Here is a 70,318-nt window from a genome sequence, read left to right as displayed (position 1 = left end):
CAAAAGAGCAGTGTTACCTCCACCACATACCCTGTTTGTTCTGCAGTAACTGCAATGGGTGTAAGCCCAGGAGAAGAGAGGAGGGACAGAGAGCACCTCACATCCTTTGGACTCAGTGATACCAAAACCAGCTCTGGATGCAAGTTTGAACTGGCCTAGAGGGGCTCTAATTTACAATTGTTCAGGGGCCTAGCAGCTCTCTGGCAAAAGCCACTCAAGGATGATCACTAGAAGAAAGAGGATAAAATCTTAAGCACAGCAGGTCCTTCTTAGCTGCAGGTTTTGTGCCATGAGCACCAGCAGGACAACAAACAGGAGAAAAAATATTCAACTTATCCTCAACTTTGGCACACCTGAGCTACCAATTATTCTTGTTTCTCCTAGATTATTTCACCTAAATTCCTAATCCTGTTCTTGAAACACCATAAGAGAAAAAAGCAAAAGTAACTGAAATGCGCATTTTACAAAGCTCTGCTGAACTTGGCAGTAGGCTATGTCCTCAGAGAGCTCAAAATTTAAGGCCTGAATCAATTCCTACTGGAGCTTTTCCATTCATTCAACAGCAGAGAAATTGGGATTGTCAGTAAGAGGACAGGCAGGGGAGGCAACTGTGCAAGAAAGATGACAGCCAGGATGCCTGGGTTGTTTTCTCATCTCCCTTCCCCAAACTCATAGCTCACCAAGCCCCTGGACCTCCCTACAACTGTTCCCCCTTCACCCACCTTTGCAGATAGCATTAGGCCATTTTAGCTGCTGCAGCTCTGCCCAAAAAATTTTCATCCTTTTCAAAAGAGTTTCCTTCCCCATGATTCATGAGTTCACAGACCAGAGGTGAAGCCTGGGAAAGTCCAGCTCAGAAGGGAACATTTTGGATAGGCATGAATATGTAAAAGCAGGGCGTGGAGACTGCATGAGCTTTGCCAAGCCCTGACTGCCCCCGTGCTAGAAAAACCTCTTCCCTTCCCTGGGATACTTGAGCAGAGCAGGGAGGTGGGAGGTAGCTAAGCATTAACAGCTTGTGCTACAGGATCAGGGCCTCCATCGAGGTCAAAGACGCTCTTCATTCCTTGGAATATCCCCAGTCCCTGGCCTCCCTTGAAACCTGGGAACACAGCCACCTTTGCCCCACCTTCCCTGGTTGTGCCAGGCCCATGCTGGCCACCACCCAGATTTGGGGCCACTAATTGTCATTTTTGAAGTAAAAAAGGGGGAAACAGAAGAAGAGAGGAACCAAGACATGGAAAGGTCAAGTGCCTTCGCCAAGGCGAAATGGCACATCAGTGGTGGAGCTGGCATTTGAGCACAGGAGTGCCTGTTTTCTACACCAGTGCTAAAACATCCAGACCACCCTGCTGCCTCCGAGACCACACCGCCTCTGTGAAATGTGTGGAAATTTGCAGGCATTTTCTCTGATTTTTACAGGGATTTTTTTTTGTTGTTGTTCCACACTTGGCTCACAGCTGTTTGCCAAAATCAAATTGCTGAGGTGTTTCTGTCTCTTTAAAACTTCATGAACAGACACTTGGACAAAACCCATCAGTGAATCACAGCTGCACTGGGGGGGGATTTGATTTAAGCATGGCAGGCTGAAAGCAAGAAACCCAAACTGAGATCCAGCCCAGTCCCTCTGCCACTCCAGGCTGCTCACAGCACACAATCCCCCTGGCATCACCCACACCTCCTTCACTTGCTGTGAAAGGTGCTGGTATCCGGAGAACCAGACTGCTCTTTGATTCCTCCCAACAAATTAAGTGGCATTTTCTGCAATAACTGTTTTACTTCACACTTCCAAAGGAAAATAACTAAGAAAATATTCAGGTGGCCTCCTGCTCCAATGCTACCAGGCTCTGCTGCAGCTTGGCATCCATATTTCTGGAGGATGATGACAATTTGCTCAGTCAGGCATCTGCCCCTCACTATATTTCCCCAGCTTGTCACCACTCTGCTCTGCTTGTGAGACGCACACAGCCCCAGTATCTTGAAAGCCAGGCAGAATCCTCTCCTGTCCCTTCTCAGCACTCATTCCTGATGGATGTGCCATTGATAAGACTTCATTCCTGCCCTCAAGGTCGCTGCCAATCCCAGAGCCTTCCCCTGGACCATGCACCTCCCTACAAAGCAAACCCCAGGCACATCAGGTGTATCAGAGGAACACAGAAAGATATCTAAAGCTTACCCCAGGCAGAGGCAATGCTGCAAGCAAAGCACATGGAGATGAGCTAACTATTTTTTCCTCCTTAAAAAAACCCAATGTAAGACACCAGCACATCTGCAACCAAACCACATTCTGCAACTTGCCACAAAGATTCTGAACAGCAAACAAAAGGTTAAACAAACAAACCCTGAGCAATATCTCAGTCTTGACAGACAAAAAAAAAAAAAAAATACTTTCAGCCAATAACATTTCTCCTTCCCCAGCTGTAGGTTCATATTTTTAATGTCAGATTGCAAAAATAATAAAAAGCGGGGGGGGGAGAAGACAAAAAAAAAAGCAAACATTTAGCTCACAACTGGATGGGAAATGAACTGGAAGCTCACATTTGTGTGTATTTTTTCCTGGCGAAGAGAAGCCAGCTGGTATGTTGGAAGGTCCTGAAAACCTGTCCTGACATCAGCAGAAGTGTGAGCAGCAATACCTCTCCCGTGCTGGCTCATGTGTTTTCTCCTATCTCACTTCATCTCTCACTAAGCTCGAGCGAGCCCACACTATTGCAGATTTATCGCCATCTGAAAAACATTAAATATCTCAGGGTTTCAAATATTTGCAGACAGCTGAAGAAGTGGCTGTGATGGAACTGTCTCTTTCTGGCATAAACCTATCAATTTTCCATGAAAGTTGAGGCCTGGATTTTTTTTTTTTTTGTTTTATTTTTTTACCCCTGGTAAAACACTGTAACAAATGGCTTACTCCCCTTTTAGCGAGCGCGAGGAAAGCGGACAGTCATTATTACCAAATGTGTGCACGCACAAGTAACTAAGGGAAAATAAATCCCATTTGAAGGTTAATTAACTAAGGCAGGGTCACAGCTTGACAATCTGCCCTCAGCAAAGGGGAAGCACAACATCGGAGGGTCTATGAAGTAGAGCCATAATGAATTGTGACTTGAGGCTTGTCTATACAGGGAAATTACCGTGCAGCCAGCTCCAAGCTGGATTTATAGTGCTCACTCCACATTTATAGCATTAGACCCTTTGTGCAGACTAATTAGGAACTGGTTTACCTCATTTACCTTCTGACAAATGCTCCTTTGCACAGAAGCAAGCCCAGAAAAGCAAATTGAGCCCCATCAACTCCTTGGTTTTCAGCCTCAGTGCTGGCTTTGCTCAGTGAGTAGCTGGGGAATGAGAAAGGGGTGAGGACAGACACCTTCAGCCCCCAGAATATGAGTGAGAGCTTGGGCTTGAGCTCAACACCCTTCAGTGCCCCCAGGTTTGCACACAAACAAGCTTGCAACAATAGTCACACCCATCCTTCTAAGAAAGCTGAAGGTGAAGCACTGGAGGAGTCAGGGTACATTTGATGACAAAATCTCAGCATCTCATCCAATCCACTCCTCACTCTATCCCTGCCTGAGCTGTGGTGCCTCTCACAGCCTCCTGTGCCCAATGGATCAGGAAAAACCACAGAGGTTTAGCCCTGTGGCTACAAGGAGTCAGAGCAATGCCTCTGAGAAGAACCACACTCCCAGTGCAAGGCACAAAGGGGTTCTGGTGGAGCAGGCCAGGGCTGAAACCAACCTAGATTTCTTCCTAGGAAATTTCTAAGAACAACCAACTGTCTCACTTTCACTCTGCCTGGCTTCTTGGCCAAGCTGAAGGGCACCAAGCCAACACCAGGCCACCACAGTGCTGAACAAACACACCCACCACAGTTTTGCACAGGTCATTCTGCTTGCACCCCTCTGCCATGCACCAAGCACAGAGGCAGCATGGAGTCAGTGTGCTGCAGAGGGAGACTGTGCCAGGCACCAGCTGGCACAGGGAAAAAGGGCAGAGCTGGCATGGGCAGCATCAGGCCAGGAAAGGTGACAGGATCAGGCTCCCACACACTGATTGACAGCTTAAGTCAAGTCCTTTAAGGTTGCTTCACAGATGCAGGGTCACACATATGAAGGTAGTCAAGACACCAGGTGCCAAAAAGTGCTGGGGAAGGTCAAATATGCCATCAGCAGTTAAAAATAAACACACTTCTTTTGGCATTTTGGCCTTTTGAGGCACCATACAGACAGGGATGTTAACAGATGTCAGGAGGAGGAGGCGTGGGAAGAGCTGTCATGTGGGACCCTACAGAGACCTCAAAGTCAGTTCACCTCCCTGTGCTGCAGTTTCCCTGCAGTAACAGAAGACAAGCAACCTCCTCTGGGGGAAAATTTTCCCAGTCTTAAGGGGTGGCAGAGATCTGACAGGAGGGAACCCAAGCCATGGGTTTTGAGGTGAAATGTGGCTGCTTTCACACCTCATTTCCCCCATACCAAAGAGGATGGGCAAGTTTTAGGGGTAACCACAAGGTGCAAAACACACTTTTGTCCAACAGGGTCTTCAACACAGTGAAACAGGCTAGCCAGTGGGGGACACACCATATGGTGGGCTAAAAGCTCCCCCTTTTGGGGAGATCCCTTTGGAGACAACTCCAGCTCAGGGAGGAGGTGTCTGGCAGACACATTTCCGTGCTAAAACCAGAGATAAGAGCAGAAATGACTGCCTATCATCTGCTGTGGCAATAATGACAGGGGTTCACTATGAACATTCACTCCCGCTCCTCCCCATGGGGCTTGGAAGTCCACCATCTCCTGTCTGCAGCAAGCTTTTCGTTTGTTGCTTTATCTCCTCTTTCTTTTCCTGCTTATGAACTGCAGGTTTCACAAAACTTCTGAGAGGGCTGCTTTACTGAAAAGGAAATGCTTAAAGCCAGCTTGACTACAAGGTGAGCCCTGCTGAAGGCTCAAGTCCGCTGGTGAAAAGACTGTCTTTTCCCCAGTAGTCCAAAAGCCAAAGGACATGGAGATAAAACCATCAGAGAAACTGCTGAAATGAGAAACAGGCACACAGGCCACCGAAAGACAGAGCAAACCCCAAGAGGCACCATCTAAGCAAAACCATATGGCAATCTCAGCCGAGCCATCAGGAGATGGATTCTTTTCCTACCCAGCGCCTGCCTGTGTGCTCTCCAAGCGCCTCGTTGCAGTCCCTTCCAGCACAGAAGCATCCCAAGTGACCTGCCCAAAGCAATAACACCGAGCTAAAACCTCCTATGTGACACTTCCCTTTCCCTGTCCTCTATCTTGCTTCTGTTTCCCTCCCCCCCTCCATCTCTTTTTTTTTTCCTTTCCATGCATATTCTTTCACTAGTCATTCCTAACCCACCATCATCTAAGACTCTTTACTTTCACCTACTGGATATTGGGAAAATTTCTTCACTGGTAGGGTGGTCAAGCATAAAAACAAGCTGCCCAGGGAAGTGATGGAATCATTGTTCTTGGAAGCGTTCAAAAAACACACAGATGTTCAGGGACACAGCTTAGTGGTGAACCTGGCAGTGTTAAGTTAAAGGTTGGACTCTATGACCTTGAAGGTCTTTTCCAGCCATAATGATTCTATCATTCTCAATCCAAGCTTTTCACAAGCTTCCACAATGCTGGCATTACACTACCAGCCAGCACATGAGAAACCAGCTGAAAGACAATGTTCCATCATGGCCCATCAGATGAGCTCTTTCACAAGAAATTGAGGGGAAGGAAAAACACCAGTGAGAAGGGGATTTAAAAAAAAAAAAAAACTGTGGGTATATAGTTTTATTTCCAATGGTCCGTTCCAAAGCAGAGATTCATATTCACTGCTGGATATACAGATTGCATGCCCATGAAAATATAGATGGCCCCTTCTCTATGAAAAACAGCCTGGGGAATAAAACAGGTATAAAGCTACATAGTACATACTCTGCAGGCTGGACCTATGAAGTCACAGCCCACCGATGTGTGCATACTGTCATATATTTACCTAATAAAATATAAATAATATTTTATGTAGCAGTCAGTTTATGAGGCTGTGTGCGTGCAGAAATGGGAGGACCTGTTATACAGGAGAGAGGGAAGGTTAAAAGACCTGTGTTGTCACACTGATTTACAGGCTGATTTAACTGGTATTTAAATATGATTATTTTGGGGGATGTGGGTGGTCATTCACAAGGGAATGCCAATATCATTATTTAAGGGGCTTTCATTTATTTCTTGGGCTCTTGTAGTTGTACAAAATCTAAATACATGAAACTGCCAAAAACTCTAAACGTCCGTTTTGGGTACATTTGCATGGCACCTTTACCCCAAACACCACAAAAAAACCAGGTAAGAATCTTTATTCCTCAACCTCTAAGAACAAGGCTATAACATCCATTACACAGCCAAACCCTCTGGGGATGAAAGATGTTTAGCAGCCTCCTCCAGCATAAGGAGGAAGGTGGCTTTCACCAATGCTGTCCTGACCATGAGGCTCATATCCACGCCCACCTCATATTTCTGTACTCATATAGTCTTATTCTTATTTTAAGAACATGAATATATACATCTGAAAACCCAAACCATTAAAAAGTAGTTGGCTCAGACTTTTACTGGAACACGTGCACAAATACGTTGTTTGGATATTTTTATGGCCATTAACTTTTCCATATATAACCCAGACCTCCCATTAGGTGTTGTGAACTGGATCGCCTCTTTACTTGCCAAGTTATATTTCAATTAAATTAAAGTCACCTTTGGTCCTAATGAACCCCTGTTGTTTGTCTAATGCCATGATTAATTCCAGCTGCAAGAAATGGTATTAGCCTGGGTGGGTACATGGTTGAAGACTCTGATTCTCCTCCAAGATTTATGGGTGCTAGAGAAGGCTCCATAACTCATGTTGCTGAGTCTATAACTTTTTAGGCAGTAAACAGAAGCCTCTGCCACAACAGGCCTCCAACTGGTGGATTCACCCTTAATTTGTTCCTGCACTAGAACTCGACACAGTTCTTTGGGCACAGATAAACTCCTTTTTTCTCCCCCAAAGCTCAGCAGAGAGAGGCATCCCAGACCTTGAGCAGACACTTGGTGACTGACACCTTCACTTGCAGAGCCAGGAGGGACTGAAGCCTGTCCTCTCCATCCACGTCCTCCAGAAGTGAAGGATTCCCTCAGACCATGCTACCACAGCAGACTCACAGGGCCCAGAAGACAAAAGCAAGCAGGGACCAGATTTTGTCCTCTGGTCTGAGAAGCGCTAAGCTCTGCTTCTAGGGCTAAACATTTATCTTGGATCCAAGACTAGTTATCCAATGATTAGTTACCATGGAAGAGTAGTACTGGAAGTAGAAGCCACAGGCCATCAAAACCCCAGATCTCTCATGTACATGTCCAGCCACTAAGATGCTCAGAAGGAAGAGGATGGCTCTCAACACCCTTGCTCAGTGCCATTACAGTGATCTTAAACACACCTGGAGCACATCTGCTGCTCCTCCAGGAGGTGCAGATGTGAGAGACTTAGCTGTGAAGCAAAACCCACCCTTGGGATGAGGTCTCAGCTTTGCCAAAAAGGGGCTCCCTAGGTGCTGTAGCAGAACCCAGATTTTAGGCAACCCAGCACTTAAGAACAAAGGTCAATTCAAGTGCAGAACCTCCTCCTGAAGAATTTCCTATGCAGTAAAGGCTTACATGATCAACAGCCACTGATGAGCTTCTCCATCAGTGTATCTAATTCCCTTTGATCCCACTTGCATTTACAGTCATCATGACACCAAATGGCAGAATCCCACCACCTCACTGCCTCTGGTGTAGCAAAGGCAGGTGCCTGCCAGGCACAGCACAGTGTTGGAGGAGTTGTGCCAGCTCTGGTCACAGCCTCTAAATTCCCACTGTACCAGGAGCTCCCAAAGAGAGCATCATAGTGACCTACAAAGCCCTCCAGTTCTTTTATTTTACAGGCAAACTTATTTGTGGCCAGTCCCTTCTTCACTCCCTTCCCCTCCTCCCTTCTGTATTAAGGCCAAAGAAGTTGCTTAAGTATTCAAAAACATGACAAGATTATCAGTCCTTTTATTAGTGCCAGTGGCAATCTGATACCATGTCCCAGCCTGGCCACTTGCTTCACACCTCCCCAGCCAGCATAAGCCTTCCTTATTCATAGTTGCAGAGATTTCCAGAAAAGAAAGGGAACTCTACAAGTCTGACACCACAAACTCAGAAAATAAAGTACTGTTCAGAGGTGGAACAGGATAAGAACAGATGGGATATCTCAGCTATATGAAAATTTCTGCCTTCTCCTCAAAAACATCATCATTATAGAGGGGAAAAAGAAGTGTTCTGTTGCCAGAACCCTGCTTTAGGTTTCTATCTGTGTAAGATGAGACCTGTTGCTTACATCCAAGGCAGTCCTTCCCTGGCAATCAGCCTACAGGATCAAGTCTTAGGAGAATTATCACCTATTTAAACCCAGGTATATCAGGAGTAGCTCAATCTAGATGGAGTTTAAGACAGATGAGAATAAGGGATATAATTTCAGAGGGGCCAAGGTAGCAGAAGCAAATATCCCCAAGTCCAAGGTTCAGAACTGTCTCACTCCATACAGCACTCAATACAAATCACAGCCTGAGCACAACACTACCATATTCAGTTCCCATGACTTCTCTGGCACCCACCTCACCTAGACCAGCACTGTACTTGAGCAAAAGCAAAAAGGCAGAGCCAAACCATGTTACACAACTCCACAAAGTAATACAGAGGTTCAATACGCTTCAGAAAAACCCAAGAATAACCATTACACTGTGGAAAGTATTTGCCACTGCAGCATTTTTCATTAAAAGTGGCATTTCTGAGAGTTCCATCCTGCTGAAAAGCAATACCAGCCTCACATCAGAAAGTCTTTAAGAAAAATTTCCATTGCTATAATTAACTTCTCTGTTGAGATTGTATTGTTCCTCTTTCACAGAAAAATCTCAGCAAAATTTCCATGGTTTAGAGGCAGCCAAAAAGGTGTCCTATTCCATTTTTCAGGAAAAACCTGCAGCCACAAGGCATCTAGGAGAACTTCAAGTTATACATAGGGTGCAGAGCAAACACAGGGTAAACATCTACTCCCCTGAAACCCAAATGAAAGGCCTAGTTCATTCTGTGACACTGGAGCAGCTACAGAGTCCTATCTGTTGGCCAGCAGTTGCCACAGGACCACAGAAGAGTCAGAAATAATGCAAGATCCAGGCTTGTACAGCACATTCCTTCTCCCAATATACCTTTTCTTACAAGCTTTATTATCAACTTGCAAAATATGTGAAGAGCCTACAGAATGTTAGAACCTTTACAAAACCTTAGGCAAGGAATCTAAAAGGAAACCCAGGCAGCTGAAACAAACTGAACCCCTCACTGCAGCCAGCTTCTCACCCAGCTTGGCCTCAACCCTGCCAGCGCTCCAGCAGTGAGAGACCCTCATACCTGAACTGGTAGTAGTCCCAACAAGACCAGATTCACTTTTTCCAGATAGAAACAGCCTTAAATGAGGCCCTGTGATTCCCCTGATCTCTGGTTTTGGGTTGCTAACACATGCAGATGAATAGATCAGCCACTACAGGAACCTGCCCCTCACATTACTGCAAAGTCTTCTGGCTTGTGTTGCATGTCAGACCCTCCAAGGTAGCATCTAGAACAGAACTTAGCCCAGTTACCTCTGCACTGAGTCCAGCAACTTCCAGATTTCTCTGCACAGCTTGCTCCTCACTATTCAAATAAAATAGGAACATGCTTTAATTCTAGTTCAAATATAGATCTAGTAATTAATGGCTGTTTTTATTCACAAAACCCCAAAGGAGATTAATAACTACATTTCCTCCTGGCAATAGCAGTCCACAAAAAAGTAATATTAATTTCATCCTTCTGATTTGAGAACATTTAACTTTTTTCTCTTAACCTCAAGACCTAATTCCAAAGATACTGATACACTGATTGTTGATTTCTCCATCCCTGTAAAAAAGTCAAAGCCATTCTCCCACCTTTTATACCCTTTGATCAGACTTTACTGAACTTAAACAAATCTGCTGTGAATTGGGTAGGGAGGGGGAAGAAACAAAGGAGAGAAAGAAAGTCTAGTTTATGTCCATCAAGACAAAGGAAGCAAAAACTCTTCAACTGTCCCACAAACATGGAAATATGATAAGCTAAACACCACAAAGAGCTCAGAACCAGATACATCTTATGCATGCTGCTGCCCAGAGAATCATTAGGAGACCAGGGAAATGAGAATGCATTTTGGAAAAAAGAAACCTGAGACTAAAGGTTGCAACAATGATTACAGTGGACTCATTGCTCATAAAAGCCTTATTTTCCTTTGTTACAGAATTTTCTTACATTTCAGGAAAAGGATCAGAAACAGCCTTGCTGTTTAAGCTGCACATTTCCAGGATGCCACCTGGAGCTCACATGTCAGAGAGAGAAGGTCAAGAGATGGTGAAGCAGCTGATCCCATTCCCAGCAGAAGACATCCTGCCCAAGTACAAGGCATCATCTCAGCTCTCCTGCTCCAAAGCCAAGTGCATCAGGCTGGTGCTCAAAGCCCCTCCTCCCACCAGCCCCCACAATACCTGATCTGCTGCTGCCTTCCAGCATCCAAGCAAACCCCAGTATTGTCCATTTTTGTGGGTGCTGGTTTCCAAGATCTGAAGCTGATGTTGCCAGATACAGAGATTCCCTTTATGAAAGCCACATCCTGTTTTGCTACTGATCTTGGCTCAGGAAAGCTATCTATAACACATCTGCCCTCACTCTGCCACTTAAATACCACTGACAAGTACAATTAACACCAGGTCAAACATACCACTCCACATTTTAGAGACTCTGGTTTCAGCTGTTGTAATGAAGCTCTTTGATTGTGCCAATGACTGGTAAAAAACACCAGGACACAAAGCAAGGTCAAGAAATATCTGCAGGATTTCCCCCCACCTCCCAGTTAATGAGGATTTTAGTCTGTATTTTACTTACTAACAGAAAGAAAAGGGATTTATTACTATAATGTAACAAATAATTAATAATAATGAATTAGTACAGCTATAATGCTGTACTAATATGAAACCTGCTAACATATAAATACCTATTTTATGTATAGAACATATATTATACAGGGTTAAATGATACCCCAAACCATCCAAAAACTCAACATAAAGTTGAACAGGCTTAATCTTGACCCTCAGTCAAGGAGGCAAGTCACCTGGTGAAAAACAAAACAAAAAAACCCAGCAAAACAACAGAAACATTATCATTCCCAACTTTCTTCCAGGCCTGCTTCATTCCCACTGATGTAGCCTTACCCCTTATCAAACAAAATGCCCAATGCCTCGTCCAGAGACTCTGAGGAACAACCGAGTGGGGATATTCCAGTATATCTCAGCAGAACATGAAGCTAACAGGAGGAACAGATGTATTCCCCAACTTCGAGTAGCTCCAGTTTTGAAACTGATCATCTTGTTGTGCCATTAGATGCTGCTCAATCCCAGGACTTGGTTTCACAAGCAAGGAACACCCTGTGAAGAGTCTGGGTGGAGCTGCATGGACAGGCACATTGGATGAGCACGGTTTCTGCTCTACTTGTGGTTTAACCCATCCAGAAGGAAGAATTCCCAGAAATCCCAGACGCTGCAAACATCCTTCCCCAAGAGGAAAATAAATAATTTAACATGGTTACGCAGAGCCAAAAGACCTGGTTTGTTAAAATGGTATTTGGTTACACACCCAGCTACACCTGATCCCCTCCACTGCTCACTCACCATCCCAACAAGGAACACCTGTAGCAAATCATCCACTTGTCCTAAAACAATGCCCTAAAGCATGTCTGGATAAGAAAAACTGAAGAATGAGACTTCAAAAGCAGGCTCTCAGCCTATGAAATGCTCCTTCTGCTACTCTGGATCATTGCAAGCAAATCACTGACTCGCATGTGTGGCTCAGCTGGTTTATTTGGCATGAAACTTCAGATTCTGCAGGTGATCTTCTCCCATCCCACCAGCCTGTACTACTGCATGGAACAGCTAACAACACAAATACATCCAGCCCCTTATCTTCAGAAGGCTTCCAAAGATTGCTCTTAAAAGGTCTGCACAATGTAACAAAAGAATATTTCTTTGCAGCAAAAAAAAAGTTCCACATTCCCCTCAGATTTTGTTTACAAAACATCCATCAAATCAACTTTTTAACCTTCCCTTTGACAGCATAAATCAAAGGAACTGCCATCTGTGTCACATCTCAGTCCTCAAACCTAGAAGAGGATCCCTACTCATCAGAGACAAAGTTGCCCTAAGCAGCACCACGAAGAACTTAGCCAGAATGAATTTTTGAAACACCAAGGGAGAATTGTGAATAGATCTGAATGGGATAACTGCAATAAGCTCCACATGGGTACAACAAAGCAATAGCAATAAACATATGAGAACAATCAGCTTCACCTTTAAACTCATCTCTTCATGAAAAAGCAAATAGCTCTCACCTGTGAGCCCATGGCAGATGGTGACACACAAGGTCAGGGTGGCTGCATAGCTGGTGGAGCTTCTCCCTGTGCAATAAAGCTTGTCCTTACCTTACAATCCAGGTGAAGCAGCCAGGCACTGCTGTCCTGATGGACCACCAATCTCAGCTGCTGGCACATCAGGGAACCTGGGCAGAAGGCAAAACACAGACCCATCACAAATGGCCAAAATATTCCTCTCCCTCCGTAGCCCCACCATCCAATTCCAGCTGTCATAAACATCTTTCCAAAGCAAATCCTGGTGGGTACACAGAGCATGGACTGGCCTGCTAACAGAGGCTCAAAAGCTGCAGGCAACATCCCACTGCAAATGGGTAGAAGAATCCAGGGCAGATCCTTCCCTTCCTCAAACGACATGCCAGGTGGAGTCACCTCCTGGAGATGGAGACTGACACTTCAGTCAGACTAAGTTAGCTAACACTTTTCACCTGGGATACTCAGAACTAAGACCAAAATGGATTTGCTGGCAGTGTTCACCCCTTGCTGTCATACTGCTGGCACCTGGCCATACCCCTGAGCAATAAAGCAGACAAAAGCACAGAGAAAATTATGGGATGAACTCCTGCAGTAGCCACAGGCTCATCTAGAGTTTCAGACCCTTCATTTGCAAATCAGTCCTGGCTGACACTATGGCAACTGGGCCACAAGAGTCTTCCTTCTCCAAGGGGAGCAACAAATGAGCCCCATTCCCAATGCTTATATTTTCATGCTCAGCACTAAAAGCTTTATCCAGACTACAATTATTCCATCATTGACTTACAGCACAGGCAGGTTTGGAGGATCATCAGAAGAAAAAAGAAATGTCTCCTCAGCAGCATCTCTCAACTTCTGTGCCTTAAAAATAAAATATAGATATATACAGATGTCAGAGTTTTCAGAAGATAACAAAAGGACTTCTGAGTATTCAAGATGACTGCAATTTAAAATCCTTCAGTTAAACTACAGATATTTTGCCAAAATTTCTTTTAAAAAGTGAAAGGCTCATTCCACCACAACACGACTTTCTCCATCCCATGTATTTCAAGAAGAAACAATAGTTGTTCTCTAAAAATATTTTAGAAATACTTTTATCAAAAAGACTAGGGGAGAGGGGCTAATCTTTTTAAATCACTATTTTCTCCTCTCCCAGCTCCTTTACCTTTCCCCTACCAATTTAGTATAGAAAAGGAGGAAACACCACTTAAACACAAAGTTCAGCTCCTGCTTTTTAATTCCATCAAAATAGATTCAGGAAGTGATGAAAAAAGAGTCAAGGTTTTATATAAAAAAAAAAATTTAAAAACACCTTCAATAAACTTCCCTTACTGAGTTTTAACCTGGTGCTCTCTCCAATTAGGGCTACACACTTAAAGTCCTTCCAACAGAGGCATAACAAACCAATATTAAGCTCGTTTATTGTTACTTGCTAGCTCAAAAGTTTCTGCTTTCCAGCTAAAACACCAACCTGCAGTCACAGCCTCTGAAAGAGCTACGTCCGAGGTCAGAATCCCTAATCCCAAAGCCTCCTTTAATTTTACAATCAACAAATCCATCCCTGGTGAATATTCCAGGGATTATTTTCCAAGCAGCAGAGTGAGATTGCCTGCCTAACTAGAGGACGAGCAGAAAAAAAGCTTGCACAGGATTTACTGGTAACCTAAACGTCCTATTCCCTCCCCCCTCCAAGCAGAGCACACACCTCCACCACCCACCCTGCCCAGCACCTTCTGCTGCATAGCTGAGAGTGCTGCGGGATGAGGGGTTTATATCGTAGAGGTGTCTTGGGCTGGGCTTGTTGTCACTGGGCGGGGCCTGTTGTTAAGGGGTGGGGCCTGTTAATAGAATCCTAGAATCCTAAAATCCTAGAATCCTGGAACCCTAGAATCACAGGCTCACAGAATCACAGAATGGTTTGGGTTGGAAGAGACCTTAAAGATCACCTAGTTCCAACCCCCTGCCATGGGCAGGGACAGCTCCCACTGGACCATGTTGCTCCAAGCCCAGTCCAACCTGGCCTTAAGCGCTGCCAGGAACGGGGAATTCACGGCTTCATTGGGCAACCTGTGCCAGGGTCTCACCACACTCACCACAAAGAATTTCGTCCCTATGTCTAATCTAAATCTCTTCTAGTTTAAAACCATTCCTGCTTGTCCTGTCACCACCTGCCTGTGTAAAAAGCCACTTGCCCTCCTTTTTATAAGCTCCCTTCAGCTACTGGAAGGCTGCAATGAGTTCTTCCTGAGGCCTTCTGTTCTCCAGGCTCAACAACCCCATCTCCCTCACCTCTCTCCATAGGAGAGCTACTCCATCCCTCTGATCACCTTTGTGACCTCCTTTGGACCCACTCCAGCAGGTCCAAGACTTTCTTGTGTTGGGGGCCCCAGAGCTGGATGCAGGGCTCCAGGTGGGGTCTCACAAGGGCAGAGCAGAGGGGGAGAACCCCCTCCCTTGACCTTCTGGCCCCACTGCTTTGGATGCAGCCCAGGATTTGGTTGTTCTTCTGTGCTGTGTGCATGTCCAGCCTTTCATCCACTAGAACTCCCAAGTTCTTCTCTGCAGGGCTGCTCTCAGTGGCATCTTCTCCCACTCCATACCAATGTCTGGGATTGCCCTGACTTTGGTGCAGCCCCTGGCACTTGGACTTGTTGAACTTCTTTAGTTTCCTCTGGGCTCACTTCCCAAGTTTGTCCAAGTGCCCCTGGGTAATGTCCCATCCTTCAGGAGTGTCAGCTGCCCCACTCAGCTTGGTGTCACCTGCCAGCTTGCTGAGGGTGCCCTCGATCCCACAGGCTTTGGGAGATGGAGATTGATGTCATTGATGGAGATACTAAAGAGTGCCAGTCCCACGACACAGCTCTGAGGGACAGCGCTCGTCTCTGGCCTCCAGCTGGACACAGAGCCATTGATTGCAACTCTCTGGCTGCACCAATCCAGCCAGTTCCTTATCCACCGAATAGTCCACCTTTCAAATCCGTGTCTCTCCAATTTGGAGATAAGGATGTCGTGTGTTAAATGTGAGAACACAGGGCTAACACACACATACACGCACACACACACATGGTGGCCACCAAGCTGTGATAGATGACATCAGGGGCATTGCTTCCCTAGCTCCAGAGCAGTGCTGTTTTGCCTGGTTTGGGCTCTCTAAATGATCTTTAAGCACGTGGCCCAGAGTGATGGCACCTACAGGCTCTGTGGAAGGGCACAGCCAGGCTGAATGCAGCAGGATTCCTCAGTGCTCCACAGCAATGCTTGGCCCTACGTGCTGCCTCCAAGTTAGTGGGTGCCTGGGTTGATTCCTTAGCCAGAATATTTGTCTCAGAAGCTTTCAAGAAAAAGAGGACTCCAAGCCAACTCCTACAACAATTAAAGTCTCCAATATTATGCCCAGTAGAATCCACACTGAAACTTCTGCCAAGCCTCATCCAAGTGCTGGCCTAGGAAAGCAAGAGGGAAATTCCCTCATACAGTTTGCAAAAGCTCAGTTTTAGTTCCTTAGTGCTGCAGATTTATCAAAAGAGATAGGAAATGTCAAGCATACCTTGACTGGCTCTCCTCTCTGCGCTGAGCTCCGTCTCATGCCGGGTTTAAACCAGGTTGGCCACAAGCCTTTTGGATGTGAGCGTGGAAACCACTCCATGACAGCAGAAGCCCAGCCAGGACTTAGATAGGTTCTGTGTGGTATTTCTGGGACTTTCCACACAGAACAAATCATTAAAACCTGCTTTCTGCATCTGTGCTAAAACTTGGGAAATAGAGTATCTCCATGCTGTAATAGCTGGAGTAATAATTTCATGTTCCAAATAACAGGGTTCTTCCTTCTCTGTCCCCGGAAGTGATGATCAGATAGAGAGGTTGAAGGAGCAAGAGATCCCCTTCAGCTTCTTTTCGCTGAGGTTGTATTATACATCCCTGGGGGAACAGACCCTGAATTAAATCTTTTTAGTGTCCTAGCACATGGCAACTCAGACACCAATAAGGTTTCCAGGCAACTGCTGCATTCTCCTGAGAAAGCAGCATCTCCAGCCTGCTTTGCCCCTAGAAATACTTCAGTCAAACCATGCACGAGTGGCAGAGATGTATCTGGATGTTCATAGATTAAATGACACAAACTGGTGCCATAGCTTAAGGTAAAGTCTGTTTTCACTATGGTGAGGTGAAATGAAAAGCTTTATTTACCTGCAAAAGCAGGTATCTATTATCAAAATAGATATAGTTCCTTCCCCTCAGCGGTGGGAAAAGTCACTTTGCTCCACAACTCCCTGGTAAGCATTGTGTCCCTCCAAAAGCCATGCCCAGACTAAGTCAATTAGAGCTAAGTGTTTCCCTTCTATGCAAATCAGGCTCTAACGAAGCCAAGAACAGCTCAGTGTTTCCAAAGGCAGAGGACACCAAGGGTGCCTGTTGGCACTTGCCCTCTGTGTGGTCTGAGAGCTGTGAGGATGCCACGGGAGCTGGGAGCCATGTGGAGTGGGACAGGAGGGTGCAGGCAGCAGGGAGATGGCCTTAGGGCAGGCGGAGAACACCAGTGACTGTGAGCACACAGCTCCGTCTCCAGCTGCCACTGCAGCATCTTTGCAAGAAGCTCTCTAATTCCTGAGCCAGCCCCATTTTTTGGGCACAAGGTCTTTGTGACATTTCAGGCACCATCTGCTAAGGCACAGCCGGCATCCAAATAGGTTTTTTTACAACCAGATGCAGATATACCAAACCCCACAACACACAGACGCAGATTTCCTGGAGGGTGGTGGGGACAGGATTCCTGGCTCCCCTCCAAGTTTCCACTGCTTGATGTGGTACCTGTGTGCCACCGCTGCACCCACACGTCCTTCGCCAACTCACCCAGCCCTGGCTGCACACTCGTGATGGCTCAGCTGGGTTCTGATGCCTTTTGCAGGAGGAGGTCAGAGGGTTCATTCGAGGATATCCAAACTATTTCAAACACACTGCTCCATTCCTTATGCTACAGTGGCGTAGGAAATGCTGCCCCTTTCCCATCAGCACAGCAGATGCAGAGTCAGGAGCTTGAACACAGCTTTAAGCCATTGCTGTACATGCATCAGCTTTCCCGGCTTCCCTCGGGTCTCTGCCTCATCGTGTCTCACACAGCCCCCACCAAAGCAGAGGGAAGGATAAACATCTCAGACAGTCTGGAAAGGCTGGGTATTCCTCCCCTTTCTGCATGACCGCCATGGACTTGTCTTCCAGGGTTTCACAGCTCTCCCCGGGCTCGACTGTTCATTTCATTGCTCCATGCTTGGCCTCAACTCCGTCCTCCCCACGACTCCTCACAGTCGGGGGTCACTGAAGCTCGAGCTGTCAAGCCTCCCCAAGACCCCATCCCTCATTCCCAACCCATGAGTCACTTCCTTTCCTCAAACCTCACCTTTCAACTTCCATTTTTCATTTGCTTATGATTTTCTCTCTATCTCCATAGGGGTTTTTGCTCTACAGCGTTCAGTTGCAGCCCTTTTGGTGCAGGCAGGAGTGCTACCAGTGGCTTCAGCAGCAAATGGAGAGGGGTGAAGACATCACATAAACATGCAGGGCTAAACCTTCCCTCCATGCAACACGGTGCTGGCCCCTGTGGGGATGACCTGACTTGCATCAGCTGAAATCTAAGCCATGTTGCTGTGACCACTCAAAGTTTCTCTTCTCTCAAGAAAACAAATACATCTGAAAAAGAAAAAAGTCCACCTTTTTTTTTTCACATGATTTAAAACTGGCACCTTTTTAATGATTTTTCATCAGCATTTTGTGTTGCAATTATTGTTATTTTTGGAAACCATCAGAAATACAGCTTTTGGCAGGAAAATATAGTGTCTGGCCAATAAAAGAGTTACTATCAAGATTTCAAGCAACATACTGAAAAATCACCTCTAATTTAATAAAAAGTATGAAAATAAAATTAGTGATAATTTATTTCATAAATCTTCATTTTAAAAGAGCTTTTAAAAATCCCCTTTTTTCCATGAAGCATCATAAACTTTTAGCTCATCATAAAACCATGCAGGCTGAAGTTTGGGGGTTTTGCCATCCTCAGCCCATGGCAAGCAGTAGCAAAGGGACTTCTGAACAGCAGGGTCTGTCTGGGACTTCTGGCTCAATGGTCTCTGATGGACACAACCTTTACGGTGCTGTCTCATATGAAGCGTTGACTCTTATGGGGTTAAGTAATCCTTCTTTTTTTCTGCGTCAGCTGTGAATAGGAGAGTCCTCTGTGGAAGAAGTGGATGTTTAACTAAAATGGCCAGGCCTGGGATTTTAGCATGTACAATAAGTTATACCTATGGTCAGAGCAAAGAAAATTCAATAGCCACTATGGCCCCTTTAAAAGTGTCACTCCTACTTTCTGCATCCTCCTCCTGAGCTCTTCTCCCCTTGCACCCTCAGTGACAGTGAGTGCCATTTCCTCAAGGACTTGCCACCTGAGCACTCTCCCTCCTCACTGAGGTGGTGTAATTGTCCAAACACAGTTCTTCCTCCTGGAGTTTTTTCTGAAGGTCTCCAGCCTCAGCCCAGACCTCTCCAGACAGCTTTTTCTTCCAAGAAACCACTGGGCAGAGATACCTCTAGGAATTCATGAAACAGGGGTGGGAAATCCACAACCACTACAGGAGAGAAGAGCATCCTTCTTAGTTTATGCCACCTTCTGCCAGCAAGCTCAGACCCTCCAAGTGCTCAGCTATGAGCCTGCCCAAAGCCACCAGTCCTTGCCCTTGACCAAAAAACCCCAGGCTGTGCTGGGGTCTGGGCTTGCTTCTCTGGTTTACTGCTGGCTCATGTAAATCCCAGCTTTCTCCTCCTGATTACTGCACAGAGTTCCCCAAATGCACTTTCCCAGCATCTTCCCTAACGCAAAGCCCAACACTTTGCCAGGGTTTGGTCACTCTGGCCATGCTGGAGCTCTCCCTTGTCACTGCTGGAATAGTGACAGATGCAAACTAGGGAGGGAAAAGTGAACCCTGCCAGGGACAGGGGACTGCCCTCCATGGATGGTCCCCTCAATTCCTGGTGGCCATCAGCCTGTGACAAGGGGGGAATGTGGGTGTGCAGGAAACAAGGGACAGACAGGGCTTGGGACGGTGCTCTGGTGCCTGCACTCACCTCGGGGAAGCCTGGTGGTGCTGGAGGATCTTCCACATCCCCAGATCAGCAAGCCAGAGATGAATTACTGGGGACAGCTGAGGCAGGAGGCAAATGGCATCACACTGAAGCCGAACAAGGCCTGTGACTGTGCGCTGTGGGATCCTAAATATTTGGAGAGCAAAGGTCAGGAGAACAGGACACTTCTCAGAGATGATTTTCTTCCCACCCCAGGCAGGGACATGGAACTGCTATGCCTGGAATGACCCTGGGCGTTAGCCAGAGCCAGCGCCCTTATGGGTCACCCCGAGGCTCAGTGGTACCCACAGGCAGGTCTGTGTTCTCTGGGTTTTGGCTGCCACCAGGGCCCAGCATGATGCCCTCCCTGTGCCTGGTCAGTAACTATGACAGACCTGACATGGTGCAGGCCAAAGGCAGGAGAAAAGTGCCCTCTGGCCAAGCCACATCCTCAGTGGGGCATGGTAGGAGCTGCCACTGGGTGGCCAATCCTCCTAGCCATGAAGGAGGATCATGTCCCCTGTGCCTGCTGGCCAGGCCCCCAGCTGTTTCCAAAATAAACACTTGGGCATGACAACGCTGACATTTGCTTTCCACAAACAGGCGCTGGGAGAAGGAGGAGGCCACGTTCCTTTTCACAGGCTGGTCACGAGGCAGGAGACGACCTGCTCAGTGCAGGGAGCTTGGGATCATGTGCCACACACCATCTATCCCTCCCCCAGAAAGAGCATCCCTCCACCAAGGGGTCACAGCTCTTCCTGGTGTCCCACGCTTGGCTGGTGGCTATCGCTGGGGTGTAGGCAGGGGTGGTGAGCTGGGATTTCACCTGCTGGCTCTTTTCATGCTGGAAGAGTTTAAAAAGGCATCTGGAGGGAGGTTGGAAGGGTGGAGAAGTTGAGGCAAGGATCCTGCCGTAGATGAGCATGTAGAGGATCCCAAGGGTCACCACAGCCCAGCTCACCCACAGGAACAAGCATCTGTCAGACCCCTGATGGAGAAGGGTCCATTGGGACACCCACAGGTGACAGGAAAAGGTTTCAATAAGGACACCCACCCCAGGTTGCCCTCTGACACTTCAGCCTTTCTCACCTGTTTCAATTCCTATTCCCATTTGGGAATCAGGTGAGAGCTGCTGACAGTGATGGCATCCCTGGGATTTCCCCTGGAGGGAGGGCTGGGCACAGAGGGCATTCCCTGGGAATGTGGTGCCAGTCAATTTTATTCTGGGAGAGATGCCAAAGCTGAGCACAGCTGCCGAAACAGGGGCTTTCCTCACGAGCAGGCTGCTCTCCCGCCACCCCTGCCCTTGGCTGAATGCTGTGGGGAAAGCGGGAAGAGATTGTACATCCCTCTCCTGCACCCCAGACACCCCCTGCAGGGGGGAGAGGCATCAACATCTCCCCCAGCAATGATCCCAAACTCTCACACTGGAGCTGTGTGAGCACTGCTGTCACGCTCACTAATTACCCAGTTAATTCAGCTCAGTGAGAAATTAAGGGATTTGTTTTTCTGGTTATTGCTCTGGCCAGGTTAAGGCATCTGGAAACAACTCCCACATCTTCAGGCCGAAGTGAATATTGAAGGACAATTTGCAGCAGCAAAAGGTCAGGCTGTTAAACCTCATGTCTATAATTTACACTCCCAGCACATTACAAAAATGGTCAGGAATCACAAGGCTGACCAGGGAAACTGAGGCACAGAGCAGCAAAGCAGCATTCCCCAGGAGCAGATCATAGTTCTGCCTCATCCCCAGCACCATCCTGATCTCCCCCTTGGTGGAAAGGCTGGGCAGAATCCTTGCTGAGCCAAAACCAGGTCCTGTCCCTTGGGGAGCAGCAGGCACAGCAGTTTCGGAGGGTATCGAGGGCACACAGCCCTCAGGGCCTGTGCTGACGGTGTGGGTGAATTCCTTCAAGCCGCTGGATGCTTCTCGCAGCTGCAGAACAAATTCAACAACAATACTCTGAGCAATGCCTTTTTAATAGGCACGAGGTGAAAAGAACCCGACGAGTCAATATTTGCGGATGAAAACAAAATAAGCCGAGCTGTTAGCACAGAGGAATGCGAGGGAGGCCGGAGGCGGCTGGGGTAATTATTATTTCATCTGCCAGACAGCCGTGGTCCTGCCTGCTGCCTCCTTCCCCCACTGCCCACGCTGGCTGTGCCGGAGGGAGGGCAGAGGGAGGTGGGGACGGGGCAGAAAAAAGCAAATTTGGCTGCGGCAGCATCGGCTTGTGGCTGCGTCCGCCGGAGGCTGAGCGCTGCCCTGGCCCAAGTATTTAATGTCAGCGCCTGGAATGTGCTTAACACAACATTTTACAAGGGAACATTAGTCAAGGATCTGCACTGACAGAGCGGGTCAGCGATAAGGAGCCAGTGCATGGGAGCTGCAGGGAGACAGCTCTTGTTTCAGGCTAAGGAGGGCAAGTCTTGCAGAGGTGGTGCCAGGGCAGGCTGAGGGGGTCAAAATGAGCCAGGCAGCCCTGCTGTTGGTCTAGTTGTCCTGACAAGCATCACACAGGAGTGAAAGTGCCACAGTGACAAGCGGGGTCCTGCTTCCCATGCTCCCCCACCTCTTGCCTCTCACATCTCTGAGATCCCTCCTCCAAACCTCCTGCAAGGTGGGATTTGAGGAAACCTGCCCAAAAGCCATTGCCTGCCACATGTCCTTGTTTGCAGGAGTGCTGGTGTTTGGCTGTCCGTGAGTGGGAGCTTTCTCATGACACATCTCAGGCTTTGCTCCCTTGCCACAGGGTCTCTTGAGAGAGCAGCTTCCCCCTGAGCCTGCACAGTATGGCCATGGCAAGAAGCATCCACCCCTAATCAGCAGGAGCAAGATGTGGCTGGAAATCACCCAGAAATCAGGTCAGTGAAACATTAGTCAGCTTCGCCTGTGACCTGAAAACAGCACTTCCCTCCATCTATTCCTGGAGCTATCCCTGTTCATTAGCCTTCTTGGCCCCCAGGCTTAAAAAAATCACCCAGTGTCATGACTCCTTAATAAGATGTCATCTTCAGCCATGACAAACACGAGCACTCAGTAAATAATAGCCCTGCCATGTAATGTCATGCATCTGCCATCTGTTGTAGCAATGACTCGCTCACCTGCCACCCTCTCCCGGCTGCTCCGTGTGAGCAGCAAGAGAGCCAGGCCAGGGCTTGGCCATCCAGTCCCTCTGACAGCTGCCAGGCTTGGCTCTGGGGTGGGCAGGGCAGCCATCACTTCTGTGGGGCAGGGAACATGCTGGGACACAGGTGGAGATGTGTGATCCAGGGCGGGAGAGAGGGAGCATGGCCCTCAGCAGCTGTCTGCTTTGGGAAATGCAAAGGGGCTTCCTTGCTTTCCTCCCTCTTTCCTCCTTATTCTCACCTTTTTTCTCACTTCATTATTCTCTTTTTTCTTAATATCTTTCTCTTTCTGTCCATTTTCCTTTCCTTTCCCCTTTCCTTTCCTTTCCTTTCCTTTCCTTTCCTTTCCTTTCCTTTCCTTTCCTTTCCTTTCCTTTCCTTTCCTTTCCTTTCCTTTCCTTTCCTTTCCTTTCCCTTTCCCTTTCCCTTTCCCTTTCCCTTTTCCTTCTTCTATTTCCTTTCATTTCTGCCACAGTCCTGAAGCTCTGTGCTGGCTTCCTGCTGGCCTGTTTGAGCACAGTCTCTGTGCTCTTGCTGAAAACCCACTTCCACAAAGCTCTCCAAGCACTGCTTAGGGGACAGACCAAAGCTGAATGCATTTGAAAACTCACCTCAGGAGTTTTGGAACAGAGCTCCCCTTGTCCTGCCCATCCTCTACCACTACCAAGCATTAACCCCTCTGTGCCTCAGTTTACCCATCTGCAGATACGGGATTAATGACCCAGAGCAAACCTGTTGCCATGGGGTAGGTTTTTCACATGGGTTGGCTGTGGACACTTAACTCTGCTCCCCACTAAAACACCTCCTCTCTGAGGCGTGGAGACTGCACTACAGAGCAGCTGTTGCTCCTCACAGCTCAAGCAGCTCCTGTTTCCCTTCTCCACACCCCATGCCAATTCCTGCCCCTTGGTACAGCCCCTGCCCAGGGCTGGAGGGACACAGGCATCAGGTGGGAGCTGCAGAGCCAGGCAGTAATTGCTGGTAGCAATTAAAAAAAAAATTAAAACAATTTAAAAAGTGGTATGGCTTAATGAAAGCTGTTTCGGGGGGGGATTCAAGTGTGCAATGCCCTTGGTCTGCAGTGAAGGAGAAGGACACTGCCTTTCAAGATGCCTTTCTTGCCCCCTCCCTTTCCTGTGAAACTTGGGTTACACCAAGTGCGTAAAGGATCGCAGGACGTGGCAGTGCTGTTTGCCATGAAAACTAATAGGGCCATGCCTGCTTTCATCAGGAGTGTAACCAGAGCCACGGATAATGTTTTAAAAGGCACAGCAGCTTCAAGTGCAAGCAGGGATTTATTAATGAAATCAAAACCACGCTCGAGGCTTTGCAAGTCTTATTTTAAGAGTCTGAAGGAGAAAGGAGCGGGCTGCCTGGCTGGGTGGGCAGGGAGGCAAGGTGGCCAGAGCTCTGACACTGAGCAGTGGTGACAAGCAGCGGTGGCAAGAGCTCACAACACCGCTGGGCTGCCGTTCTTGCTCTGCCACAAGTTATCTGCACAACCCTGCTCGTGTCACTTAGCCTCACTGTGCTTCAGCTCTCAGCCTGCACAGGGGGACACAAATCTCTCCCCTACAACACCTTTAGAGAGAGATTACACTTCTGTATAAATAAGGATCATGCTCCAAGGACGCTTCCAGTCTCTGCTGTTTTTTCGGACCCCTAAAGGACCTAAGGCAGTAGACAAGGGTTCCCACAGGATCCTACAGGTTCAGAGAGCAGCTCTGGGACCTTTTGCCACTCTGGCACTTCTGTGTGACAGGACAGGACAGGACATCTCCCACGAGGAGATTAGATCAAGCAAATAGATGCCCACACTCCAAGGGTCTCTGGTTCTGCTACAGACACAAAGTCCATTCATGTTTGAGGTCCCTGTTTTCTGCTGCTTTGAAACAGAGGCAGAGCAGTGGCCACTACTGGAAGGTTGAATTCCCAGTTTTGGCCAGCTCTCAGTGCTCCTGATGCTATTCCACAGACTCAAATAACTCCTGTGTGCTGATGGATGTGTTACCAGTCCTCAATTAGGCTGCAGGAGGCAGCAAACACAGTCTGCTCCTTCTGATTCAGGGGAGAGCTGAATATGACTTACAAGTGCATTTGAAAGCTGAATGTGGTGCTAGGGGAAAAGGAGACTGCTCCTGAGAACATCTTGGTTTAACCCCAGCAGACAACTAAGTACCATGAAGATTCTTGCTCAGTCCCCCTCGCCCCAGTAGGGTAGGGACAAGAATTAGAAAAAAAAGTAAAACCCATGGGCTGAGAACAGTTTAATAATTGAAATTAGTTACAATATAATATTAATTCATTAACAATAGTAAGGGAGATTACAAAGAGAGAGAGAGGACTAAAACCCAAGAAAAAAAAGGCATGCACAATACAAATGCTCACCATCCCATTCCCAAGCAGTGATAAGTGGCTCCTGGCCAGCTCCCCCCAGTTTATATACTGAGCATGATGATCTGTGGTATGGATTATCCTTTCGGCCACTTCGGGTCAGCTGTCCTGGCCGTGCTCCCTCACAGGTTTTCGTGCACCTCCACACTGGCAGAGCATGGGAAACTGAAAAGTCCTTGACTTAGGGTAAGCACTACTTAGCAACAGCTAAAACAGCAGTGTGTTATCAACATTATTCTCATACAAAATCAAAAACACAGCACTGTACCAGCTACTAGAACAAAATTAACTCCATCTCAGCTGTAACCAAGACAGAGCACAATATGGGTTTGGGGTCTGTTTCTCCATCCCAAGGACAGTGTGGCTCGTTGGCCAGTGTGAATTGTGCAGGATAGATACTCCTGCATCTATTTACCTCTTTTTAAAAGAGGGCAAACCCTGTAAGTTAAGCATTTCTGTTTGGGAAAAGCCTGTTGGAAAGGTTTTCTCAGCCTCACATGCCCTTGCCATCTGCACACATAAGAAACCCTTCATACGGTTCTCATTTCCTCTTTACCTTTTTATATAGCCCATAATAAGATCCCTAATTTTAATAGACTGTATGGATCTCAGTAGCAGGGAATGGCTCTAACAGAGAGGCTTTAACCCTGTGTTTCAACAGGATCAGCAATGGAGATTTTGGTTTCTTGCTGGACTCCACTGCAGGCAGTGGTAGGATTTCTGCAGCCGCCTCCACCAAACCCTCCTTCCCTGCTGGGAGATGCTCAGATGGGCATGACCCACGTAGTGTTTGTGGGAACTTGCCCCTCTCCCTCAAATGCTTGTGAAGCTGTACAAGGAAAATCAGCAGTACTTTGCCAAGCTGGAAGATGCAGAGAGAGATGGGTTTGTTCAGTCAGAGAAGAAGGAGACAGCGGAGCCACCATCCTCTTGGAAGGCGTGGGAGGCAATGGACACAAGGCACAGCAAGGGAAATTCTACCTAAATATACAGAAAATAATTCCTAGTGACACTAGTGACAAGAGAGTTAGAAAAGCATGTGAAAGGGTGACTTCTCTGGGCTGGTCCTCTAGGGAAAAAAAAGACCCTAAAGATACAGCCCCAGGGGAGCACAAATGTTCACAGCAGGGCACCACACCTGATCTGGTTCTGTGTTAAAACCCTCTTGATGGCTTGCATGAGATGCAGGGCAGAGTATAACCCAGCCCAAAATATGTTTTGGTATTCCTTGCTCAGGGCACAGCTCCGCTTGTGTGCCAGCAGCCTGGCTGGGATCCTGTCTGGGAAAAGCAGCGCATGGGAGCTGATGGAGTTGTTACAGCAGATGGGTGAAGGCAGCGCCGGGCAGAAGGAGTCCCAGAGCACGTGTCAGCAGATCTGGGCTGGTTCCTGGGTTTCTGACAGCTCCTTTCTCCCAGAGCTCCTGGACAGGAGACAAAATGTGATTTCTTACTCCTTCCACTCTTAAGACGGCTGTGAAAGTCTGATTTATGCTGAACGCTCTGGAAAAGAAGAAAGCTTGGCTGTGGAACCAGGTTCAGCTCCCAGCCAGGAGAACCTTGTATGGGATCAGCAAGTTTTAACCATGCAAATCAAATTTGAGGCCAAACAGAGCCCTGTTTCATGACTTCTGCCTCTCTGGTTCTCACTGGGCAGGGTCAGTGCAGTGCACCTTTTCCCTGAACAAGCCCTCATATCCATTCCCAGGATCACGGACAGGCTGGGATGTTGTAGACAACTTTTTTCCTTTTTCTCTTTTCTCTTTTTTAATTTTTTTTTTCTTCTCTCCTGCAAGGCACAGCCAAACATGTCACAGCTCTGCCTTTCACTGAGATGATTCCCAGCTGCCAAAATGTACTGGAAGAGGTCCACCTGCTTGTGAGCCTGTCACCAAAAGCTGTGTCTGAGCATGGCCTCATGCTGTGTGACCCCAGGCAGTCTGGAGGAGTGCTCAGGGCACTGGGGAGAAGGAATTTCTTGGCTCAGTTGTCAGCAATGAAGGTGAACAGGTGACCTTTATTATCCATGCCTTTGTTTCCCCAGGTGGATGCAGCAGGCCAAAGGCCACCATAAGTCCTTTTTCTCCAGACCCACCACCTCCTGGATGATCCTGAATTTGGGTTGTGGGAGTGATGTTTGGATGCTGCTCGGGATGTCTCCAGTCACAGTAACAGCAAATCCTCACACCATTACACAGGTGAGAGCAATTCAAAGGCAGCACTGATGCACCATGGAGAGCTGAGACCTCCCATCCAGGCCTGCTCCCACTGGGACAATCCAAGGTGCTCAGGAGGCCCAGAACCCTCTGGAATGGGACCATCTCTGAAACTCGTGCCCAACAATCTGGTTTACAAGGGACGTACATCTGGCCCTGAATGGGTCCTGGTGAACCTGGACATCTCCCCAGCGTACACACAGACATGGAAGGAGAGGCAATGAATACAAGTTGCAGAAGGGAAAGCTTGGATTAGATATTGGGGAAATATTTACCCTGAAGATGGTTAAACACAGAGGACCATAGGTGAGGGGGAATTTCCATCCTTGGGGACATTCAAAACTTCACTGGACAAAGCCCTGGGCAATCTGATCTAAGATGACTTCACTTTGGGGCTGTTGGACCAGAGATCTTCAGAGGTTCCCAATAACTTGAATTATCCTGTGACCTACATCCAAAGTACTACCCAAGATTTTCTTGCGTCATCTAGAGTTCAATGAGCCCATCTGGTTTTCTGCTTCTAAATCAGCAGGATCCTAATTCTCCCTCATGGTTTAATCCCGTAATTCATTTGCCGTTATCCTGCAGTATGTGGCTGAAGGAAAAGGAAACAGCGCAGCAAAGAGAAGAGAGAAACGCAACAAGTGCCCCTGAGATTAGTATATTACTCCTCTTCTTTCCTGTTTGCCTTCCTGCTGTTCTGCTTCCATGAAAATTTGTGGGATTTCATCCAAACCTCCAGAATGTCCTCTCCAGCAGTGTCTGGGGATGGATGCTTAGAAAGAAAATAAAAGAAACAGTGAGCACAGAATGATTGTCTCCCTGCTACTCTCTGACAACCTCTTGCAACTGAAGCCTGAAGGACACCTGAAGCTAAAGGCCACATCCAGCCTTGAGTACTTGGTAGTTACCATCTGAGAACCTGCCAGCAGAGTGAGGGCTATGACAGAGTGAGTTTTACAGGACAACCCAGGGAAAAGTATTTCCTCTTCCTCATGTGAAACAGGCTGTCCAATTCTCTCACTGGACACCTCCCTGTGCCCCCTCACCTCATCAGTGCTGCCTTGGCAGAGTTCATCTGAAACGTGGCTATCTGGGGAGCTGGATGGTGTGTCCAAATACCCCGTGTTTCTTCAGAGGTGTGAGTGAGTTGAAGCACAGCTTTATGGAGGAAAATAATCCACACACATACTCACTGCTTTTGTCCACTAAGGAAGCACACGGTGGTGGTAGGAATTCCCCCTCCACAGCATTTTGGGGTACTCAAAGTTCATATAGCTGCAAGAGGAGAGAGAGGGGATGCCTTGCCTTCCCCCATGCTGACAGGCAGGGCTGGCTTTGAAAAGATGTCAGTGGAGTTTGGAAAAGAAGCAGAAATATGTATTTCCCTAATAAGCTGAAAACTTCAATAAATGTTTTCCCTCAGTAGGATGTAGCTGAGGAATCTGGGGACCATTGCTGGAGCCAGCCTTTCTGAGAGGAGAAAGTGAAAAGCCAGTCCAAGTGCAACAAATGCCTGGACAATAAAGGGATCTGAAGGGGTTCAAGGGTAGGAGGGATTTTTTTGTCTCTTTGTTGTTGTTTCTTGATTAATATTTACATGTCAGAACCAGCAAAGCACACCTCCAGATCACACATGAGATCTTTTTCTCCTTACTTGGGCAACAGAATATATAGGCAGGACAATTGTGCAAACAAAGATGTGTGCCAAGCCCACTGCACCGAAGAGAAGAAATAAAAATACCAGTTATTTAAAACACGTGTATTAACAGAGGGGTTGACCTCTCCCCTGCCTTCATGCTCTGCTGACATCGAGGAGGGAGATGAAAAACCTCGCTGGAGCATGAGACTGGCCCCAGCCCCGGAGGATGGAGGGGCTTTGCTGCACTGGCCCGTGGGCTCCCTGGATCACCCATTGACACCTGCTCCGTCTCTCACCGTCTCACCCATGATGTCACACGCACCTCTCTGCCCCAACAAGGTCCTGGGATGCAGAACACAGCTGCAGGAGCAGCTGGTTGAAATTCCCAGCCCTTCCCTAGCAGGGAGAAGTACAGCTCTGGTTCAAATGGACGGGCAAGGCAAGAGGCTGAAGGGTTGTGACACCTGCGGGATGCTTCCCGCATGGATGAGCCTCATCTGTGGTGGTTTGCAGCATCTCCTGGGTACAGTGACAGAGGACAGCCACAAAGGGACAGGATTCACACAAATCAACTTCATGCCATCCTTCTCATGTCCTTCTCTTCACCCTTCTTCCCTGCCTCCCTCTTCAAATGCATCCAAAAGATTCCAGCCCAAATGTTCCAAATTTAGGTCTGAACAGTGTTCCCAGCATTTTTGCTTTGGAAGCAGGGGTGGAGGGAGACAGAATAGCAAGGGGCTGGTGTCACCCAGCCCCTTCCCACTGCCTGGCTTTGCACCAGGTTTCCAAGCCCTGGAAAGAAGCCTGAAGAGAAGTGCCAGGTCCTGCCTGCGTGTCCTCCACTCCCGAGCAATTACAGCAATCTGATCTAGGTGCTCCAGCACCATGGTCAGGAGGGCGATGCAGGGCCCTCAGGGAGATAATGGGAGTCGGAAGGCCCGAATGTCTTACCAACTTTCTTCGAAAGCAGAGTCAAGCCCTTCAAATGAAAGCACTTGAGGGAGCAAAGATGATCTTCCCTCAAGTGTCAGGCACATTTCAGCAGTTTATAAATACCACTGTCCTCCCTGCACCACACTCAGCCTCGCAGCACCGGCCACGACGTCAGCCCTGGACCTGGTCCTGACAGAGCTGAGCACCTGTGCTTGGCTCAGACAGGGGGAGCCAGGATCAGGCCTCAGGTGTGTGTTTCCAGAGACATTTTCAGCTGCCGTTTCTTGGTTCAGCCTTCCCAGGTTTGAGCTACATGTTTTTCCCTCTGCAGACCAAAGAAGGGGTTAAACCGAGCTTACCTTTTCAGGATCAGGACAAGACAGTCACTTGTCTGAAAAGGGAGCAAGATCCAGCTCCTTTCTGTCCCACTTCCACCCCATTCCTCTTGCCACCCTGTTTCTCTCCTGCACATCCCACTGCAAAGCTGCTGTGGGTTCTCAATGATGAGCTGTGAACCCTAATGACAGGAGAGGGGACAACATCCTGTTGTCCTGCTCATCCCTCCCAGATCCTGACACCTGCCAAGGGCAGGAAGGTGATGAGGGAAGGAACTGAACACAGCTGATTTCTCCCCGCCCTGCTGCAAGGCACCTAGGGCTGATGCCAGTGGCTTTCAGCGAGATTCCAGGTCTGCGTTTCCCCTGTATCCACCTCCTGTTTAAAGTCGAGGGGGAATTGCCCCAAGAGGTGTGTGAAGTTACTGGTTTTGTTCTTCCAGTCCTGAGAACAAAAGAAGCATCCTGAGACGGGGCCTCGAGTCTGCTACGGCAGTAAAATCCCAAATGGTGATCATGTTTTATCCACGGGATGAGTTTTGGGATGGGCTCAGCAGAGACACCCAAAGCTGCACAAGGGCCGGTGTTGTGGCTGGGCTCCCGGGAAAGCAGCTGGAAGGGGTGAGACGGGAGAATGGATTTGCCAGCTCTGCCTTCTCTCAGGACTCCGGCCAGCCCGCCCCGCGCCGGTTCCTGCCTCTGCCCCCGGGTTCTTCCTAACGAGGTTTCCAGCTCAGCTGAAGCCCCGCGTTGCTTTCAGGACCGCAGCCGTCCAGGGCTGAACGGCACTGGGGAGAGAGGGAGGTGGGGATCGCCGTTCCCATCCCCCGATTTCTCTGCTCCACAATATTATGGAGGGCTCGGGTTACACCAAACAAACGCGAAAGAGGGGCAAAAACTGAGGAGGGGGTGCAGAAAATATCGTCACTGACGCACGGAAAGACGGGAGAGGGGGTTATAAACCGTGTGCCGATGATACCTTTGAAAGGGGCGGCTTGGGGTTGCTTTCGGCGGTGGTCCCCGCGCCCTGTGCAGGAGTTTGTGATGGAAAGTCTGCAAAAGCCATTAGGACTTTTGTGCTGGGGCACTAGAAAAGCAACGCAGACACCACTCACTTTTCTAAATAAACATTAGTCTTAAAAAGTTTGCACTGCTGACCCCCGCAGCTCTGATTACTTGTAATTCTCTGAACCATATTTTAAGGCTTCTAACTATTTTTATTTTTTTTTTTCGGGGAGGGGGCGGGTTTCGTTCGTTCCTCCCTGCAGCCGTGCCACAGATGTGCTGCCACACCGTGTGCTCCGGGGCCGGGGGGTCTCTGCCCACCCCCGAGGCAGGTCCTTATTCCACAGCCCCGCAGCCACAGCATATTCAACTCTCTCCACGTTCCCCCGAAGAAGCTTTTTCTTCTTCTTCTTTTTTTTCTTTTTTTTCTTATATTGGTTGGGACCACATTCACGATCCCGATGAAAGAGATGCTGTTCCCCTCTCAGGGCAGCGGCGGTGCGGGCTGTGGCCCCATGCCCACCGGGCTGTGCCCTGAAACAGCCCCGGGAGCCCTCCCCAACCCCCCCAAAGAGCCGCACCTTCCCGGCACGGCGGAGGCAGCTGCACCGAGGTATCATCAGCGTAATTGGAAGGGTCACATGTTAAACCCTCGCTGTTGTTCGCGGTAATGTAGCTGTGTCCCCCGGCTGCACATTTACCGATTTCTCGCAAACCAACCATTGTCACAAGGTTCATTCCAGGAGGAGTGATCCAATGGGTTGCCACGGCAACTATAATGACATTAAAATAGAGGCAGCAGCCGCAACCCCCCCCCCCCCACCCCCCTCCCCTCTTCTCCCTCCTTTAAAAACCGGCAGCAACACGGCAAAATTCCGCACCTTCCCGTCCGGTCAGCCCGGGAAATAACGCGGGGATCCAGCTGAAAACAAAGTGTGTTGGGCGGGAGGTTGTTTTATATTAAACCTCCCCAGGGAAATCGAGCCAGGGAAGCCCCGAAAGGCAGCGGAGTCCCCGCACCCGCGGGAGGCGAAAATGACCAAAGTGCGCAAATTCCAGGCGGGAGCCGCGCGCGGAGCCCGGGTCTGGGAAGCGGGACCGAGCCGGGATCCATCCCTGCCCGAGCACTCGGCGGGAGCGGGGAAGAGGGTACAAACCTAAGGGTTCTAAGCGCCCGCAGAGGCACCTGCGGGTTGGGCGCTGAGAGTCTCTCCCTCGGCCCGGCCCCGCGCTGGAAATCCGCTTCGCACCACTTGGTTTTCCGGGAAACGTTCGTTTCCGATTAATTTGCCTTTATTATTTTTGTCATCGGTGCTGCAACGATGCTTTCACTCGTTTTTATTTTTCCCTACGAATTTTGGGGCCAGAAGGGATGTTTAGAAAAAGGACCCCTGTTTCCGATTATCACAAGATGCCTTTCCCTCTCGATTAATATTTCTCTTCTGTCTGTCCCAGGCACATAAATGAGACCAAGGAACACTGTGCAAAGCAGAAGGAAAATACTGGGAATATTGACTATAATATTAACTGGATCTGGCGGGAGGCTCCAGTATGTTTATTTTTCATATAGGAGCGTGTACTGCCCGTCTTTCGTCGTCCACAGCTGATAGCAGCGCCTGAAATCGAGCTCTGCAGGATTTCAGTGACGCTTTCTGGAATATTTTTCCCGATCTCTCAGTGAGGCCGGGAAACGAATAGATTCCATCAATTTCTCGCCATTTTTTACCCATGCGAGCCCGTGGGCGAGAGTTTGCGGAGCAAGGGCAGAGTGGAAAGACCTGACAGATACACTCAGAGCCGTGGTTTCATTACCGACACCAAAATGTGCCCGACGCCTGCCTGCGGCTGGGGTAAATCCCCACTCCGGGAGGAAAGGGGAACGTGCCCACCGCTGGCAGGGCCGAAAACATAAAAAAGAAAAGAAGGAGGTGTGGGGGGGGGGGAAATTCTGCGCCACCCGAAGCGGCGCCGCCCGGCTCCGGTTCGCACGCGGCTTGCGGCGGTGGAGCGGCTTCCTCCGGCCGGCCCCGACGGCGGAGCTGCGGCCCCGACACTCGCACCACGCCGAACATCCGCCCGGAGACAAGGCCACACTGGCGGATGCTCCGAACTCCCCCCTTCAGAGCGCCCGTGGCGGGTGGGGAAGGGCCCGAGGCGCCCGGGGCAGCAGGGTCTGAGGGCACGGCTTGGTCCCGGCCTCCTGAGGGCTGCCCGACCCTCCGGAGCCGCCTCCCTCCCTGCACACAACCTCCGCAGCTGCCGAGCTACCCCCGGGAGCGGGGGCGTCCTATTCCTACTGCCACCCACATCCCAGCAGAGATGGCGAGGATGGGATGCGGGGACCACCCCGCAGCTTGGCCAGAGGTTTCCCACCTCTGGCTGCTGCTGGAAAACCCGCTCGGGCTGGGGTTTGGGTCACCCAGGGTGGGCGGTTTGTGCCAGTCGCTGTTGCCAGGGGGACCCGAGGGTGCGGTCTCCCCGCAGGAGCTGGGGTGGGGAAAAGCAGCCAAGATGGTGAGAATGGACCAGCCGGAGCCGCGGGAGAGACGGAGAGGCGGCCGCGGGTGGGTTTCCCCTACCGCAGGGCCAAGAGGGGGTCTCTGTCACCAGACAGATATCCAGCTTCTTGGGTGTGGGACCCTCCGCCGTGCGGCGGGAGGGGAGCCCCGGGAGAGCATAGGTTGCCAAGGGCACAGCCGGGGCTCAGCTCGCTCCAGCTCCAGGGAGGCCAGAAATGTTCTTTTTGACGATCTCCTGAGCTCAAGAGCCGTCAAAAACCTCCCTCTGAAGTGACCCTCTTGGCAGGGACTTGTTGAAAGACATACAGAGTAGGAGCATGCCCGAGGGGAGATGGGAGCCTCGTGGGACAGGGGAAGAAAACGAAATTAAAACCGAGTTAAAAAGGAGAAAAGAGAGAGAAAAGTCGGAAACCGAAATTATCCTCCTTGTGAAACGTGTCGGGCTTCTCCGGAGCAACTGCAGAAGGGAGGCCTTTCCACTAGGGTGGATAAATTTACTCGTGTCCCACATGACCGAGGGTGGGGGACCCGGGGCGGCGGGGGGGGAAGAGAAAGGTCATGGGACTGGGATTTGGGTTGTAAGTCACAGAGGAGACGTGGATTTCAGTGCCGCGTTAGGTGGCAGCGGCCTCTGGTTTTACAAGAGAAGTAATTAAATAGGAGAGGGGAAAAAGAGAGAAAAATAAAAAAAGCGGGGGGGGGGGGGGGCGGAGGTAGGAAGAGAAAAGAGCATTTTAGAAATAACACGGGTAAAATCTCAGGGGTTTAGGGGTGGGAAGGTACGCTAGGGGGAGAGCCTCTGGGAGACCCTGCTCGCCTAGGGAAAGGATTGTCCCTCACATGTCCCAGGGCCCGCGGTGGGTGCTCGGCTCTGCATCCTGCCCGGCCCCGGCTCTCTCTGCCGAGCCCTGTGCGCTCCTTTTGTTGCCTTTATTTTGTGGCCACGTTTCTCTCCTGGAAAGAGAAGATCGCAGGGGCACTGCAGGCCGAAGCGGGGAGGGGGTCACCAGCTGATTCCCATCTCGCTCCCCTCACCTCTACACGCCCCACCGAGACCTGCCGCGGAAGGGGAGCCGCGGTCCGGGGCGAGGGGAGCGCGTCTGGCTGGACCCTGAAATTTTTCGGCCCCGTGCCCGGAGGGGGGAAGTTTTTCCTTCTCTATTTAGTTTGTTACAATTTAAAGGGTAAGCGGCGGCACCTCCATCCCCGGCCCGCCGGGGTCCGGCCCCCAGCACGGCTCGGCTCCCATCTGGCTGTGGAGTTCCCTCACACCCGAGGTCTTGTCCTCTGTCCCCCCTTCTCCCTCTGGCGAGGGCTGATGAGTGGACATTATGGGGGGCCCCCCTGCTAATCTCGTCCTAGTGGGGGGAAAAATTCCCACGGACTTTGCAGGGAGTGCAGCTGGAATGAAAGGCGATCGTGTGCCCCGCAGAAGGCTCTCACTGATTTGCGAGGGCGGGGGGTGAGCGGGGGCTCATCCGCGGGCTTTCCGAGCGCTCTCCGCTCGCCTCCGTGGTGGGGAGAAGTGAAGTATCTGGGAATTTTTGTGAGAGTGAAAGGAATCGCCGGTGTTGTTTCAAGCCGTTTCAAACCCGCGGTACTGACGAAACAGGAATCTAATTTCACTTAAAAGGCGAGTTAAAGCAGGGAAAACGAAATATGAATGAAATGGATAAAGACGCCCCCGAAAAGCGCTTCTCTGCCACCCTGTGTCATAGAGTCCGAGCTTCGGTAACCAGAAAGCATCGAGGGTGGGAGAAACATCACTAAACCGGTCATTAGACAGATCCCAAGGCACCTACACGAAGTCTCCCATGGAGAAAGTGACGGACAAACTCATTACACCCCTTGGGTCTCCCTCCCGCCCTCTCATCAGAGAGATTGTATCCCTTGCAGGTTTTCATCCTGCTATGGCAGGGGCGGATGAGTATGGTTCACGCCATACCCGTACACCTAATCCACCCGGATCCTAGGGCAAGGGATGCGGGCAGCCAGGGCGGTTGGGAAGCGAGGAATCCCGCCTGCCCGCGGCCGGGAAAGGCCGCCGGGTTCCAGGCTGCTCGGTACCGGCTGCCCAGTGGGGCTGAGCCCCTTCCTGGGCCGCGGGCGGGCGCACCCGGGTTCTGTTCACCCGAGGGTATCATTGGCATCCGAATGATGAGGAAGGATTGGAAACGCGCAGACAAAACCCTGCCGCGAGTAGGTTTGGTCCCGTCCTGGATCTCAGCATCACCTGTTGCTGCCACGGGCTTGGGGTGCCAACGTGCATCTCGTTTAAGAAAAGAATAAAGTGCGAATTGGTCCCGCAAGGGCCCCCCGAGCCCGGGGGCACGGGCACCGCCACAGGCTCAGCCCTGCAACCCCGCATGGGCCGCCTAGTTCCGCAGCAACCTCCCCGGTAAATGCACCGGCGGGCCGCTGGAAAGGGGGTGTAGGACTTGTGCTCCGGGGTCCCCGGCTCCAACAACTCACCCTGAGCTGCTCCGCAGCCCACCGGGCACAGGCAGGGGGAAGCGCTGAGCCCGGAGGAGCGCCCGCCGAAATCGCTCCTGGTTAAAACGAGGGGAGATCCCCTCCTCGCTGCGGCCAAGCGACAGATTCCCGGGGGTGGACACAGCTGGAAATCTCCTGGACAGAGTGGGAAAGCGGCCCTCGATGAAGCCCAGATGAAGCGGGTGAGACAAACAGCGATAGAAAGAAGGAGGAAGAAAAAAAATGGAGAAAGAGGAAAAGAAGAAGAAAGAGAGTGGAAGAAAAAGAAATAGAAAAATTAAAAGGAAAATTGTTAGAGTAAGAGCAAAAGAGAGGAAAAGAAAAGAAGAAAAGGGAGAAAGACGAAAAAGAAGAGAGAGAGAGAAGGAGAGAAAACCAAACCAAAATAAATTAAAATAGTTGAAGAGGGGGAAAGAGGGAAAAACCAAAAGACAAAGAAATTTAACAGGGTGGGGAGATATAAAAAGAGAAGAAGAAATGGGAAAGAAAGAGAGGGAGAGAGAAATAGAGAAAAATAGAGAAGAAAGAAAGAAAGAAAGAAAGAAAGAAAGAAAGAAAGAAAGAAAGAAAGAAAGAAAGAAAGAAAGAAAGAAAGAAAGAAAGAAAGAAAGAAAGAAAGAAAGAAAGAAAGAAAAAGATTAGAAGAGTATAAGAGGGAAAAGGTGAAAGAAAGATAATGAAAGAAAGAGAAAAATTAATTCTAGAAAGAAGGAAAGAAGGGAAGAAAGAAAGAAGAGGGGAAATGACAAAGGAGAAATCAAAAGTGAAAAAAGAGCGGATGAGAAATAAAAGGCGACTCAGAGGAGGAAGGACAGATGAGCCGGAGACCGGGAGGTGAGGGGAGAGCACGGAGCCCCTGCCCCTCTCCTCGCCTGACAGACAGACACAGGGGCGAGCAGAGGTCCCTGACCTAGCGCGACCATCTCGAGGAGATTTCAAAAGCACCAACTAATTTCCAAAGCGATTTTCCCGCGGCTGAGCCGGCTCCGACAGCTCTTCCTGCCCTCTCCAGATCGGAAAACGGGATTTATTAAAAAAAAAAAAAAAATCTCATTTCTCTCGAGGAAGGAAAGAAACGAAAGAGAGATGGGGAGGGAAAGAAGATGCTGGAGGGCAATGTTTTCAGGTCGGGCACTGGGGCACAGGGAGATTGGACGTTATTATTAAATCCTAAATTCACCGTGAAAACAGGACTTTCTGCGCAGTCACTAGGAAAGGCCAGAGCAGTGCTGGAGGAAGGATCAAACTATTGGAAAAGATGTTCTTGATGTCTAAAGGTGGTTTTTATAATCCAGGATGATTTATTTTTTTTCTGGGCTGCGAGAAACTAGAAAGAGAAAACAAAAAAACTACCGGAGAGAGGAATAAGATCTTGACCTTTCCTAATTCTCCAAATCAGCTGTAATGGAAAGCAGAAGGTGCCAGGGGAAGAGGAGGGAGGTGAGGGCCGAGCGGGCGGAGCAGCGGGCCCGGCCGGACCGGGGTCCCGCACCCGCAGCGGGTTCCCTCCTCGGGATCGTCACCACTTAACACGGGCTTAGTTAAGCGAAAGCAGAGAGAGAAATCACACACACGCAGCCCTCCCGCTGTGGTCCCGACGGGGACATTCCGGGGCAGGATCGTTTTATCCCGCCCCGACAAACCCGAGGAGAATCTCCCGTTTTCCGCCTCTCCCGGGCTGCGCGCACACGGAAATCCTCGGCGGAGGAACTACGCAGAGAGCGTCGCGGTTTTGCTCCAAAGCCTTTCATCTGACATACAGAAAGCAGAGGAGTGGGGGCACATTAAAAAAAAAAAAAAAAAAAAAAAAGAAAGAAAAACAGAACCAAAAACATCTTCACGAATGCGTGACCAAAGCCAAAGCAAGGCAGGGGAATCCGCATCCTCACGCTCCTACTCGGAAACAGCCGCCGACCAGAAAGGGAGAAGGGGGGAAAAAAAAAAAAAAGCCCAAACCTGCAGAAAAGGATCGGGCTCCTGGAGGGCTTTGCCCGGGGTTTAGCACTGACGAAACCAACCCCCGAAAGCAGCTCCGAGAACCTGGGCTACGGAGCCTACGCACGGGAGGGGAGGGAAAGGGAAATGCCAAGTCGCCTTTTTGGCCAGGGGCTCCCAAGCAGCGACTGCAACAGCTAATTATTTTCCTTTCAGTGCTCGGTTATTGCTGGTGTCCTCCTCGCCTCCCCTCCAATAAATAAATAAACCCCTCTTTTAGGCAGCGAGGCGTGAAAAATGATCCTCGCTGAACGCTTAAAAATAATGTCCCGTGAAGATCGGGGCCGCGGAGCCAGCCAGCCCCGTAATTAGGGGCCATTATCCGTCCTGCCTCGCCGAGGCAAAATTTCTCGTGAAACACCCGAACCGAGCCCGACCGGGGCATTTCAGACCCAGGGGAGACCCCCGAGTCCTCCCCCGCCGCCCCCCACTCCGGCGGACAGGGGAGAGCCGGTTCCCGGGGGGGCTCCCCGAGCCACACAGACACTCGCAGGCGGCGTGAATCTGATCGGGGCACGGAACGAGCTGCGGTGCTTCAGGGAAATTCAGGGAATGGGGAAAATTCTAATTTTAGAGACGCTTGGGGTTCTTCCCCCCAAATCAAAATCCCGACGGCGCTTGCACTCGCAGCCCCCGCAGGTCCGTGGGAGCTGAGCCCAACCCTTCCTGCGTGGGTACCACGACTCCCGGTTAAGGGGGGGAGTCCCCCAGCTCTCAAGTCAGTTCAGCTTCAATCCTGTCCGGCGACCACGGCTTAAAAACCCACAATGACTCCGCAAGGCAAAGAGAGATGAACGGAGCAGGGGAAAGGTGTCCCAGTCCCAGACACACCCCCCGAGCCCCCTCCCCTGAGCGTGTGGGGGCAGGGGGCTCTCCAGGGAAACACTGCTTCCCTGCAGAGGACCCCCCTCCATCCCTTCAAACCCTGAGACCACCAACTTGGAGAACCCATTGCACCAGCGGGACTGTAGGGGCCACACGCCTCCTTCATCCCTACGGCCATCGACTGCCATTTCTTATCCGCTCCTGGCACGCTTGGCTCCTTTTCCTCCTGCACTCCACAAACAAACAAGCCAAAAATTATTAAAAATCGCTACTTCATATTAAAATAACCAGCTCCCCTTCAGCCAGGCGCACAACCACCACCCAGCCTCGCTACACATCGCTTTCTTCCCTCGGATCCAGTCTCCTCAAAGCAGGCTTGGTTATTAAAAGGGCTGAACAAAGATAGCCCCAAGAGCAGCTATCAGCGCATTTTAACTTCATCAAAGACTTCGGGGGAGAGGGAGAGGAGGGGTCTGGCACCTTCTAGTAATGAGCTTGTCAGGAACACCCCTGCCAGAGCAATTGAACAATTTGCACACAAGCAAAAGAAAAGGAGAGGGGAGGGAGGGAGGAAGGGGAAATGCTACAAAAGCCCCTTCAATTTCCAACCATGTGCTTGGCAATCTGGAAAATAGATTCATTGGCCTCCTCTTTTCTCCCATGTCGAGTCTTGTAGCCCCTTTTGTAGGAGCTGGACATGAAAGGGAGACAACCAAGTGCCGGACACGAAGATCGCTTTTCAAAAGCAAATGTGTGTGAAGGCGAGATGTGAGACCGCTCGCTGCGGGGAGGCGGCACGTTCAGGAACAACATCAACAAACTGCGCGGAGGTTCGAGGTGGCACAGACAGGGGCAGAGGAGTGGGATAAAAAAGGGATGGGTGGGGGGAGAGAAAAGAAAAGCCGGTCCCCCCCTGCTCCCCGGCGCACACCGCCCGGCTCCTGCTCCTGCCTGAGCCCCGGAGGGCCCCGCACAAAAAAGCCCCGCTGCCCGGGGACCGGCTCCATCCCCTGCTCCCTGCCTCGTACGGCTCAGCTTTTTTTTCCTTTTTCTCCTTCTCCTTCAGCTGGCTGCCCGGTCAGAAAGGCCTCGATTCTTTCGATCAGGGTCCCTGCCAACAAACAAACCAAAGAGCCACGTTTGGTCCCTGAAATAAATAAATTGGGGATGAGGGGGTTGAGGGGGGAGAAGTTTGGAAGAGAAGGGAGCGCTTTAAGATGTTTATTTACTCTGTAAGTTGTTGCAAAATTTAAGCAGAGATCAAGTTTCATTCGGTCATTCAAATACTGCAGGCCCAAGGGGGACGTGTGTGCGGGGGGGAAACCCTCCAACTTATTTTCTCATGTGTCAACTTTTCCAAACAAAATAAAAGGAGGTGGGGGGGGGAAGGGGGTGAAGCAGGGAGAACCTTTTTCCCGGCCCCCACCTCCTTCCCCCGAAAACACGCGGGGTATTTTTTGGTTTTGTTTTGTTGGGTTTTTTGGGTTTGTTTGTTTTCTTTTTTTTCTGGGAGACACCAAAATCCAAGAAATAAAAAATAAAATTAACAGAAAAAAAAATATCCGGGGATCTTTTCGCTTTTGCCGGCCCGTGGACTCACAGCTGGGAACGCCACCGTCGCCCGAGCGGTGTGTGGCAGCCCGCAGCGCTGGGCAGGGGAGCGGCGCGGAGCAGCCCCGCGCAGGCTGCGCGCCCGGCCGCGGAGGGGCCGCTCAGCCCCTGCCGAACGCCCGAGAGTCGCCGGCCCGAGGTTGGGAGCTTCTCGCTTCCCCGAGGCCCGAGCGGGGCTCTCGGCTCTCAGCGTGACAAAGGACATCGCAAAGAACGATTTGGATGATTTTTTTTTTTTAACCAGGTCACAAACATTTATTAATTTACACCAACGGTGGACAAAATTCTGTTGCCTTTTCCACATCAAATTATTCACAGATTCTCTCAATAAAATAGATATGACGGATGCACAACCAGTGAAGAGTTAACTGGACTCCGCTCATTAGCTCCCGAATAATCTATATACAAATAATTACCAATACACCAAAAAACCCACGCACGGAGGGGGTGGGAAAACGGGGATTTAAAAAAAAAATAGTATGGGAATTCTCCAAACTTCCTGACGGATCCGATTTTCTTTTAAACGTGCATTTGAATGCTTAATTGGGGGGGGGGGGGGGGGGGGAAGAAAAAAAAAAAAAGAAAAAAAATAAACCGCAGTCCTGAGTTTCACCGACTTTTCTTCTTCTTAAAAACAAAGAAACCTTAAACAGTGCCTTTTAAAACCAAACCCGAAGCTTCAAAGAAACTAAAAATAAGATCGGACCATTAAAACATTTTCTTTGAGGGCAGGGGAGAGACAGACACACACGGCAAAACCACCCGGCAGAGAGACTTGCAGGAACGAAAACGGGCTCGCTGCGACCGGGGGCGTCCGCAACTCCCCTGGCCGCTTTCCCAGGCGATCTGGGGGACCCCCGCGGAAAACCCGCACCTCTCAAAGGTAACATTTCTGACCCTAAGACCGTTTCGTTCTTCACATGCCCCCCCTCTGCCCCTCACAAGACGTTGCGTGTTCAACCAGCCCAGGTCCCAGCTTATGTTACGGCCACTTTATAAATACGCTTTGGCGCTTGTAGGACCAAATCGTGTTATTCTTTCCCTCCTCCCGCCCTCCCGATTTATTGATTTTTTTTTTTTTTTTTCCGAGCAAAGAGAGATAAACAGATCTGGATGCCACTGAGCCTGGAAACAAAGTAAAAATTAAAAAAAAAAAAAAAAGGAAAAAAAAAAAGAAAATATTTCCTACCTTAAAACACAACAGGAGGAGATGGGGGGGACACGGGGAGAGGGAAGGGGAGCAGTTTCGGAGGAGCGGGGGAGAGCTGGAAAGGGGCCGTTTGCTTCGCGACTCTCCCCCCCATCCCCCTCCCCTTCCCCAGTCCCCAGCACACTTTAAAAATGACAGCTGCTGAGGGTTGTGATTTTACTGGAAAAGTTCTGGGCCGGCTGGAGGAGCGGCTCGTGTGCCAGGCTGACCTGGGGCTGTGCCGGGGCCAAGGCGGGGCTGAGCACGGCCAGGACCTGCGCCGGGGGGCCCGCCTGGCCGGCGGGGTAGGGCGCGGCGGGCGCGACGCTGGGGTTGGTGCTGGGCGGCGGGGGCACGGCCCCCCCGATGATGTTGTCTATGGAAAAAGAGGGTCGGGAGGGGTGGTTGGTGCCGCCGCTGCCGCCGCCGCCGCCGCCGGCGGGCGAGGGGTCCGGCTTGAGGGTCTGGAGGAGGGCGGCGGGCAGGGCGGTGGGGCTCAGCTGGGGGTGGTAGAAGGACTTCCTGCAGTTCAGCTCGCCGCCCAGGAAGGAGGGCAGCCCCGAGGCGGCGGAGAAGACGGAGGCGGCGGCGGGAGGCGGCGGAGCCGGTAACGGGCAGTGCGGCGCCGGGAAGGGGAAGGCGCCCGCGGCGCCGCCGCCTCCGCCACCGGGATGGTGGTGGTGGTGGTGGGGGTAACCCTGGAGCTGCAGGCCGTAGTTGTAGCCGTAGGGTCCGTAGGCGAAGCCGGGCAGGAAAGCGGCGGGGTCGGCGGCCCCGGCCCGCAGCAGTAGCTCGGGGTGCGGCGGGTGCAGCTGCTGCTGCCGCTTGAAGCGCTTCCTCCGGCGCAGGAAGCTCCCGTTGTCGAACATGTCGGCTGACTCGGGGTCCAGCGTCCAGTAGTTGCCTTTGCCCGGGTTGCCGGGCTCCCGGGGGATCTTGACGAAGCAGTCGTTGAGGGAGAGGTTGTGGCGGATGCTGTTCTGCCAGGCGGGGAACTTCTCCCGGTAGTACGGGAAGCGCCCGCTGATGAACTCGCAGATCTCGCTCAGCGTCAGCCGCTTCTTGGGGCTCTGCAGGATGGCCATGGTGATGAGGGCGATGTAGGAGTAGGGCGGCTTCACCAGCGGGTTCTTCCCCCCCGCGCCGCCGCCGCCGCCGCCCGCGGGCGCCTTCTCCCCGGGCGCGGCGCCGCGGGCGCAGGCGGGCTCCGAGCCGCCGGCGGGGGACAGCCGCTCCGGGGACCCCCCCATGCGCGCCTTGGCGGCCCCGCTCCGCGGCAGCGCCAGCCCCAGCGGATCGCCGCCGTCCTCCTCGTCCTCCTCCTCCTCGTCCTCGTCCTCCTCCTCCTCGCTGTACTTGCCCCCATCCTGGGGCGGGCCCACCACGTCGATATCCGCGTCCTCCACCTCGGAGAGCGGCTCTTCCTCCGGGGAGCGCTCGGACATGATCCCGCAGCCGCCGCCGCCGCTGCTGCCCAAAGTCATTGTTGTGCGGCCGGGGCGGCCGGGGCCGGGCTCCCCCCCCCACCTAGCGGCGGCTCCCGGGATGGGCCCGGGGCCGTGCCGGAGGCTGCGGCCGCCGCTGGGACTCCGCGCCCCGGCGCCGCCGCTCCGCTCCGCGCCCCGCTCGCCGCGCCGCTGCTGGCGGGGCCGCGGTGGTGGCTGCGGGGTGGTGGCTGCGGAGGGAGGGGCGGCGGAGGGGGCGCGGGGCGGGGGCGGGGGGACGGGGCGCCCGTGGGCTGGGCAGGGAGCTCGGGAGTAGCGATAATAAATAGTGGTGATAATTATAATAAAAGGAGAGAGACAGGGGAAATAAAAAAGAGAGAAAAAAAATAAAGGTTAAAAAAAAAAAAAAAAGGAAAAGTGGGGTTTGCGACGGCTCCTTTTCTGGTTGGGGGGAGGGAGGGGGAGGGGGAAGGGAGGGGCAGGGGAAGAGGGAGGGGGGAGGGCAGAGTGGGGAAGGCGGCTCCCCCCTCCCCACCCCTCCCGAGCTGGGACCCGGTGGAAACGCTCCCACACTGCGCCTGCTGCCAGCGCTCCCCAGGCCTTTATACGGCCGCCCCGGCATCACGTGGCGCCCGCCGCAGCCCCCACGGGGCACGGCGAGGGACTGCCGGGCCGGCCCGGTCCCCGGGGAGCGTGTCCCCCGCCCGGGATGCTTTCGAGGAAAGGCGCTGCCCGCTCCCCTGGCTCTCGGATGCCCCCGGCTTCGTCTGGAGCCGGCTGCTGCAGGAGTGGGGGCGATCGTCGCTGGATAAAGCCCCTCCCTGCCCCAAGCGCCCCGCGGTGCTGGAGGCTCTCAGACCCCATTCCTGCGCGATGCGACGGTCGCCTTCCTCGGTGCGGGTTTCCGCGGAGGGTCCCTTCTCCCCCCGAGGGCTGCCCATCCCCGAAGCTGGGGGATGAGCTGCAGACCTCCCGCAGTCTCGCTCCGCCAGGACCGAACCTCCGGCCCCCTTGAGGGGTCGTGTGAATTTGGGGATCCCAGCTCCCCTTCTCCTCTCGCTTACGTCACCGACACGTCACCGAGGCCGGAGCACCCTGCCTGGAAATCCGCCTCCTCCGAGGGCTCCCACGGAAGGGATGCTGCGCCCGGCAGGTGCGGCCCGGAGGGCGAAGAGCAACTCTCTGCCGAGCCTCCCCTCCCGCGAGAAATAGCCAAAGCAAAGGCTGTGCGTGTCCGCGGGGTGCTGGGACCGCACCCGAGTCCTGCATCTCCGCCCGACGCGGCTGGCCCGGCCGGGTACCACTTTCCAAGGCGGCCCACCCGCAGCCCGCCCAGGCCCCAGGAACCCTTCGGGAAGGGGAATATCCTGCGGCCTCGGGACCTCCTGTCTGCCGCTCTCCTGCCTCCGCTTCCCTGACGGCTGGCAGGAGGAGGTGGTGGGCAGCAGACACCCACCTTGTCGCGGGCTGCAGGCGAAGCGGGAGAATTTTCTTCTAAACAGAGGCACACAAGGTCCCCGGGAGCCACCGCAGTGTTCCCGCGGGTGGCAGAGCCCCGCTGTCTCGCTTGCAGCTGCCCTGGCGCAGTCCGGGGAACGCGTCCTCGGCGGAAGCTGCCCAGCCCATGTCCCGTAGGTGGCTGTGACAGCAGGTTGTCCCTGTCTCTACCGCGGACACTTCGAACCACGCTCGCACTGCTAGGTTTTGGGTTGGTTTGGTTTTTCCCCTCGGAGGCTCTGCAAACACGTATCTCCTTTCCCGTGGGAGGATGCTTGGGGAGGGAGGAAGGGATGGGTTCCTCCAAGGGGGTACCACGAGGAGATGTCCCCCCGCCAGGGCCACGTTCAGCAGTGTGAGAATCCGCGGTGATGAATTGCCAGTCTCTGCCGTTAACAGGTGCGAGCATTTGGTGATAAAATCTCCAGCACTAATACCGGGGAGCCGGGCCAAACAGCTGCGCGGCCCCGCTTCCAAATGCCGGTCACAATTACTCAAGCCCTAACGACTCGGTGCACAGGCTCGGCGAATTCGGGGGGACCCCGAGGAGAGGGCAGAAGCAGACGGCTCCGTCCGCACATCTCCAGTGGAAGAAGCGATTACCGAGCCGGAGCCTCTGCGCGGAGTCGGTCACATCCTCCTCCCTCGCCCCTAGCGCGGACATCGGGGAGAATTTCTCGATCGGAGGGGAAAAATAGAGAGGAAAACTGTGCTGAGAGTTTCTCAGGAAGGTGGGAAGTCTGTCCCGCGGGCGCGTGTCAGCTCTGGGGAAGCTTTTCTAAGCTTTCACTTTTATACTTCTTCGATGCTCCTAACCTGTGTTCACAACGCAAACGCATATACCTCCCTCTCATATATTTGCGTATATATATATATGCTCAACTGTACCTATATTTATATTATTTCCTTTCCTGATATATATTTTTTCATGTATACATGTAATTGTCTAACACGGAGAAATGCCTCGGAGATGCCACATCTTTCCTACCGACATTGTTTAAACTCTCCATTCATCAGCCCGGTGGAAAGGCGGTGGGAAGAACAAATGGAAGAGAGCAGAGAGGGAAAAGACCCTAGCCGCTTTCCATTTTTATTAAGTAAAATAATAGTTATGCCTCCCCTACATAAACGAAAGTGTCATAAAAAATTCCGAAGCAGCTGCCAGAGATTTCGACCACACACACAACGGGGCGATTGAATTTCCACTTGGTGCATTTCATGGCAGCGAGGAACCGCCGGGAGCTGCGCCTTGTGCCTCTGCAGGGCGGCGAAGGGGAGGGCGCGGGGGGGGCAGCAAAATGACGCGCTGCGAGCGGATGGGGGCAGAGGACACAGCCCGGGGGATGCTCCGGGGGAGAAGATGCTCGGCCGGCCCCCCGCCGCGCCCGGTCGCAGGGAGGCTGCCTCCCGATCGCTCCGTCTGGAGGCTGGTCCCTCACGGCTCGAAGTGAAACAGATGTGGCTGGCTGCTGCCTGCCCACCCCTGCCCTGCCCCGGCTGCCGGCTCTCCCCATGTCTGGAGAGGTGGGCAGACCTCGGGGGGAGCCCCCGGGAACGGGGAACTCGGGTGGAGCCGCTTGCTGCTGTAGTCGGGGTCATGGGGACCCCGATGAGGCCGAAAATGTACGGGGGAGGCGAGAAGGGTTGATCGGAGGCGCCGTTGATGGGATACGGCCGGTGCCTTGTCCTGCTCCCGCCTGGACCTGGCTCTCCCCCGCCGCATCACGCACCCAGAGCGCTGCAGCTCGAGAAACAGCGTGTCCCGATCACCCACCACCGACACGATTTCTGCCTGTTTCGAGGCACAATATTGTCCCCGTTTGAGTCGGGAATGACCCACAATGAAACGACAGTGAATGAATCCCGCTCCCTTCGTCTCCGAACGGCTTCTGTTCGCTGAATCGGTCTCAGCCTCGGCTCTGCCACACAAGAACGGCTGCAGAAACAAATCAAAACGAGAAAAAGTACCTAAACTACACCCGTCCCGAGATGATTTAGCAATGGGAAACCCTGGATTGAAACAAACCAGATGGTCGGATCCCAGACACGGTGCGCACACACACACACGCTCACACGCACACTCCCGGCCGTGCATCCACACGCAGAGCGACGGGCGCGTTTTAATGTACGCTGGGGTAAGAAATGATGTGGTCTCCCGATAGAAAAACCCTATTGATCTGCCCGAAAAGATTGCCTTGTCATCGCCCCGCCGAGCCTTGGCGTGCTGGGATGGGAGGGAAGCATTTTTCTTTGGGCAGATTTTTAATTTTTCTGCTCTCCTCTCTGCACTATTTCCTTACAGACAGCCTCGCTTCCCTCTTGGACCCAACTCTGTTTTACATTTCACGTTAAACTGCGGAATCAAACGTGCGTAGGGATGAGTGCTGGTGGAGTGGAGAGAGTCTCCAAAAAGTCTCAAAAGTAGGGAAAAAAATAATAAAGGCCATCAGCCGATCATTACGATTTTTTTTTTTCTCCTTTAAATTGATTTTCACTCTCTTTCCCGCCTGTCTTAATGAGGCGTTTGATCCAGGCGTGTGGGGTCTGTGTTTGATGCCCTGCTGACGGCTTCAGCAGGTGGATCCCCACGGCCGAGGTTTTGCCCCCGGGTCTCCCGGTGCCTCCGCCCTCGTCGGAGCTCCTGAAAGCTGCAGAACTGGCCACAACGACCAGGCACCTTTTAATTTTTTTTTTCTTTTTTTTTTTTCCCCCACAGGGAAAAACTCTTTCCCAGACCATTATTTGGTGGGGGGTGTAGTCGGAGGGCAGAACACGAACCCCGGAGCACTGCAGGGTGCGATCTCTGCTCCTGCCCTAGCACTGGTCATACCCACGCCTAAGGGAGCTGCTCCTGCCCGGAGCATCTCCCGGCGTGGGTGTTTAGCGGTGGGGGGGGGGGGGGGGGGGGGGGAGGCAGCCCCAGGGAAGTGAATCACCTTGGGAAATGTGGGAAGTTCAGCTCCAGCCCAGCCGACGTTGCTCCCAGACCCTTCCAGATGATCTGCTAGGTCTGTGAGCCATAATCGTTCTTGTTGCTTCTGCTGAGCAGCATCTAAACTCGTTTATTCTGATGAGAACCGCATCTACCAATCCCCCAAGGCTCAGTGATGGATTTTTCTTTATTACCTCGTTATCAAGCTTGGCTGACCTCTAACTTCTCTGAAAACATGAACAAGACAGACCTGCTGCTGCCTGGGCTGCCCCAGGGGGCTCTTTTTCCACTTATGTGATTTCCTTTGATATTATTTCTCTTCTTTCCATATCCAAGGCTCAGACCTTCAGTGCTCCCTGCAGTTCAACCCTTTTTCCAGCCCTGCACTGCCAGTTCCCAGCTTGCAAAGATCAGTTTGCAGCCTGCACACCATGAGCTCCCAGCACAGGGAGGTCAGTGGGAATGGTGGTGACAGATAGTGAGAGATACATGAAATTCCCAGACTGGAAACCACCGGAGCCAAGTGCCAATATCCATCCCTGCAGCGTTCAGATGTTGGACAGCTCGGGTTTGTTGACTTGACTTTTCAAATGCAGGTGTCTCAAAATCCACACCAAAAAAGGCCTGGATTCCAACGAAGTCTTTTCCCAGGAACCCCATGTGCAGGGCTGAGTCTCCATGAAACTTCAGAGCAAAATTATCCCTGTCTTTTCTGCTCCTCAGAGGAGTGGGAAACATCTTAAAAACACGTTTATTTAAGTGCTATGATCTGACTTTAGGACCTTCGTTTCGGGCTTGTAGTTCCAAAACTTTGCCTCCTGCTCTCTCTTCATGACTGATCCCATCTCATGTGGGTTTGAAGCCCACTAGGCAAGCTCATACACAGCTTAACGCTCAACTGATTAACTCTGACTTGCTCTAAGTCCTTTTTTCATACCATTCTTCAGCAATCTGACATGAAAAGAGATACATGCACTTCCATGACTCAGAGGAAAGCAGCATTTTTAAGCCATAAACCACCAGGTGCACTTTTGAGACTCACCAAAGCCAGTCCTCCTGGTTGCCATAAAAAACACATTAGCCAAAGGTTGATGCATGTGGAAGGCAATTATGCTCTGGCACATGGCAATGTGTATAGAACAGCCTGGTAACTGTGCCTACCACACAAGGGAAAATATCCCTGTGAAAACAAGCCTGCTAAATCACTTCATTCTTTCCAAAATCCCCTGAAAATAGAAGGAAGGATTTTTAGGGGTTTTTTGGGAGGTGAGAGATAAATGTAGGAGGGAATCAGATTTTCCAAATGTGGGTGCACCAGTGCAAGAACCCAAATAAGTGGCCAGATCCACAAGGATTTAAAAACTCACGATGAGGTTTTTGAGTCCAGGTTTTCTGTGTTAGCATCTGATCATGCCAAACTTGTCCAGGAAATCCCCGATGCTGAGTTTTCTGCACTCAGCAGTTCAGCTCATGCCAACGTCACCCACTGAGATCACAAAAGTCCACTTCTGCCAGAAGTGCCAGTTGAGGACCTTCAACTTGGGCGCCAGAAGCAATACAGGGAGGGCCTTCAAAGGAGGAAATTGCAGAGAAGGTGGAAAATTACTGGAATATAGCTTGATCAGTATAAAAATTGTTTTTAAATTGCTTTTTTTTTTTTCCCCCCATGTAGAAAAAGGTTGGGCATAGGAGTTGTTATGGAAATATCCAGCCATCTCCAGCCAGGGATCAGATCTGGGTCCATCTGCTGTATTCTTCTGAAAAATCAGCCCTGTGTGTACATGCTGATATCTATGGAGCTGCCTCTCAAAGAGCTTCATAAACATATTTTGCCTCTTGACCTTACGTAAGATTGCACAGAAATATAGCACAGGGCTCCTTTTCCCTATTCCCATCTTGGGAAGAAGTTGAAAAAACAGAGAGAAAAATGTGCAACCTAAAGTATGGGGAGGGAGGTGAGGCATCTCACATGTGTAGAGAAGCAGGGGCAGAATCAAACCCCTTAACCCTCTCACCTTACATAGTGAAGGACTGTCAGGTGGAAAAATTCTTAAACTAGGCACCACTTGTGGCTGAATATGCACAGGAGGGTGAATCTGAGCTCCAGACTGGTGTGACCCTCTACTCCTTTCTTAAAACCACCAGAAGAAATTGCTACCCTGAGCTGCACAGGGGCAAGAGAGGGGAAACCTGTCAACACAGATTAAAACTAATCCAGCCACTCTGGGGGTGTTGAGGCTTCACATACACACACATCCCCACTTCTTGCACTTACTGCAGGTAAGCCTCTGCTTATTCTTGCTGGGAAGAGGAAACTGGATCACTCACATGAAAGAAACGACACTGAGGGCTGATAAAGGGAAGGCTGATGCTTCACATATGGCTCTTTGTTACTTGGAAAGACCAGATTTCTTCAAGATGGATACTCAGCATCACCCAGCTAACTGGATCCCAGCAGTGCTCACTACGAAATTCCTTTTCCTTATTACCATTTCCCAGGCTTTTGTACAGTCTAGATATTGAGCATTTAAATTGTGATATAAGAGGACGTAAGTTATCTGTTCCCTGAAAATATATGGCTGGGGTCCTGCGGAGGATGCAGGCTGGTGGGCTTCCCTCCCAGTGCAGAGATAAGCGTGCCATCTAGAGGAAATCCCTTTTATTGCCAGCGCTGGCAGCTGAAAATTATCCAATAAAGCATAATTAACCTCTGGCTTCAGAGAAAATCCTCCGCCCGTGCCCTGCTGCTTTGAGCTGCTGCACAGGCACGTTGTGGCAGGCTGGCAATGCACTGAGGCATCGGGGTGGTTTGGGAAGGTCCTGAGCGCCTGAGGGACATCCCAGCTCACACTGGCACCAGCTGGCCTGACCCTTCCCCAGAGGTGATGTCAGCTCCCCACCCCGTATGGGCGGAAAGGAGGAAAAGGCAATGTGGGTGTTTCCATAGCACGTGTCCATGCCTGGGAAAGGCAGGGAGGCTGCACACACGGCCCGATAGGAAGGCTGGATGGATCACATAATGCCCTCCAGTGGCTGCCAGCAGCAGTCCTGGACCCATGGGCGCCGATGCCCAAGCCACAGCTGAGGTCCCAGGTGCACTAACGGAGGCAGTGGTGGGGCCACCTCCTCCACCAGCAGCTCCCACCCTGTGGAGCACATCCCTGTAGGGCCCCTGGGGGGCTGATAGGGGTGTGCAGAGTACAGCCAAGAGTGGGGAGGGGGGCCTGACCTCCTGTGGGGCAGATCCACATGTCCACTCATTTTTCCTAAGGCAAAACCTCCTCCACAGCTAACTCCCCAGGCTGGACTGCTCACACGCCGCTGCTGGCATGGGCACCCTCATCCAAACCTTCAGGCACAGTTGTAGGTCTGGAACATGGGACATCCATGGGATGGCAGGTACCACAGCTCCTGTGGTCAGCCAGCCCACTGAAGCTCACAGCATCCCTATCCCACACCTTCCACTTTTTCTACCACCACCACCACCACTTTAGCACATCTGCAGTCACCAGGACAAGGCTGCTGTCCCACTAACAAAACCAAATCCTTCCAGCCCCAAAGACAATTGAAAAACAGTGACCTAAGCTCAAGCAGAGGGACAAGTGCTACTGCCCAGCAGGTAGCTGTCATGTAAAAATGGGAAGATTTGCAAAAAGCAAAACCTTCAGAGATGGAGAAAGAGCAGGGAAGATCTCACACGAGAGAAACCCTATTCTGCAGAAAAAGCAGGTGCATGCCTAAGCAGGGATTATTTGGAGAGGAGCTGCTATTGCACTCATCTGCTCATATTCTCTGGGAATTTTTTAATATTTTCACCACTTTTTTTGAAAAACTATTCTCATTCTCCACACCACCTCAGAAGCTCTCCAAGGCATTGCTTTTTGGTGCTCTCAAGCAAGGCTGAACTCCAGCTACACCCACAGCACTTTTTAGGTTTTAATGGTGATCTTTTTTCCATTTTGCAATCTCCTCACCTTCTCACCCACACCTGTGGACTCTGAGGCTCCACTCATGACTTGGAGATGCTGCTCTCACCACTGCACAGTTGTTGTTCTTCCCCCCAGCTCCATGGCAGGGAGGGAAGGTGTGGATGTTGCCGTGGCTCACAGCAGGTTCTTGTCACTCACATGGAGCAAAGGGCTTCATGGCACTGCCCGGGGAGCTTGTGCACTTTATACATCGTTTATTTCCTGTCATTACTGAGAAGAGCCTAGTTGCAATAAAAATCTGGGCTCCAATCCTACAAACACTTATGCCTGAGCTTAACTCTAAGCACGTGAGCCGTCAAAGGGGACTATTCATGTGCTTAAAATTTAAGCATGTTCTTAAGCGCCTGTAGGCCTGGAGTCTGTCAGTGGAGGGATTTGTGCCTTAAGCCCATATTCTGGGTCATTATCCTTTTCATGTCTTCTCTGCCATCTCAGAAGATGCTTCAACGGGGAATTTTCAAGTTCTTCAATAAACTTTGTCTTCCAGAGCAGGCTGGATTCTTGCCTATTCTATGGGGCAATTCTCCTCTGTTGCCTCCCCTCCCCCTGTGAGCGATAATCCTGTGCTATTTCATGCTTGGCCAGACAATTAAGCCCTCTTGCTGCTTGGCTCTGTCTTTGTTATGTATAATTGTTCCAAATAATTAGCCACTATTGCACGCTATTCTGAAACTACTTTGTATTGCAATTATACTTAGAGGGTGAGCATCAGCTCAGGGAGAATCCAAGCAGCAGACAGCCTGGAAAGAAAAGGCTTCAAGCCGGGGGAGGATGGATACGTGCTTAAACCAACACTGTGGAAAACCTAACAATAAGTAACCAGGGAGAGGAAAATGCTGCTTGGAGAGGGTCTGTGGCTGGTGGGGTCCGGGCAGGAGAGCTGAGGATGGGTCACAGGGCCTGGCCAGGGTGTCACCTGGCTGCCACCTCGTGGGTGCTGCCTACAGTGCAGGAGGCAAAACCATACCCCACTTCCATCGCTTCCATGGTGACCCGAAGCGAGCATCTTGACCAAGTGGCCACTTTTGCCATCTCTAGGGAACACAAAGTTCTGCTGGGATGCATTTGGGGTCTGGCAAGAAAATGTTCCCTAACTGTCTTTGGGATAGCAAAACTTGTGATTTCTTGAGGGTGAAGGCTCCAAAAGATGAGATTGGTTTGGCAGCCTCATGTTTTCCCATGGGTAAACACATCTCTGTTACAGAGGAGTGCTGGATGGGATGTTCTCGGGAGGGAGTTACAGCTCCATATAAGCATCTTTCTGAAACTGAAAATACTGAGGCACAGCAGAGTCCCCTGAGCTTTACTCAGTCTCCTGTCTTTCAAGCAGAGAACATCTGAAAAAGGTAGAACCAAGACCTGGGTTGGCCTGACCCGCACAGGTGGACTAATTCCTCTGCTGGAACCCATGGCCAGCTCTGAGCACAGAGCCAGGGTGGCCGGTGAGCTTGGACAATTTTGTGCTTTTTGAGGTCCATTTGCTCCAGCCAGATTAGGTCACTTGAATCCCCCTGAAAATGGGTCTACAGATTTGATTTGGTCTCCAACACCTGATTAGCAGGGGAGTTTTAAAACGAAGCTGAGATGACTCTGGTGCAGATAGAAAGCACCCAAAATATCTGAGACCATCTGGCCCATTCTCTGCAGAGGTCATACCCTGCTGCCTTTGGCTCAGCAGTGCTGATGCAAATGGAAAATGGAAAATGAACTTTTCCCAGGCACACGTGTAAGTGGCTCAGGTGCACCTTTTCTCCATGCAGCACCCTGAGCTGCCACAAGCCAGAGCTGCCTGCTGGTGTTGGGATGGCACAGTTCATTCGTTACATTCATAAACCCAGCGGCTGCAGAGTAACCCCTTCAGCAAGCACGGTACAAAGGCTGTGAAACAACTGCAGCCCGGATCTCTCCCAAGAGCTCGTACGTGTTGTGCTGCCACTGCTCAGGCTCTGCTGCTTTGCCTGGCACTTTGGGTGCTGTTAAGAGCCAGACCAGCCCCCAGCTCTGTAGCACATTTCAAACACAAAGTCAGGCTGCCAATGAGACTGGCTGCTGCAGAGGAGTGATCTGTCAACACCGGCCCCTCCCCTTCCATCAAGGGCGCAGATTCTCACTGTGCTTCCACTCGTTTCCCTGCTTTCACTCTAGCGAGAAGAGCTGCAGGGGACAGCCAACACAGCCCAATCCTGTATCCTGTGCCCAGCAATGGCTTAGGAAAAGGGTAAAAGAAGGTATAGCCTAAAGGTCCCCTCTGAAACCTCCCCAGAGTGAGTAACTGGTGTTTTAAGCCCGGAGGTTGTATCCAGCCCGCTGTGTTTCATAAAGACCCTCCCTGAACAAACCTCACTGTGTCTCATCCTGACCGTACCCCAGAACTCCCCGATGTCCTGATCCCCCGCAGCTGCCAACAGGACCCCAAAGACCGGGATGCTGCCGGTACACGCTGAGCACCCCCCCGGGAGCCGGGAGCGGCTTCCCAGGGCTTTCCACTGGAGGTCAGTGTTGGCCTGAGCACGCCGCCTGTCACTCCGGGCCACCTCGCCCCTCGCCGCGGCGTTACACCCCTGAGTAAAGCGACAGAAGGCATCGCAGCGTTGCTCTGGCCCTGTACAAACACAGCAGCTGCACCACCATACCCGTCCTTATAGGAACTTTCGAACATAAAGGATCTAAAAATAACATAGCAGAAGTGGGGATGGATCTCCCATAATCCGAGATGTAGCTCAGAGCTGGGGCAGTGCTGACTGCCAGGTGCTAATTTGTTAAAAACTCATTACCTGGCAAAGCTGATCTCAGACAGCCCCACTGCACCCACTGCCCATCTCCCCATCACTGTCTGACTTTACTGACTCAATCTTGGCCTCCAAGAAACACCACTGAATGTCTGTGTATTTGCAAAGGGCAAAGCACTGCATAGAATAACCGTGAGTTATGGTGTAACATTGCCAGCATTGAGACTGTCAGTGAACAGCTGGCAGCATCCAGACAAAACCTAACACTACCAGAGGAACTGGTAAGTTCTTCAGGAAATGTGTTTCAATTAAAATTTCAGCTAGCGCCGTGCTTGTTTGTAACAGGATGGAAAACACTATTTGTAGTCTGGGAATATAATCTGGAAAAGTTATTTCTTACTGCTTGTTTGAACCTGTTGGAAGCAGCAGGAAGGTGGTACAAGCACAAAACGTGCGGAATGCTGTTGTACGCAGGCAGACACTGCAAGTCAGTCGGTCCTCTCTGGGTAGCCAGTGTTTCCCAGTGGAAAACAAACACCTTTTCAAAGTGACAGATCATTTTGGCTGTGTGTTTCTGAACGTGCAGCCTGAGTTACCTGAAATCAGCCTTTTGTGCAAAGAGTTGCTCCCTGAGGAGTCAGAGAAGATAGCCCAGACCACCACTAAATCTCTTTGGTGCTCGGAATCAATTCCACCTCCCCCGGTGGCACCTCACGGGCTCGGGACAGAGCTCTCCCCACCACGGGAAGTCCAGAGCACCTCTCGCCATCACCCTGAGGTATGACATTCCTTCCGCAATCTCAGCACAGAAAGTTTGGCCTCTGTCTTTTGTATGAGCTCGAGATTGTTACAACTGTCATTACATAATATCCCTAAACTCCCTAAATAAAGAGGGGAGGATTTCAAAGGAGACTTGGTTTCACAGCTGCAATCCGAGTGATAATTACTCCTGTTTCGTTCAAATCCCTCTTATTCACCAAAGAGGGACATCGAAAAGACACTAAAACAGATGAAGGGCTCAGGTATAAACTTTACAAAGCTTAAAACTACTCTGTCCCAGCAAGGCTCATGCTTTACATGACACCTTAATCCTACTCATTTGCTAGATTCACCCCAACTGTAAACAAAGCTTTGAAATGGAAGCTTAAAAGCCTCGTTGGGATACATTAACTTAACCAAGAAGACACTCTTAAGGCATTACTTTAATGACAATCACAATACAAGTTGCCAGAGTTTCTTGCATGTGAGGATTAATATCTACAGGAAAAAGAAGAAAAGGGGTTTGTTCCCCCTGTTTTCCAGCTGTTTGGCAGTGTAAGGCCCTCGGTGAGGGTGGTTTATTGATGCTTGCAGGGGGCTCTGGGCTGCAGCTGTCTGGCAGACAGGGATACATAGGGTCCTGGGAATATGTGCAACCCAGTGCTGCACACTAGGGACTGTCCCAACACACCAGGATAGGGTTATCTCCTCTCCCCAAGCGAGGTTTTCAGGGATTCAGTCCACTGTGGTGACTCCTGCTTCACACCAGAGCGACCTTAGCTGAAGAGATCTCCTCTTGCACAGGCACAGGGGTGGGATGGGTCTCTTGCAGACACATTCCCAAATCTGGAGCTGGATGCCACTCTCCAGAGAGTCCCATAGCAGGAGGGCGCAGGCGGCTGGGGAACAGCAGCAAGTCACAGCCCAGACCCCCTTCAGCCCAGCCCCCATGGCTCCACCAGCACCTGAGTTAACACACAGAGACACCAGCAACTTGGCAAACCCTTTGCAACACCAACTCCCTGCTGCTGCAGGTCTCCAGGGTGACTGGGGACGAGCCAGCTCAGCTTGGAGTTGTCATGGTTTGGCCAACCCTTCCCCGTGCATCCCACCCAGGCAGAACCACAGCATCTCCTGCCCACCCCCTCCACCCAACATTGTTTTTATTTCAAGTCAGTACCTGGCCCTTCCCGCCTCAGCAGCCCTCCTGCTCAGGGTGTAAACCCAGAGGGGTCACAGCCCCATCAGCTGGCAGACCCAGTGCTTCCGGCACATGTCTGGCTCTGACACCCTGGGTACTTAGGCAAGATTTCAAAAGGTCTTTTGTTAGCAAAACATTGCAGGATCGGGCCCTGGGAATGAATGTGAGCTATGACAAATGTCCTTTCTGCTGACTGTTCCTGCAAGTGATTATTTCAGCACCCCCCCCAAGCAATCTCTGCAGGCCGTATGTCACAGGCAGGCGTGGCACGTTGCAAATTTTCATTAGACAGAGAATGTCTGCCTATAGATATTGGAGAGAGCCAAAGTATTTCGAGGGATAATTTTTTTCACAATGCCCATTCTGAGCAGGGTTATTGCCAGGGGAAAAGCACAGAAGCTGCTGCTGAGGCCAGTGTGATAGCTGAAAGGGTGAAGCTGGGAGGACCAGAGAGGAGACCTGGCACCCAATAACTCAGCTGAAGGCAGCAGACCACAGCTAGGCCAGTTTTTAGAGACAGATGGAGGACAAATTTTAAGGAAGCCAAGAAGAAAAAAGCATTTTCTTCCCTCCACTCTCATATTAACCCCACTCTCCATTTCTGTGGAGCACATAGAATGAAAGAATGTAAAGCCACAAAGTCCCAATATGTGGACAAAAGCTGACTCTGTGGGTACCTGCCTGCATATCAACTTTTGGTCATGTCCAGCAGCTGAGGAATGAGATGCTGTTTTCCATCAAAGCTCAGATGACTTCTAACTCCTTAGAGAGAAAAATTAAACAGGGACTAGGGAAAACTGCTCTGCTCCAGAAGAGAAATCCTAGCTTGGCACTTTTACCCAAAGGATGTTTAAATTTTAAAAAATCTAAATCTGGGGATGGGGAATTCTCCCTTCAAACCTTGTCAGGTGGTCTGGCTGGGAGTCCTGTAAATAAATAGCAGCAGTCCAGCCAGTGAACAGGTTAGAACTTTAATTGATTTTATTGCTAGGAAGAAAAACTATGATCTCCTAATTTGATGTGCTAAATCAGAATTTCACCTGTGAGGGATTCCTTGGAGGGAAGACGCATTCGCTCTATGCAAATGGAAACAATTCCAGTAAGGGCTGCATGGGCAAGCCTTGCAGGAGTTACCATTTGGTTTTAAGAAAATCATAATAAAATAGAGAGCTTTAGGAAGTGTCACTAAAAATCTAAGACGTGGTGGTGTCACAACAGCAGCCCGAATCCGTCTCCCACCAGTTACAAGACTATAATTTCCTCTTGCCAAGATCCATCTGGAGCCAGAGGAACAGCAGCACTGGTCTTGTTGGAAGAAAAAGCTTTATTTTAAAAATGTCCTTTCTAACAATAAAAGTAACCTTTAAAAATAGTAAAAAGAAGAAGTCAAGTTGGAGTTTCTTTTCCTACAGGGAGAGGAAATGATAAATCTTAAATATTCATTTAAAATCCAGTGAACTTGTTTAGTGGTTCAGGGGTTTTTTTGATAACTTTCATTCCAGTTACATGGGAGGGAAAAGAGGAGAAAGCCCGTTTGAGAGAGAGTTCCTGCATGTTACACCATGCACCCACCTCCCGTGTGTGTTACTCCTCGCCTTGGGAGTGCCCCGGGGTGCCCTGCTGCAGGTGGCATCCCCGGGGCCAGGCTGGGCACAAGGGCGAGTGTAGGAAGCCCTGCCTGGCAGATGCAGCCAGGGCTTTTCCAGGAAGGAATGGAGCAGATAAACAGATCACCTTGCTTCCACTTCAAAATAAGCTGAGAAAGAGAGGAATTGAGTCCTCCCACACGCGTGTGTCCGCACAGAGACAGGGGCCGGGGACCCCTGACTCCACCCCCGCTGACCCCCACAGGAGGGAGAAGTCCGCTTGTCCAGAGCCGCTCGGGGGAGCCTGGGGATGTCCAGCCAAGCCCCCTGAGCCCCATCACATGTACCGCTCCAGGCCGGCGGGGAAGTTGGGCTGCCTCATGTAGGTGTTGCTGGAGCCGAACTGGCCGAGGGGTGAGGCGGAGAGCCCCAGGAGCTGCTCGCCGTGCTCGGCACAGGCCGGAGGCCGCATGGCCGGCAGGGCCAGTCTGTTGGGAGCCCCGTAGAGCTGCGGGCTGCTGGGCGAGTAGCTGCCCTGAGCCACGGGCAGGTGCGGGGGCGAGGCGGCATAGGGGTACGCCAGGGAGTTGGGGCCGGTCCGGCCCAACAAGCCAGGGCTGACGGGCTGTGCCTGGAAGCAGGGAGGCTCGGAGCTGCCGGCAGAGCAGGCAGGAGCCAGCTCGGCTCCGGGCAAGCCCAGCGATGGGTGGCCCAGCTCGGAGGGCGGTGAGGGTTGCAGGGCCTGCTGCCCGCTGATGAGGCTGTCGATGCTGAACATCCTGGGATGCTGTGCCGGCGGTGCTGCCCCGGCTGCATAGGGGTGGAAGACGGTGCTGGAGAGCTGGGGGCCGTAGCCAGGCGAGCAGAGGGCATTGGGGTAAGGCGCTGTGGGCGCCGCGGGGCGGCCGGCGGGCGGGGGCGTGAAGGCGCTGGAGTTCTGCATGTAGCCGGGGTAGGTGGTGATGTCGGTGCGCTTGAAGCGCTTCCTCCGGCGCAGGAAGCTCCCGTTGTCAAACATGTCCTCTGCAGCCGGATCCAGTGTCCAGTAGTTGCCCTTGCCGGGATGCCCAGGCTCCCGCGGGATCTTGACGAAGCAGTCGTTGAGGGTGAGGTTGTGGCGGATGCTGTTCTGCCACTTCTTTGGGTTCTCCCGGTAGAAGGGGAAGCGCTCGGTGATGAACTTGTAGATGCCCCCCAAGGTGAGCTTCCTCTCGGCGGCGTTGGCGATGGCCATGGCGATGAGGGCGATGTAGGAGTACGGGGGCTTGCCCCGCTGCACCGGCCGCTTCCTCCGGCGGCCCCCGGCGGGGGGCGGCGGCTCCTCGGGGGGCGGCGGCGGCGGGGCCGGGCTGCTCCCAGCGCCCCGCGGCTCCGGCTTCACCGGCGGTGCTTGCGGAGACCCCCGCGGCGGCCCGGGGGAGCCGGGGCTGGCCGCGGCCGCGGGGCTGGGCGCCGGCAGCGTGCACATGCCTCGCAGGCAGGGGAAGCCGGCCGCGTTCATATACGGCCCTCGCCTGCCTCCTCCTCGGAGAATGGGGGGGAGCGGCGGGAGAAAAAGCCCCCCCGAGGGGAGGGGAAGGGGAGAGGGAGGGGAAGGGGAAGGGGGCAGGCTCGGCGGCAGCTCCCTGCGATGGGGAGGTCGGTCCCGAGCCGCTTGGCAATATATAGGGCGGTCGCCCCCCCGGAGGGGCGTGCGGTGCCGGCCCGCCCGGCCCCTCTCCCCCGGCGGGAGGAGGAGGCCCCCGGGGAGGGGTCCCGACTGTCACGACTAAATCCCCTGGCCTCTCCTGGGGTTCCTTCCACAGCCATGCCCCCGAGCGGTCCCTCCCCCGGGGGTCCCGGGGCCAGCGCTGCGGCCGGCTCTCCTCCCGGCCGTTCTCCGCGGCGCTTCGCTTTGCTCGGAACTGGTGCTTCCTCCCAGGAGAAAAAACAAACAAAACGAGTCCCGACGGCCAGCCCGGGGCGAGTTTGGTGCCGCCGCCAGCCCGCAGCAGTAGAGCAGGTAACCTCTCGCCGGGACGACTTCTGCGCTTGGATTTCGTTGTCTTTTTCCCTGTGAAAAGCGCTCAGAGATGGCCCCAACTCAGCACCGGCAAGAGCCGGGGGCTCTCCCCGAAATCAAGCCCGTCGATTTAGTTACTTTGCAGCTTGGTAAGACCTCCTAGGTAAGGAAGGTAAGGAAACCCTGGGAAAAGTTTTTTTCTTTTCCCCAGGAGAAAGGGAAATGGTCCGAAGAGCTCAGGGCTGCCCGGAGGTAGCTCCCGCAGTGTGGGCCAGGGATGTGGGACAGGGCTGGCACTTTGGAGACGGATAGAGAAAATGAAGGTCTCTTTATCACTGCAGAGAGCATGAAGCTGAAGGAAGACACCAGTCTCAGAATTCCCTACTGGGTTTCAGGAAAACCTCTTCAGTTCTCCAGAGCGAGGTGGCTGGGCAGAACTGCGGTCTCCCATCCCCAGCACACACCAAGACTGGAGCTGATGGGGGCTACCGGCTGCTTTAGCAGCACCAAAAAATGTTGGAGCTTTCACACTGTCCTTACCCACTGCTCCTGAAAATCTCCTCTAAGCCAAATGCCTACCCAAGGAGACCCCAGCCCGGAGCAGGGAAGGGAGCCTCTGCTTTAGGGTGGGCTGGACAAGCCAGGAGGAACTTTTATAACCAGACCACAGCTTTAGGCATAGCTACACATCTCTGTCCTGGGGAGACAGATGGAAAAGTCTACCATGAATGCAGTGGCAGATCCTTTCATATGTCCCGCTGGAGTAAAACTTGAAGCCTTCAAGTTCGTAACTTGTTGGAAAGTATTTCCAATAGCAAAGCACAATGAAAGGCTTTTTCCACTGAGGCAAGCAGATGAGCTTGACCGGGTCCTATCATCCTCCTCCCTTCTTTTTTAAACTAAAAAGCCACCCAGCTTTTTGGAGAAGAGGCTTCAGCCCTTTCCTTTAAGCATTTGCTAGTGGTTTTAAATTCACCATCCAGGTTATCTCCCACCAACGCTCATTCCTCTTCTTGTGCCTGCATGTGGTTTTGTTCGTGCTTCATTTTTCCTGCAGATATTTGTGGCTCTTCTTCCACACTCCAGGGCTCAGGCAATCATGGGTCTAGTCCTGGTCTGACACAGACCAGTGCTGTTGCAGTTAACTGCCTCAGTTTCCATTCTGCCAAATGAGGATAACAGGAATATAGGTGCTGGCTGGAGGACAGAGAACAGGTGAAAAAGGGTGAAACACAGCCTTGGAGAAAGGTGCCTTTCTCCGGACACAGATCTTCAGGGAAGAAAGCAAATGAAAGGCACGGCTGGGATCATTCATTCACCTTGTAAAAGCCAAGGGAAAAAAGAACAGAAAATTCATATTTCTCGTGAAGCATGCATTTAAATCAAGCAAGTATCTGAATGGAGGTGGTTAATTTCAGCCAGAGGATCTGACTTTTCCACTCACTGGAGAGGGCAGCAGGACAGATAGCCAAGAAGGGAGTCACTAAAGATCATTCCAGTCTGCACAAAGAAAGTTACCCACCTGGGGGAGATGGAAACCTTCAGCTTTGCAAACATTAGCTGGTGAGATTTTCATGTCGATGCAAGGATTTTAATGTATTCTGATCTGGCAAGAATGGGTTTGGAAGGGAAAAGGGTTATGGAGTGCAAAAGAGGAACAGCTTTTCTCAATCATAGCAAACAGCCCTTACTTATCACTCACTTTCTCCTTTTTTTTTTTTTTCTTTTTTTTTTTTTGAAATTAGCCTTAACAACTGAAAATGAGTTGAAAAAGAAAACCCAGCAGTATGGCTGAATCTGGAGCTGCCTGCACCTGAGGTCAGATCTAGCAAAGGAAGAGACATCTCATCTGGACAATGGGCTGTGAAGACCCAACTGCTTTACGTGTTTATAGTCCCAGGCCCTGATCTCATGCCATTTTACACACAGAGGGAGAAGCCCTGGCCCCGTTTGGGGCTGTGGGCTGGCTCCAACTCCAGCTGGTGAGTAGTCTCTTTAAAGCTGATGGGACCATTCAAACTGCTCTCAACTTCAGTGGGTTAAGACCCAGATGTCAAAATAGCTCTGACAGACGGATAAAACAGCAAGACAGAGGTGGGCAGGAGCACAGACAGGAAACTGTGCTTTACCCTGGAATAAGGAAGGCCAGAACACACAAACTCTGATTCCCACATATGCTTTCTCACTCAGGGTGCTCTTTGGCCCAGATCTATTATTAAAAAGTGGAAGACAGTAATAAAGGTGGCTACCAAACAAATGTGATCCGGAACTCTCTTTAAAATGAGGTGATGATAAGGGAATAAATCACATTTACTGAGCATGTGTAAGGTTTGCCAGCATCTGTTGCCTTCTGCCTCAGTTCATCCTGAGTACACACAGTGATTTCAGTGTCCAGCTCCTGAACTGTTTTGCACTGGAACTGCAGCCTCCTCTAGAAAGGCTGTACACACAAATCATTTTACAGCACAGGTGAACTTGCTTCACTGCCGAGGAATGGGGCTGTGCACCCTCAGCCAGCTTGTGGTTTAAGCCCGGAACCAAACAAACAATCTTCAGTTAAACCACATGCAGTATGAGGGTAACCAGGCAGGAGGTTCATTATCTTTAATGCAGCCATGCTGAGAGACCAGTCTTTGTCCTGAGTAAAACAGTAGCCTGGACGTCTGCACTGGGCACAGTTGCTTTTGGATCATCCCTGTTTCCAGAGCCCTCTGATTATCTATGAAGCAGTCATCTGTTCCTTGGTCCCCCTGGGATGTGCAAGGAAAAAAGAGAGGGTGGGAGCCCTGAGAGCAAGGGCTTCTCCTATTTCTCTCCCTAGAAATTCCACAGTGAGCAGTGCAAGGCACCCTCCAGCCTCAGAGGCAGCAGTGGCCCCTGGGGGATGCTTCAATGACACAAAACCTGCTGAGGGTGCTCTTAGGAAGGCCCTGAATTACCCCATCACTTACCAACAACCAAACGTTCAGGTACTTCCTTGGCTGAAAGCTGCAAGTGCACCACTGCCCTGACATAACACTTGAGCCCATTCCCACCCTCTGTGTATCCATGTCTGAATCCATCGATGCTCCAAACTCCCAGATGGAGACCCTCAGAATAGTCTTGGGAGAGCCTCCCACCACAGCTGCCCTGTGCAGTGGGGAAGGCTTTGCCACCAGAAAGTGAATCACATTGCCCACAGAACCACAGAATGGGTCAGGCCAGAAGGGACCACAGTGGTCATCCGGTCCCACCTCCCTGCCCAAGTAGAATCATTCCAAAGCACAGGATTGCATCCAGACAGTGCTTCAACATCTGCAGTGAGGGAGACTCCACCTCTGGGCAACCTGTTCCAGTGCCCAGTCGCTCACACAGTAAAGAAGTTCTTCCTCATGTTCAGGTGCAACTCCCTGAGCATCATTTTCTGCTCATTGCCTCTTGTCCTATTGCTTGGCAGCACCAAGGAGAGCCACATAAGAGCTCAGCACATTTGAATGAGGTGTCTACAGCTTGAGGGGGTGTGAGAAATCCTTTCCTCCTGGGACATTTCCCTCACGGGGTGCCACTCTCAGGGGAGGAACTTCTGATGGACAACAGCAATGAGAGCAAGCAGCAGACCTGGAGGGTCCACTCTGTGGCTTGTGACCACAGCCAGCACACGTGCAGGGGTGGGGCCACCACGCTGCTCAGGACCAGCAGCCATGCAAAAACCAGCCCAGGACACCAGGCAACGGCTGGGGTCAAAGGAGCCATGATTAAACAGCCTTCCTGAGCTATTCCATTTCTTCAAGATGCAGAAAACTGATAACCAAAGCAAATAAATTGTTCCTGAGAACTAACTCTTTGAGTCGCTTACGTATTTGTAGGCAACTGTGCAGTAAGGTCCAGACAAAATTACTTCTTCACAAAAAGTATAGGCAAAGTCATGTAGAAAAACTGTGGAACAGCAGGGAAAAAATTCTAGAGAAAGGAACTTTTGAACTATTCTTCACCTCTGTGGGCAAGTTTTGGGTTTTTCCCCACTACAACCAGTCCAGATTTTCTTCCCCATATTAATTTTGATATAATATTTTTAAAGTTTTCTTTTATTCCTGTAGAAAAAAATGGGATGGGAGGAAAAAAAATTATTTTTGTCTGCTTATCAAAAATAATATTTCTACCAGAAGCATGTTTTTGTTTAAATTTGAAAGAGAACAAAAGAGATTCCAAGGGACTTGAGCTGTTGAAAGCCATGGGGGACAAAGTTTGGTATGGAGTCTGGAAGACTTAGCTTCTACAAACTTTGTTGGTTTTTTCTTTGCTCAAGACAAACCTCAATATTTGGGGTGAATAAATATTTCATTTTCCATCTTTCTGGAACAAAATACTCCTCAAATGTCTGCCCCAGATCCATACCTCGTGGCCAGAACCCAAGCCTAAGAAAAGGTCAAGCACAAGGGCCAGGCTGAGCTGGTCCCTCTCACTGGTTTCTCAGCCATCCTGCCTGGTGGCTTCAACACACTGAGGAGCAAACTGTGGGTCATGCATGGGGTTAGTAAATAATATTTAATTATTTGGCTTCATAAAGCAATATAAACCCATGGTCTCTTGCTTTCCAGCTACCTCCAATTCTCCTAAAAATATGTCCTTTCCCAACAAAATGCTGATGCCCACTGACCAAGTTTCCCAGGTTTTGTTTAGAGGATGCCAGGTAGGTGGTTAAAGCCATGCAGAGGTCATTCTAAAGGGCTGGTTCTGACCCTTCCCCAGAAATTTTCACTATAGAAATAGGCAGCCAGGTCCACGGGAGAAGCTGGCACACTGGGCGTGCCTGAAGCCACTACAAATCCACCTGAGGATCACAAGAACGGACAGAAATTGGCAGGAAAACCTAGCCTGGACAGGGCCACTGCAACAGGGGTGTTTTGTGCATTGCCAGACTATTTCCCTCCCCTTGATCCCACACATTATTCCAAGCCTTTCCCACACTGGGAAGTTCTGCCTCTTCCCAGTGCTTCCTAGCTTCCATGTAAAAGGCTTTCCTGCTGCCCAAACCCTGTCTCCAGCCAGCTCCCAAAGCCTGCTGGGGCTCAGGTTTGTCAATGAAATCAAGGAACTGATGCCCAGATGCCCCAGATGCTGCACTCCAGGGTTCCCAGGCAAGGACTTCGGTACAAAACTTTCCCTTTTCCTTGTGGATTTGGTACTCCCTTAAAACCACCAGAACAATTACCTGCAAGCCTGGGCAGATGGTTAAAATCCCACCTTGCTGCCTCACTACCTGCTCTCTTTTTCCTCTGTTTAATGCTTCTGCCAGCAGTGATTTCATTGACTCAACCATAACAGCCTTTTCCCTCCCTTCTGGCCAGCAGCACACCTCTGTCATGAAGATTTCCCTCCTCTCTTGTACCTTCAGCCTGATCTGCCTGCAGCCCGAGCTACATGTTGCTTTTCTTCTCACCACTTAAAATGCTTTTGAAACAAAGTCTCCCTAGAATCCCCCCAGCCCAGCCACGCACCTCCGAGAAGGAACACTAACCTCAGCAGGAGGTACAGGGCACCCCATAAGCGGGTGGGACCAGGTGAATGGATGCTGCATAGGATTTAGGGTCTCATGAGGTGGTGGGGATGGAGTGGGACACAGAGGCGAAGCCATGAGATGCTGATCTGGGAGGAAGAAGAACCAAGGGCTGGCCACTGCCCAGCCCTTTAGTCCCAAATGGAAAGAGCTCACCACATGTGTGTGTTGCTGGAGAAGCTAGCTGAGGTTGTGACAACCTCATCTGCCTTTGAGACTACTCCACAGATGACCAAAATCTAAGATTCTGTGCAATGACTTCAAAGTGCATGTGGTGCAGGAAAAGGGTCTCCAGCCATGACAGGCTGGTATTCATCACATCATTTCCTAGTGAGAAGGGGAGAGAGATGATTCAGACTCAAATCAGACTGAGCAAGTATGAATCCCACCATTTGCCACACATTCCTTCCAGCCAAAACCATCCCTGCCTGGTGCTACTTGGGGCTGGGAGAACCAGTACAGAATCAATAAATTCCTTTAATTTGGGGGTCCACAGAGATTCAGTGAATTCATTTCCATCTGCCACTGCTGAAAAGCTGTGGGCACTGGAGTTCTCCAGATGAGACGGGAATCTCCATCTCACAGGCAGTATTTGATGCAGGGAGGCAGCAGCATCCAGGTGATGGTCTCAGGGTCCACTTGGAAGGTTAGCAACGAGGCCAACTCTATCTGCTAGTGCCACCTTGAGTATAAACGATGAGGGAGATGGATTTGGGTTTGAGACCTGGCTTGGATCCTGGTTACCCAAGAGGATAGGTGCAAAACCAGATACTGACCTCTCTTATCAGCAGAGTAGCTCTGCCTTCACATCATCTCAGCCTCAAGGAGGGCCCACGAGCAAGGACTGGAGACCTCACAGTATCAGAAAAAAGAACGCTTCTTTAAAAATGTCCCATACAGTACACCCTTGGGGAAAGCTCAGAAATCATTTTGCTCATTTCTAAATGCAAGTAGAGCATGAAGGACTGACTCATCTGGAGCAAAGCAGCAAGGCAGTGACACCATCACAACCACCATCCAAATATTCTCTGATGGAACCAAAAACCTTACATTTACATTGCAGATGCATCTAATTGGCGTCTCTGGAAGCTTTTTCCCCATGCATAGTGTTATATATTGCATACATTTTTGTTTGTATGAAAAAGATTTTTGCGATTCTGTAGGATAGAGCTGGCAGCTTAACCTTCATAATTTAGCTTTTGAATAGGAATGGGTGAACAACAGCCTGTTGTTAAGTGTTCTGAATGAAAAACCTGTGGTAAATGAGCAGAAGATCTCTATTTTTCCACTACAGCCAGAACTTCAGCATTTGTCTCACCTTTTTCTCTGCCTGCTCCATTTCATGGGCTTAAGCAGAAGGGTCAGAATTGAGGAGGCCATCTGTGATGTATGACTGAGACCTGAGATGCTGGCATGTCAGGGGAAGGGAGGGATTTCTCTCCCAAAGATGAGCAAGAGAGCGCTTTGTCCTTGCAGAATAAGTGCTGAATTAAATCCTTGAGCAGAGCTTCGTGGTGAGGGCCAGGCTGGGAGGGAGGTGCCATCCCTTAGTGCTATGGGAAGAAATCCTCTTCAAAATAACATGAAATAGTCAACTAGAAAACAACTCCTGGAGGTCTCCACGACATAACAGAGCAGATAAAGATGCTGATACAGATTTATGCAGGCCCAGGACAAGTCAGGAGACAAAATTTAGCATCAACTGCTTCCTTTCCCTCTCTCAGTTTGCTGCACTACACACTCTTCTTTGGAAGGTGATCAGAGGATTGAATATTATCTATTTTCTTTACACCAAACTTGGCGTGTACAAGCTTTGCACAAATTTTCTTGCCTTGTGTTTTTCTCAGCAGGTATGGCAAAACTTCGTTGACCTAAAAGATTAATAAGGGGAAGCTTGCCCCCCCCCCACCACACAGGGAAGGAAACTGAGGCAGAGGGAGACACAAGAAACCTGGGCCAAATCTGGGACTGGGTCAAAAGAGGAAAAAAAAAATAGGATCTGTTCATCATTTTCCCAGCCTAAAGACTTTGGGAGACTTTGTGAAAGCAAGTTCGGAATCCAGCTTCCATTCAAACCAGAGGTACAACAGAGGCACATCAACACAGAGGTATTTGAGATATGGACTTATCCACAGGGATGGAGGAGTTATGGGGTGCCAGGGTGGGCGGCCAGCACCATGGCAGATCCCACCAGAGGATTCAGCAGCTTCCACCACAGAAATAGCTGGTGTCAAACAGGTCCTAATGGCTTTGCCTTGTAGACCCACAAAATCCAGAGGCTGCTGCCTGCCATGGGTTTGTTCTTTCCGCTATGGAAAAGGGACTCAGATGCAGCCTTCAGCCATCAACACAATCCCAGAGGATAAAAGATGAGCAGAGAACTGAAGGCTGCTCCAACAGTGGGGTGTCGGTGCTGTAAACATCCTGTGGGACCAAGGTTGGCCTCCTTCCCAGGGCTGCCAACCCTTGTATTTTCATCACAGATTTCTCAGAGTGGGAAAGATTTGCTCCCATTTAATTGTTTTGGTTTCTATACACCTTACGCAACTGAGGAATCCAGATTGCAATGTACAACATGAGAACTGTGGTCTTTTGTGCACCCCCCCAGAGGGCAAAGGAAGATCCTCCCTTGCTGATGATGGCAAGAGCTGGCAGATGGGGTAAAATGGTCTTTTACCTTTCACCCCAGTCTCCAGAATCTGGCTGGCCTAAGAGCTAAGCCTGAAGTGTCCTGGGTCTCCCATCATCAGCTGTGCCATCAATACATCCCAGTGCTGAGCAGACCCCACAGAAGCGATGTCAGCACTGGCTGGATCAAGGTCCTTGGCCTCTGGAGACAGGAAGTCACTTTTCCCTCACAGACCATCAAGAAGCTCCCCAGGGAGCAAATCAGAGCACACGCCCTCTGTCAGCAGGAGCCACTGCCAGCTGCTGTCATGGGGCCACCAGCCAAGAGCTGGGCTTGGGTTTACTGCACCAAAATCCATTAACCTAATTACTGCTTGTGTTCCTGGGTGGGTGGACAGGGACAGCAGCAAGAACAAACATGCCACAACAGCAGGAGGTACCTCTGCACAGCCGGTGCCAGAACCTGCAAGGAGGCTCTGCCTCTTCTCTTTTTCCCCAGCACACACTCAAGTTACAAACCTGCCAACCCCCTGCTCGGCAAATGCCTCATTCTGCAAACAGAAACTCGATGCCCCAGAGGGTCTCACAGGCCTCGTTCAGGTTGATGTTTGTGAAGAAACTCCCCCATCCCTACGCATTCCAGGGAAAAACAGTGGCAACAACGTTTGCAGGTTAAGCCTGCTGTGGGATGCTCTGTTCAGGATCCAGACCTCAGCCCTGCACAGCACATATTCCAAGGGGGCAGGAACAGAGCAGCCTGGTGTCCTTGACCACCTTCAGAGCATCACTGCCCAGGAGGATATGACAGGAATTTCTCCCTGATGGCCTTCACTGGATGTCCCCACAGCAGATACTGGGGTCATCACAGCCAGGGTGATTCCCATGGGCTCAATGAGAGAGAGCAGGCTACATCTCACCTCTCTTCTGATTCAGACCAAATGTCTTCCAGATACTCCAGAGAGCAACCAAAATCCCAAACAAAGGCAGGACATGCTAGAAGGACTAGAACACTCAGTTTACACATATGTGGCAATGGCATAACAGGCTAGTTTCAACTTTCTGGCTGAGGTAAGGGAGATTTGAGGTGGATTGAACATCTCTCAGCAGCACTTTGGTCTGTTGTCTTGAACAAGAGAAGAATCATACCAGTGCTGACCATCTCCCACACCCTTCTTCCCAAGGTACGACCCAACATGGACACAAAGTCATCATACCCCTTATGGATCTGGGGAGCTCCCCCCACCAGACCATTTAAGCAACAGGGCAGAAAAGACTCTTGGGATGTAGGAAATCAACGGAGAGTCATTTCTCCTATGGGACATCTTTACATAATTGCACCTAAAAAACCACACTACCAGCAGATAGCTGCTGGCCATGGCTCAGCAGTTACCTTGAGATGAGGAGTCAGTAACACCAAAGGATGGATTTAGCCCTGTGGAACAATGTGTCTGCTCCCACCATCCCACTGCAGTTTCCCCGTACTGAAAACAGAGATAATGTCCATCACCTCAGAGGTGTGTACAAGGGTCACCTCATTAACCTGTCCATCTAAAACAGCACGTGAAGATGCCTGATGTCAGCACTTTTAACCGAATCGCACCCAAACTCCTGGGCCAGGACTCTGGGAAGCAACAGGAAAACACAGCAAGGTACCACTGCCAGCCTATACCAACAGCAGCAGAGCAGGGAGCAGTGGTCTCATCCCCACTGGCCCTGGGCTTCACGTGTCACTGATTGACTCAAGTTTTAATTATGCCCCAATATCTCCATGTCTCCCAAAACACAAAGCTTTCAGCCAGGCAGTTCCTGCCAGCCGAAATTTCATAAAGAGCAGAGAGTGACTAAGACAGCCCAACCTTCAAGTCAGATGCTAACAGCTTTGGACAAGTGTGGGATTTTTACACCCCTATCTGCAGGAAAATCTGATGTTTAGTGCCCTGACTGTGAGTAGGTCACTCTTAAACCCCTGAACATCCCAGGCAAAAAAAAAAAAAAAAAAAAAAAAGGCAGAAAAAGAAAAAAAAAGCGCCGGAGGGGAATTGTACTGGCTCTAATCCCTTCTGCCATTCTGCATATTCATGGAACATTGTCATAACACATCAGCAGGACAAAAGG

At 51.0% G+C, this 70,318-nt stretch overlaps 2 protein-coding genes across 8 annotated transcripts; both read right to left on the bottom strand.

Annotated features, from left to right (window-relative positions):
• Positions 1-24,995: 24,995 nt before the first annotated feature.
• Positions 24,996-43,853, bottom strand: FOXD2 (forkhead box D2). 7 transcript variants are annotated; one of them, XM_082287143.1, is made up of 3 exons: positions 41,900-43,853; positions 26,276-28,127; positions 24,996-26,118 (listed from the first exon to the last, which is right to left on the bottom strand). In XM_082287143.1, exon 1 carries the CDS (start codon positions 43,381-43,383, stop codon positions 42,046-42,048), a length of 1,338 nt encoding a protein of 445 aa, XP_082143269.1. In that variant the 5' UTR covers positions 43,384-43,853; the 3' UTR covers positions 24,996-26,118; positions 26,276-28,127; positions 41,900-42,045. The 7 variants fall into 7 exon arrangements, with proteins under 7 accessions (XP_082143269.1, XP_082143270.1, XP_082143271.1 ...); XM_082287144.1 differs by having other exon boundaries at positions 24,996-26,639; positions 27,628-28,127; XM_082287145.1 differs by having other exon boundaries at positions 24,996-26,560; positions 27,628-28,127.
• A 14,521-nt stretch (positions 43,854-58,374) lies between these two features.
• FOXE3 (forkhead box E3) lies at positions 58,375-59,538 on the bottom strand (the record flags this gene model as incomplete). Its single annotated transcript, XM_082286962.1, has 1 exon — positions 58,375-59,538. One exon carries the CDS (start codon positions 59,536-59,538, stop codon positions 58,375-58,377), a length of 1,164 nt encoding a protein of 387 aa, XP_082143088.1.
• Between the last annotated feature and the right edge of the window lie 10,780 nt (positions 59,539-70,318).

Source organism: Coloeus monedula (genome assembly GCF_965178545.1).
Source record: "Coloeus monedula genome assembly, chromosome: 9".
Taxonomy (NCBI): Eukaryota; Metazoa; Chordata; class Aves; order Passeriformes; family Corvidae; genus Coloeus; species Coloeus monedula.
This window is presented reverse-complemented; position numbering and strand designations above follow the sequence as displayed.

Coding starts and splice junctions, on each gene's coding strand:
- FOXD2 (XM_082287142.1), bottom strand. CDS start 43,383: ATGACTTTGGGCAGCAGCGGCGGCGGCGGCTGCGGGATCATGTCCGAG.